This window comes from Zeus faber (assembly GCF_960531495.2).
Source record: "Zeus faber genome assembly, chromosome: 13".
NCBI classification, from domain to species: domain Eukaryota; kingdom Metazoa; phylum Chordata; class Actinopteri; order Zeiformes; family Zeidae; genus Zeus; species Zeus faber.
Genome location: NC_137198.1, coordinates 11,673,494 through 11,745,582, shown reverse-complemented (window position 1 = coordinate 11,745,582; position 72,089 = coordinate 11,673,494). Strand labels below are relative to the sequence as shown.

At 47.0% G+C, this 72,089-nt stretch overlaps 1 protein-coding gene across 1 annotated transcript; it reads right to left on the bottom strand.

Moving 5' to 3' along the window:
* Positions 1-21,778: 21,778 nt before the first annotated feature.
* On the bottom strand, positions 21,779-58,499 carry msrab (methionine sulfoxide reductase Ab; the record flags this gene model as incomplete). Its single annotated transcript, XM_080011985.1, is given in 7 exon segments — positions 21,779-22,027; positions 35,241-35,329; positions 47,230-47,334; positions 50,362-50,380; positions 50,382-50,491; positions 50,629-50,697; positions 58,427-58,499. Coding segments are annotated over 7 exon segments (636 nt in total). The 3' UTR covers positions 21,779-21,856.
* Between the last annotated feature and the right edge of the window lie 13,590 nt (positions 58,500-72,089).

The following is a 72,089-nucleotide window of genomic DNA, read 5'->3' as shown; positions in this document are numbered from 1 at the left end:
CTGCACCTGTGTGTGTGTGTGTGTGTATGTGTCATGGGTTTCTAGGTCAAGAGGGTGCCTGAGAACCCGAGATGGTCCACAACAACCACTTTAACGCCCCCCCGCCCCCATGTACACATTTTTTTTTTTTTTTTTCTTCTTGACCTCCTAGCTTTCTTCCCTCACTGTGTCCTCTGGCGTTCTGTGTCTGTTCCTAGACACACACATACATACTGACTCACACATACATTTCGCAAACACATGATCACACACACACACACAGGCACTTACCCTGTCCTAATCTGGGTCAGTGATGCCGCTCTCCATTACTCCTGGTGAAGCCCTTCAGTCCAGGTTGGAGTGTGGGGGTGTGAGTGTATGTCTGTGTGTGTGTGTGTGTGTGCATGTGTGTATGTGTGTGCGCGGTGGTGTGTGGGTTGTGGAGAAGAGGGGAGGGGGGTCTGGGTCCCTCAGTGACCTGATTAAAGGCTCTTACATGGACTACTGAGTCCCCCTGTCAATCAAAACATATCCAAAACCTACCCTTGTCTGGCTGCTGTCTGCCTTTTTTCATTTACTGTGGGTAATAAATCAAGGTTAAATTCACAAATACCCAGAAAGCCAAAGACATTAGCCCTCGCCGAGATGACCTCAGAGGGGTATGGAGGGACGGAGGGGCGGCATATGCTGGAACGGAGGATGGACATAGATGAGACGAGGTCCAGGGAAAATCCTCAGGCCTCGCCTCCGACCAGACACTCCGCCAGCTGGTCAGCACTGCCCTGCATCGCCGTGTTATTACCGCTGACTACTGAGGTGTGAGCTGTAATTGCCTTCCCGTGTGGGTGAAGGTCCACACGGCCACTCGGCCTCGGAGTGCTGTCGTCCAATGTAAGTGTTTAATCTTCTAACCCCCCCCCCCCCCCCGCCCTCGGTACATTATTACAAGGTTCTCGTGGTGCTTTCCCCACCAGAAATGTCTCCGGGCACAAACGACCCCGCGATGCTGCGTCACCATACGCTGTCTGCGAAAATGGAGGCTGAAATAATATGAAAATAAATAATAAATAAATAAATGCATGACTCACTCCTTAAAAGAGAGCACCCACCAGGAAATGCCTTTATATTCCGCGAAGCAGCGCCTGCCCTGCCGTGTATTGTGCTACGGACATTTCCTGCTAACATTCTCAGGCTACTCTGTAATTTACTGAAAATATCCTCACCCCTGCAAATTTAAAGAGCCTCGCCGTCGCGGAGAGGGTCAGCGCCACTCAAGATTCCTAAAAATGTCCCTTGCCGCCGAATCCTCCCACAGTGGCCAAAAGAGGAATATATGGTCAGCGCGAGCCGGTTCTCACCAACTGGAATCACTCAGACTTATTGGGGGAAAATTCACGAGGTCACTACACGACACTGAGGCATGATGCCGTTTCTAGGAGAGGCCTGTGTGGGAAAGACAGCATCAGCCTGCCACGTGGGAAAATATCTGTATTCACTACGTTAGTCCACAGTTCCCTATTTTCTTGTTGATACAGCGGTTTACTGTACATTTTTAGGTTTATTTTAACCAATTTTCTCTCATTTATTTGATCTGTCTGCCTGCCTATCTATCTATCTATCTATCTATCTATCTATCTATCTATCTATCTATCTATCTATCTATCTATCTGTCTATCTGTCTGTCTGTCTGTCTGTCTCTCTATCTCTACTTTTGGTAAACACAGCTTTTGGGTTAAATTTCTATTCTTTGGTTGAATTTGGTATCATTTTCTAAATGAATGTAAACCTTAAATTTCCACATTCTCTTTTTAAGCTAATTGGAGTCACTTGCCTGGCTGTAGTCACTTGAACATAGTTCTATCGACTATTTATCTGCACTGCCGAGAGTTGGCACAAAGATTACGTAAGCCTTTTGTGACATTCGCCGTAATGTTTGGCTAAAATAAAACTTTGAACACTTTCAACGTATACAATTTGGAGAGCGGGAGAGAGAGAGAGAGAGAGCGAGCAGATAAATGGCAGGTTGGGCTGATGACCTTAACACAGTCAGCTTAGATAAAGCCCAGGGCTTCAAACAACACTGATAAGCTCCACAGCGAAGGACAAGAAGCTGCTCCTTTGAAAATCCCTAAAATTGGAGAGAGAGAGAGAGAGAGAGAGAGACAGAGAGAGAGAGAGAGAGAGAGAGAGGGAGAGAGAGAGAAAAACCTTCGAAGAGCCAGTTTTTTCTTTTGGGGGGGGGGGGGGGGTGTTAAACTAATAATGACCCAAATGATCATGTCTGTGGATTATAGTCATAAAAAGGTACGAATGTGACCTGATGTATTGTTTGTTTAGTAAAAGCCTGTTTACTGGTAAATGTTTACAATGGTAATGTGTGTTTAAAAAGGTTAATTGGGATGATATCTTTATTCAATTAGTTTTAATTCAGTCTCCAGTGGGATTTTGTCAGTTGAATAGGCATCTAAAGTGAGAGACAAGCTATGACGATGTAAGTTGTTGATTGTGTGTGTGTGTGTGTGTGTGTGTGTGTGTGTGTGTGTGTGCGTGCGCGTGCGTGCGCTTCTCGCTCACGCACACGCTCGTTACCCCATAATGACTGTTTAACAGCCCCGGCGGTGCTCACCTGTGTCAATGTGTTGAGTGACTAGGGAGGTTAATTATTGTGCTCTAGACGTCTGCAAGGCCTCAGAAAAGAAGGAGATTACAAAGGACACACAGAGGAGCAGATAAAGAGGCAGATAAAGAAAGGGAGACGCAGGGCTGGGGGTGGGCGCCGCTCTTATCAAGTTGCCGAGAACCCTGCGTTTTTCTCCATGGTCGGGCCAAATGCTCTTAAAGGAAAACGTTGGTATTTTTGTATTTTTCCATCGTGGGTGTGTGTGTGGGGGGGGGGGGGGGGGGGGTCAACCCTACAGACTGGCGTTAAAATCTGTCAAATTGATCCATTATTGAGAGAATAGCTGCGGCCGAGCCCCGGGGCCACCGTGCCCTCCGAAAACATGCCCTCGATTGCGCCGCCGCGCCGCGGATCACAGCCGCTCTCACAATATCGGACCAATTTAAGAGATTCTCCCCTTTCCTGTCCAGGATCGCTCGGCCGACCCGTGGTTTCCCAGGCAAATCATACTAATAGTATCAGTATGAGATAACGTAATGTTTTTTTTATAACTCCTCGTCAGTAGAATAAATAAGCGATAAATAACTCGGGTTCTCAGCTTACAAACCGCCACGCTTCCTGTGTGCCGGTACTCCGTCCTGCCAGCGCACTATCCAGTACACTGTGCACTGTGTGTGTCCAAAAAGCTCTTGCTGTGTCATGTTACTGTACTGTATGTCCTTGGATTCATTTTGGGGAAAGGGCCATCCCAACATGAATAACACAAATTCAAAGTTCATATTTTTTTCTCACCTGCGTTTTTTTTTCAAGCGTCTCTTCCACCCTGCTCTCGAATCTCCATCGAAAGTCGTGTTATCTGTTGTTATTCGCCCGCTTCTTGGAAACTGTCCGTTTATATCTATTGTTCGGTTCTGTGTTTTTTTTTTTTTTTTTTTTTTTTTTTTTCTCGTTTTTTTTTTTTTTTTAATCCCGCCAGATGTAGTACGTCCTCTTGTTAAGCAGCAGATGACCCCCTCCCCCCCTTCCCCCACCCCACCCCACCCCCCAAACCAAAAACAACAGGCCAATGTTAGGCTAACCTCCTAATGACTTTACCGCAGCATCTGGCAAATGTTAGGCTTCACCTGGATCCACCGTTTACGCTGTAACTTGAGCCAGGCTCTTACAGATGCGGCTTCACATGGCGACGTGTGTGTGTGTGTGTGTTTGCGTGTGTATATATTTGTGCATGTGCATATATCTGTGTGTGTGTGTGTGTGTGTGTGTGTGTGTGTGTGTGTGTGTGCATTGAGAGGCTATGCCCGTATGCAGTCATGGATGCATGCACGCTCGCATCTGTGTATTCCCCGCTCCCTCCCTCCCTCTCTCTCTCTGGAGTCGACTCGCGGGGTTCTAAAAAGACAATCGCTGGCTTCAGGATGGGAACCAAGGAAGCCGGTGCACGCACGGCAGGGGGGCTCCTTTCACGGCATGCACAATAAGCCCCCGTACACCCCCCCACCCCCACGCCCCGGAGAATACAGCGCCTGACTCGAGCAGTGACAGTGGGCCCTGCACATGGTGGATTTCGACTGTGTGCGTGTGTGTGCGCGTGCGCACACTTTTGTTAGCGTGAGCTGCTGTGTAAAAAAAAATTAAAAAAAAAAAAGAGAAAGAGACAAGACACACCAGACAATAATACCACACTAACTGCACAGCTGGCATATTTTCTGAGAAGCTATTTCCTGTGAACATTCTGACAGGGGAATAATGACGGCTTTGATTGGGCCCCCAGTTAACGGGAGGAACTTCCTGGTCCTTTGTATTGGTTTCATTGTGAGGGTGATGGGGCAGAAGCAGGGTGTGTGTGCATGTGTGTGTACACGTGTGTGTGTGCGTGTGTGTGTGTGTGTGTGTGTGTGGGTGGAGGCGGGGTATGAGGGAAACAGCTGCTGGAGATGACACAGTCAAGAACATCCCTGTGACACCCCCCTCCCCCTCCCCCGTCACACACAGACAAACACGACCGACCGACGTACGGGAGGGGGGGGGGGCATCGTACAGTTTCAAGCATGTACATTTGCATGATTGCACACACACACACACACACACTCTCGCTGCACGTGCACGCGGGGAGGTGTCTTTTGAGTTTTCCAGCCGTCGACCCCGGTGGAGCGAGTTCTCAGAGCGCTCGGACGTGAGAAGACAGCGATGCCCTGACGCCATCCTGGGAGCTCGGTCGATACCTAATCAGTCGCAGGGACTCCCCCCCGACGTCCGACTCGAGGACCTCGATGATGATTAGACGCTCAAACCCCACGCGGGACTCGTAGACGCGATTTTAAACTGCTATCAACACCTAGGGCCTTCTGTCACAAGATTTAGGCTGTGGGTTCATGTATTTATGAGACGAAAAAGGACCGCACACAGGAAAACCAGAGAAAGGTGCTTAGTTTAGGTGTTTTGTTCATCCCATTGTGACGGCTCCGGTGGTTTCAGGTCACCGATGCATCAAACAGGTTGCACAACAAACCCAGTGTTTGTTTTGACACACATTGCATTTGCCGTTTCATTTTTCTGGAGGTTTTAATATCCTGAGGAGCCGGGTTTGAATTAGACCACTAACATGGGTAATTGGAATTAAACGACGAGTAGAAAAGCAGCTGCGGCGAAGCAAACAGGGCTTAAAAAAAAAAAAAGAACCTTTCCAATTTCCTCTCGCCATAATTTGATTTGTCCCGTCGCCGGGCCGAACGGGACGCGGCTGCGGATCCGACCGGAGGACTCGACAAAGATTTGGGAAAAAAAATTGTGTTTGGCCGAAAAAAAGCTTCCGCGCCTATCGAACCCTCGGCTTTGCTGTTCTTGTTCCGCGCACATTTCTGAAGGAAACCTGTTGCCTTGTTATCTGTGGAGGAAGACGTCTGTGGTTCCTAAGTACTTGTAGGTTTACACATTCAGATACGGTGCTGTCTGTGCAATCACAATCTAATACAATCACGCACACGCACACACACGCACACACACACACACACACACACACAACACACACACACACACACACACACACACACACACACACACACACACACACACACACACACTATAAATGTGCTTTCATGCATACTTTTTTTTTTTTTTTGCTTGAAAGTTTTTCCATTAGCGTTTGCAGAGATCACAGCTTGTTCTGTTTCCTGCCCGTGTGTGTTTTCACCACAAATGCTCACCAGCGTACACACTCTTTTCCCTGCACAGGGCAGAGGCTGACTAGCACATTTAGTGCACGCAATAAAATTATTTATTCTTATTCCTATTATTATCAATAATAATACCATTTTTTTTTTTACCTGTTACCTTTCGTTGTCTTTTGTTTTGGCCATTTCAACTTTCATCCCTCCATCTACAGTATAACCAGGGCTGATGTGTGCTCCAGATGCTGAGGTAGACGAGGAGGATACTTCTCCTCCCCTCCACTAAAGCGCGGCGTGCTGTGAGAAAACATACAGCAAACGGAACACATATATTATATTGGCTACTAAGAAAATAACAAATTCATGAAACGATCATAGGCGATCAAAGAAATGGAGAGACCGTAAGAAAGGATAGAGGGATGGAGAAAAGAAACAGAGAAACAGCCCACCCTAGGTAAACAGCCAACCCAAGGTAAGGTGAGTGAAATGTTCTCTAATATTTAAACTAGACTACTAACCTTTATGACCTAACCTTTACATGTTTTTATGACATCAGAGTCTTGTGTTTGCCACACACACACACACACACACACACACACACACACACACACACACACACACACACACACACACACACACACACACACACACACACACACACACACACACACACACACACACACGTCACTGTACATTGCTCTAACATGAGGCCTTGGGAGCTGGGTTCAGGGGTCATGTGGTATGTGTCTATCTGGACGTCCATGCATCCCCCCTCCGTTCTCCTCTCCCTCCGTCTCTGGATCTGGACTCCCCCTTGCGACTCTTGGTCTCTCCGCGCCACCAATCGAGACCTACCAAAACATTTGTTAAATTATGACAATGGAAAAAAAATCAAAAAAAATCGAATTTTAAATTTAATTACATTACATTGACTATCTGAATGAACGTTCATTGTCGTCCATTGAATGGACAGTAAAGGGCGTCATTTTTTTTCATTGATCTAGACATTGTGCGACCACAGTTAGTGTGACACAAACGTATATACATAAATAAAACATATATTCATGTACATACAGTATATAAATAATATTCAAAATAAAAGTATAAAAATAGATAGAAATAGAAAACAAAAAATAAATAAAGATATACATTAAAAAAATGGCCCTGTTAAAGACCATCCCGTGACCCATCTGGCTCCAAGTGGGTCATTTAAAAAAGTCCGAGGCACGTCTCCTCCCTCTCACACCGCACCGCGAGCGTCTGAGTGTAGCAGGGGTCACAGCGTGAAATGGGGCTGGATGCCCGGACTAATTGAACTAAGGGGCGCTAATGTGCATCGTCGACCGGAGAGCCGTCCCACGCCGCTGATAAGGCCGCGTGTTTGTGTTTGCGTGCGCATCTGTGTGTGTGTGTGTGGGTGTGTGTGTGTGTGTGGGTGACAGGTAATTTAAAGTAAAAATAACAACAAACGCCGACAACCTACTGGCTGCACCGTAAAGGAGAGGAGATAAGAGCCGACGGCCTCAGAGGCCTCGCGGGAACAAGACAAATGGGTGAAGTGGGGTCGACGGTATCTAAAGCGCGTTCCGATATCACAACAACCAAAAAACAAATATTCATTTAAATGAATAAGGACGTACTGTTATCACCCAGGCTGTCACGGATGACCACATGGATGGGTTTGAGGCAACAAACCAGGCGGCTTGTCAAACAAAACCCTTTGTTATACACATGGTACACCGGAGATATCTGCGGCTTATCCATGAAGAGATACTGTATATTTAGGGAAAACGCATACGGTGTAAATCACCGTAGAGTAACACCGCCGGAGCCAGAAATCACTCTCTCAAGGAAGACACAAGATACACACCGAGTGATGATTCAACTGCAACATGAACGCAGTGCTTCCTCAACACATGAGTGGGAAAATGAATGAAACCCAACGACCATGCAAACACACGCACACACACACACACACACACACACAAAAGTCACTGAAGCATTTCAAAAGTAACTGCTAAATCAAGTTTGAGCGGGTAAACATCATGAATGAGGTCAGCTCGCCTCCTCGCAGGAACAAAAAGTTACCTCACACTAGAAAGAGTCCTTTGTCCCAAAACAACCCGAAACGACACCTGAAACAGCGTAGCGTGTTACGTGTCAGACCTTTAACCGTTGATTGATCTCATTGATCAACTGATCCGGATCTGACTCATTCCCTCAGTCACCGCACCAAAAACACCCACAGACAAACCCCCCCCCCCCCCCCCCCCCCCCAAAAAAAACAGTTCAAAAACCACCAATGTTTACTGATCTTAATTATCTTGTGTGTAAAACGTCAGAGGTTAGATGTCGACCACCACACCCCCCCCCCCCCCCCCCCTGCCAGCTGATAAGGTGAGAGGCAGGGGGTCAAAGGGCGTCGCAGCCAAAGGTTACAGCGTCTCTGCCGTCTGATCAAACTGATTAAAGGAATCGGATCACTGGTCCACTTTGATGTCTGGACGGCCGCTTATCGAATTTACCTGGACTTTGGCCAGCGCTGCAATACTTATTCCGGTCATCTGAAAGGTGTGTGTGTGTGTGTGTGTGTGTGTGTGTGTGTGTGTGTGTGTGTGTGTGTGTGTGTGTGTGTGTGTGTGTGTGTGTGTGTGTGTGTGTGTGTGTGTGTGTGTGTGTGTGTTAAACTGACTCACACACAGATAGAGCCTCTCTCTGTCTCCCATGCACATCTGGAGCAAAGGCTTTGTACGCCTTGCAATAGTATTGATGTCCCTATCGTGAGTGTGTGTGTGTGTGTGTGTGTGTGTGTGTGTTGTGCTTCAACACCCCCCCTCCTTTCCTCCCTGGATCCTCTGTCATAGATCTCTTTGGTCTGACCCTTGACCTGGCCGAATGACCTCCCCGATACTGACCCGTTCCTTGGTCGTCCAGCTGTGAAACAAGGCTTCTGTGTGTGTGTGTGTGTGTGTGTGTGCGCGGGCGCATACTTGAGAAACTCACTCTATGCTTTTGAATTCAGAAGAAAACCATTGGAGGATGCAGAGACTTGGATTCAATTTCCCTCTTTTTCCGTGATTTTCATCTTTCCGCCACACAGTTCACCAGTGACCTGTGTGGTTTGAGTGAACGTCGTGGCTTCTTGTTCTTTTTCCCCCAGATTCCTTGCTCCCTCTGCAGAGGACCAAAAGAATTGCACCCCAACACGGATTCACACGCACGCACACAGACACACACACACACACACACACACACACACACACACACACACACACGCAATTTACCTGTTCTTTCTCTGAGAATCATTTAATTCTGTCAAAATGATTTATCGTGGTGGAATCCAAAGTGCAAATCACATTTAATATGAACAATTTTTTCCACATACACCCGGTTCCTGAGTGATTATGTTTTGTTTGCGACAGTCCAAACATTCCCTCATTTCGCACACGCTCCGTTTGCTCGCCCACCCGCTGAATCACCGACCCGACCCGAAATCCGAGCGGCTCGTCGGGCACGTAGCCGGGCGCAGGCTGTGACTCGGGGCTCGCCAAGCTGCAGGAGCGACTCCCCAGCTCCCCGAGTCGTCGAGAGGATTTGCTCTCCGCGGGAGCTCGACGGAGCAAGGTTAACAAGGAACGCTTCACCCCGAGTACAGAAAACAAAAGCGATAACCCCCTCTGAATACCCTGCGCGCGGCGCTCGTTTACTACACCGCCCGGCACCGCCAGCTCAGCGGTAAATGGAGTGCATTTACACAGGGCTTCGCTGGCCACTCGGGCCAGTCCAACCCCTTTTAATGTGGCGTGCCTCACATCCACCCATTCACATTCCGCCGGCCGTGTCAGCCACGCCACGAGACAGCCAGCTCGTCGGGAGGTCTTAGTCGTTCGGTCGCGGGGGGTTCCCAGACGCCGGGCTGCGGAACGCTACCCGCGCCGCAGAACACGTAGCACCGGTGCCCGCGAGGTCAGTGTGATCCGTCAAAAAGAAGTACTGCGATGGGGCCGTCTAGTTGTGGGGAAAGGGCTCCCACTGAGCGAGCGATACTGGGGCTGTCTGTATCTACATGAGGGGGTGTCGGGCGCCGGCAGCCCCCGATCCGCCACGATACCGTCACAGAAAAACCCGGCCCGCGGGTCGGGAATCCCCGGCTTAGGTGTCTTGCTCAAGGACAGCCCTGCAAGGTTCGGGAGGAGCCCAGGATCAAACCACCAACCCGCCAGGTGCCGGACAACCACTCTACCTCCGGAGCTGCTGCCACCCCTCATTAAAGCTTAATTCCTCACTCGTGGCCTCGCTGTTATAAAACGATATTAAGTTGGCCGGTTCGATGCCCGGAAGATTGGGCGAAGCACGTTATGAGAGTGTCACATACTCCCGCGAGCACCAGATACCGGCAGAGCCCTCGCGCTCCCTTTTCTGCATCTCTCACTTTCTCCGTCTGACTTCGCCGGGGCCCCGATAGAAACACAAGGCCTCTTTCGTCTCCTCCCATCCCTCTCTTTCTCTCCTTCCTCTCATTCTCTCACTCTCTCTCTCACACCCTCTCTCTCTCTCTCTCTATCATTCTCACTCTCTCTCTATCATTCTCTCTCTCTCTCTCTCTCTCTCTCTTTCTCCCCCCTGCTAGGATCCCCACAGCTGCGTGGACCAGGTGCGTTCCGCCCCGACACACACACACACACACACACACCCACACATCCCCACACACACACACACACACACACACATACACACACACTTGCACCCGCCAATGGACGCAGCAGGAAATGCCTAATACTAGTTTTAGAATGATGCCACTATACCAGTCTGTCAGGAGAGAGGGGGGGAGACAAAAAAAAGGAAAGACAGACTTAAAGAGAGAGAGAGAGAGAATGAGAGCTGAGATGAAGAGGAAGAGGCTGAAGTCGTCCTCTGATGACAAATTTTAAATTAAATATACACTGTCGTGTATATTTTTATTGTTCATATCCACTCTGCTTGTAACCCTGTATACCTACAGTATTCATACAGAAATAAATACTGGACACATTTCTGCATATGTGCATATTTTTTATATAGCCAACATTGTATTGCCAAAACAAATTACTTTCAAATAAAATACAAAGTCAAGTAAATTTGTAATTTACTTTACTTTTTATTGCATATCTATCAATCTATCTATCTATCTATCTATCTATCTATCTATCTATCTATCTATCTATTTATCTATCTATCTATCTATCTATCTATCTATCTATCTATCTATGTCTCAAGAACATTTGTTCAACAACCAGAAGTGTGAATTTGTGGTGTGTTTCCTTTTTACTGTTCATTTTTGTTTTTTAGGTTTCTCATTCTGTCCTACCGCTCAAAATCTCTGGGTTAATGTTCCATTCTCCTGCTTTTTGTGTACAGTCAACTGTGAGTATATTATATTGCGCCGTTTTTCACATTCATATTTTTTATTTTCATATTTTATGCTATTATTTGTTATTATTACTGGCTATTGTTTTGATGTGAGCTGCTGGTACTTTGCAATTTCCCCTCAGGGATGAATAAAGTAACTAAGTATATTGTCTTATTGCTGTGTGTCCTACAATTTGATGGTGATACCAAGCAGCAGGTCGGCTGATCTCTCACACACACACACACACACACACACACACACACACACACACACACACACACACACACACACACACACACACACACACACACACACACACACACACACACACACACACACCCTTTCCACTTTCCCAAACAGAACATTTCCAATGACCACCCCAGGGGTCTCCGCATTAGAGGGATGGTTTCCGTGCACGTGCAGCTGACTTTACAAGGGGGTCGTTGCTTAAGTGATCTTATAAAAAAAAAAAAAAGTGCTAAAGTTATTTTGGTCTGTGGCTCACCACATCGTATGCTCGTGTCAAACAGACCTGAAAGTGGTGGGGGGGGGGGGGGACAGGGGACAGACGGAAGTACAGAGTGCAGAAGATTATTTTAATATAGTACTACCTTTTAATTATGGGTTTGAAACGGAGAAGAACATTTAGCAGATATAGAGGCGTGATGCGGATGAGGTTCAAAAGCGGGTTTCTATTTGCATATCCACATTTTTGGGGTCCGCGTTTTCAAATAAAGTTTGGAAAAAACAACAAGCAACAACAAAAAAAAGTACCTTGTGATTCACTAGATATGACACGATCCCCCAGCAGACACATTGTAAACGTTATAAACAAGAGGCATAAAAGCAAACAGCCGCGTGAACGTCTGGGAGCAACACCCGTGCACGTTCGCTTACATGCAGACGGAGAAGCAGAATCCAGCATTTAACGTTCAGCCAGACTTAATGGGTTTTATCTGAAAGTATCCTACTACCACACACCGCTCGTACCTCAGAGAAACACAGTGTGCGGTGGATAGACCAGCACTGACACACACACGCACGCACGCGCGCGCGCACACACACACGGTGACACACACACACACACACACACACACACACACACACACACACACACACACACACAGAGACCTCGCTCGCACCTCATCGTGGTCACACTCTCACCTCAAACCTTTCCATGACAGTGGGGCCAGCGTTCCTACCAGCGGATGCTTATTGAGGCCAATTGTTCTTTGAATAGACGAGCGTGGCCTCAAACTGCCGACGTGAGACCCATGAGGCCCCAGGAACCTCTCTGCTCCTTCACCCACGCTGGAGGCGGGTTTTTGGACTGGTGCACAATGGCCATCTATCACCATTTCTCTGTTTTTCAGTTTGTTGAGGAAAGGTCAATGAGAAGGTGGCAGGCATGGCAGCTGATTTACTTTGTATAGTGCAGACATCATATACAATATAAAGTGACATAGATAGATAGATAGATAGATAGATAGTACAGTGTTTCTTTTTGTTTTGCAACATATGACAAGTGGTTGACGGGTTAACATGGCAACCAGACCTTACAAGATGGTGAACAACGGCCCAAATCTGGTTGCCCGGGGCAACTGGACAACGGTTATTTCCGCACAATGATATATACAGTACATGATATTTATATATACAGTACTGTATATATACACACACGCGCGCACACACGCACGCACGCACGCACGCACGCACGCACGCACGCACGCACGCACGCACGCACGCACGCACACACACACACACACACACACTTATTCTCTCTCAGTCACAGGCGCTCTCTCTCTGATACATACATACATACACAAACACACACACACAAACACACTCCAACAGGAAGTTCAGTGTGGGTGTCAGGGAGCAGCTGCATGGAGAAGCGTCAGACGCTGCTTCCTCCTGGTGCAGCCGGCACCATCTCTTCTCCCTCCTCTTTCTCCCTGCCCCCCTTTTTTTTAATCTGTCTACCCCCCCACACTCCATGCCATGTCTCTCGCTTCTTCCCTTCCACCGTTCCTGTATTTCACCCTCCTCTCTATGTTACGCTCCTTCAGTCATGTAGAATATATATCTGTCTCTCAGATACACAAATTATGAAGATTTTGATTATAATAATAACAATAACAATACCGATGTCCTCATAGTTGCGATGGGTATTCAGGTGCGTTGTCCTTGTAACACATATTATTCACACTTGCACACACTCACACGTACACATGCACACCCACACCCACGCAGGGACACATAATGATGAACACGCACAATTGGAAGTACATTCAACATTTACCATGATGGCTATATGCTCAAATAGTATCTGTACAGTCAGCAGGTGTGAGTACCAAAATAAAAGTCAAATTGCTGAAAAAGATAATGCTGGCTATGATAGAAAGGTGCCAGAACACACAGTGCATCACAGCTTTCTGTGCTATATAGCTTGCTACATATATATAGTATATATACATATATATATATGTACACACACATATACATCTATACACAGTATATACACATATATATACATATATACACACACACACACATATATATAATATATATGTATATACATACACACACACACACACACACACACACACCGACACACACCGACACACACACACACACACACACACACACACACACAGCATATGTACACAGCAGCAAAAGATAGTGCTGGTGTTGCAGAAGAGCCGGTATTTTTCCAATGGGTAGCAGGTCTGTGGTGTTGCAGCAGCTGTGCTTCTAGGTGAGCATCAGATGACTCAGGGCACCAAACGACAGACCAGATCAACTGACAACAAGAGATGAGTAAATGGGGGATTCGTTGGAAATTCATATTGTGAAATAGTCCCGGCAGTTGTCGACACCGTCATCACCTGACAATGTCGGCGCCGATTGTGCAAGGAGGAGAGTTCGCTGTGGCCTGATTACCAAGAACAAGATCAAACAGAGGGTTGCATGCATCCGAAAATGATGAAAGCAGCAACTAAAAAGCCTCGATCCAGGCCAGGAGGCCCTCAGAGAAAAGAGAACCGGGAAACAGCGCTGATAAACATATCTGTTTATCCTACTTAATTTAAATTTATATCAACCCGCACGGCTGTTTCTTTTATTTCCACCCCTCTCGCTCTCTCGGCCTCTCTCCCTCAGATGAAGACACTCGGCGGTTATTTTGGGGTTTCCTGTGTGTCAGTGATGAGCTGTAGCTCGCAGCACGGGTGACAGGACACATGTGCCCCCAGGTGCAGGGTGCCATGGCGTGGGATTCAGTCAGCGATTACCTTCCCCATTCCCTGAAGAGACTTTGCAGATGAATTTCATTTCCATATATCTGTTCTGGGACACACTTGTTCGTTGAAAAAAAACCAACATTTCGAGCAGTTGTGGGAGTGCATGTGTACTATCAGGGGTCAAGAAGATGAACAAAATCTCCATCAAATTGAATTTTCCAATTAATAAATTGGAATTTTGGAATTGGCCTAAAACATGAGCTTGATGACTATTAATGAGCTAGAATTCGAAGAGAAAAATCTGAAAATTGTACCACGCGGCGAATGTCAAGATTAATGCAAAATGGAAATATAGAAAATAATTGCAATAAGTGCAACTTTTGGTAGCCAATTAAACTCGGAGCTTAATGTGGCTAAATGACCTAAAATCGAAATAAATAAATAAAAGTTTTTGTGCATTATTGGCTCATTAAGCCACATTAAGCTCCCTACTTTTGGCATTTGCAGCCAAAAATGTTCAGCCTAAAGCATTAATTTTTACCTCTTTAGGCTACAGACTTGAGTGTGTGTGTGTGTGTGTGTGTGTGTGTGTGTGTGTGTGTGTGTGTGTGTGTGTGTATGTGCGCGTGCGTGCGTGTGACGATATGCAAAAGTACACATGTACATCTCTCCAACTCCTACATTCACCAAGAGATTCGTTGGGGGTCTTGTGCCCGTATACATAGCCACCTCCTCGTCGGTGTACGCTCCCTCTTGGGTTCAAGGGTCACGGGCTCTCCAGTGAAGCCCGGCATGTAGGGGCACGGTGGCACTTCCTCTCTCCTCTCCTCGTCCCCTCATCTCACCTCCTTGCCTCCTCGTCTCCACGTCCCCTCGCCCCCGGGCTGCAGATGCACGGCTCCAGACAAGGCTGCGCTTCTCTGGAGCAGCACAGAGAGACCGCTGTGCTCCGACCCAACACCCGGAGCTCTGACGCTCTGAATGAGACGCTGCTCCCCTGCAGGAACCAGGAGGGGAGGAAAGGAGGAGGAGAGGCCACAGGGCGGCCACGCACACACACATCTGGCATCTGCATCACCAGGCCGGCCACATACAGACCAGTACAGTACCGGGACACATGCACCCACCACCAGTGGTGGAAACTGTACTTAATGAGGAACTATTATGCTCCTTTTTATACATGTCAATATAGATCTCTGAGGTCCCCAAAACATGTTTTTGAATTTTTTTTTTTTTGCTGAAATTACCACTCGGATTAGGCGTTCTAGCAATTCTAACAAGTCCCCAACTCCATCGTGTTCCTGATGCTCTGTTTACAGAACGTGGGAGGAGGCACCCTCCTGAGGCCCCGGGTTCTGTGGGTTTGGGCCAGCTCGGCTCTACCTGCAGGCGAGAGAGGAGGCCGCCTGGGGCGCCGTCGCGAGGGAAGGGAGATCGCTCCCTCTCCGACGATGTGCCCGCCAGCGATGGTGTACCTGCGATCGGTATGGAGCGAAAACGTACGTGATGGGGACACTTCCTCCGTGACTTTCTCCCCGATCACCCCCCCTCCATGCGTTATGCGCAGAAAATCATGTAAACGAGTCTACAATTCTTGCCCCGTTCCTCCGTTCCCCCGCCCCCACACTGTTTTTAGTGGTTTCAATTTGGAGGAACGTGGGCACGGCTCTCCGTGTCGCTCTCCGCCATCGGGGCACACGTATTCGAGTCACACATATAAAAATATATTCAAGATTCCCCTTATTTATAATTCCTCATCCCTGGGCATTTTGTAAGCTTCCATCTGTTTTATCCTGTTATTGTAATGGACACTGAGTGGAAAAAAAAACAACAACTGAGAAATGACTGCTTGCCTTGAAGAATCTCAGTCGACTGACAGGCCTCCAAGACTAATGATTTGACTGGTTGACTTTCAGGGGGCAGCCCGAGAGTTTTTCATAATAGGTCATTTTACGGTGAACTCACTTTTTCAGCGCTTGTGCGCATACATTTGGGTCTCTGGCGGGCCCAGATTTGCGATCCCCTCCTACATAACTGGCGCCTCAGTAGAATTAGAACCGCCCTCCATCTATGTAACTCTACCCACGGCTGGAGAATAACAAACTGCTGGGAACTGCTCTGTTGGCTTACAAACCAGCACAAATATTTGAAAAGAAAGAGGGATTAATACCAACTGTCTGTGAAGAAACTGCAGATCAGGGAAACGTAAGAATTTAAAAAAGAATTCTGCTGTGTGCTTTTTTCAAAAGTAAGAAAAACAAGTATGCGGTAGATAGACTGCAGGCTGCGGCACACGATCCGCTGCGTGTTTCTGCAAAACCAATAGAAATCGGAGATGTATTTATTTTATTTTATTTTCCGACGCTTGCACTAAACAAAAAATCCCTGCGTGCGGTGTCCCGGTGCGGTGTCCCCACAATCTTGGAGCACGGCAAAGAAAGTCCAAACTAACTTTAAAATAAGGCCTTGTAGATCTAATATGAGTAAAGATTCAACAACTGAAGTGCTTATTTCGCGCCTCAAATTTGTTCAGAAACAGATTTTGATGAATTGATAAGATGAATTCAGTTAAAGTTTAATGGACTCAATACAACAGAGCCTAGGAGTGAAGCTCAAACTCCATTGGCTCACAGAACTAGGGGCCTCCAGAGGGAGGTGCCACCCACTGAAACAGAGTGTCCTGGAATAGGATGCTTTAGAGGCATGTAAGAATGGCTAGAATGCATAATCTGAGTGGTATTTTCAGCAAAAAACTTCAAAAACATGTTTTGGGGACCTCGGAGACCCATATTAACTCGTTGAAAAGGAGCATAATGGGTCCCTCTTAAGTAAGTACAGATACTTCAAAAATGTAATTAAGAGTATTCATTTTGGGGAACTTTTGACTTTTACTCCATTACATTTCAATGCAAATATCTATATGTTTTACTCCACTACATTTCTAAATAAATATCAAAAATGTCATAACAAAAGCCAAAGAATAAAAATAGGGAACTCCCAATTTCAGAACGCTCATCAGTGATTTACTCCTTTCTTTGTAAATTGCTATGACTCCATCCATACTTTTTTCTTTGTAAATTGTAATCAGGAGCACTTATCAGCAGAAATAATATGTACAGTTGCGCTTTATGCAGTATTATAGACTTTTATTTTTACTTAAGGAAAAGGTCTGAGTACAACTTCCGCACAGACGTGCAAATTGTCCATTCAATGACTAAATGGACAGACAAGCAAAACAACAACAACCTGATGTACAACCACAATCAGCCATATCCCCAAATATGTGCTGGCTTGCTAAAGGTTGGAGGGGAGAACCAAGGAGACGGAGCGGTCAGATGTCCAGATGTCCAGCTGCCAGAACAGTGGGACAGTGACACCACAACTGTTTGCTATTGTACTCTTTATATAGCTTGTGACCAACTCTGATGAAACAATGCCCTGTTGATGTGTCAAACAGCAGCCACTTCTTATTAAGGCACCACAGTCCACTGCGGCATTTAACGGCAGGGAGGAAACAATGCATCTTAAAAAACGACGGCGGGGTTCGCGAGGCGGCTGCACTCGTATCTGCTCTCGGCGGTGAATGGATGGATGAAAAACGGTGAAAAACACTAGCAGAGGAGACAATAGAGAGAGCGCGTGCGGCGCGGTACGGAAACACTGTGTGGGCGCACGTCTGTGAGGTGTCTTTTTGTTGTTTGTGCGTGTAACTTTGCGTGGGCGCAGTTTTTTTTTTTTTGCATTAGGCTGCAGTACAGGATGGAGAAAGAGGCAGCGGCAGTGGTTGGGACGTGTGTGTGTGTGTGTGTGTGTGTGTGTGTGTGTGTGTCTGTGTGTGTGTGTGTGTGTGTGTGTGTGGGGAGAGCACTTTCAGTAAACAACCCTCACTCTTACCCCGGCCTTACCCGGAGCGTAACTTTAGTAACGCCGAATGATGTCTTGACCTATGAGTAATGATTTGGGGGGTTTTGCATTAATTTCTGGGCGCACTACGCATAACATGCTAATAATGGGTGTGAGTACACAGTGTACAAAAATGGAAGAAGAACTCAGACGTTTCATTGAGTTGAAAATACAAAAACCCTGCCTAAAAATGACATGGGGTAAAAGTGAAAGTTCACATTCAGATTTGTACTTCAGTGAAAGTATCCAAGTAAGTATCCACCCTTAAAGATGAAAAATTTGTATTAAAAGTAAAAGTACTTGGTGCCCTGATATTACAGAGTCTAAAATACTTCATAGAGAGCGACTGTACCGTTCTTTCTGCAAATCTCCTGATTACAATTTACAATCAAATAGTACTGGTGGTGTCATAGTAAATTACAAGGATAATATCGACCAAGTTAATCATTGATGGGCAATCCTAAATAAACAGTTTGATCCATCCAATCCCAAATCTTTATATATATCTATATATATAAACATAAATCCAGATTTTTTCACGACTGTGTTAGAAATGTGGGACAATAAAAAAATGTAGATATTTGGTTTGAAACGTAGTAGAGGAAAAGTCAAACCTCACCGAAACAGAATATCCTCAAGGAAGTACAGACACTTGAAAAACGTACACTTTGGATATATGTGATAGTGTGAGCTTCCCGTCCTCATCAGAGTGTGTGAGCGTGGTCCACGCAGCGCGGGGCGTCCAGGGCTCTTTGTGTCCAGCTGTGGGGCCGTTAAAGGGCCATCTGCAGACAATAGGCTCTGTCTGAAGGGCACACAGCCTGGTTCCTGCCCAGCTCCAACTGAGCTGGTTCTGTTAGTGTGCGTGTGTGTGTGTGTGTGTGTGCGTGTGTGTGCGTGCGTGTGTGTGTTTGTGAGAGACTGTGTTCGTATGTGCACCACGGATTCCCAAACTCCATTTCACACTGTTGCAAACAAAAGCCTTGCTGCTGTACTGTAAGAGAGAGCGGTAGGAAACGGCAGATGAAGTCATCTATTTAAGACCCTTACTTACTTAGACCCTTACCCTTACTTGAATTTCACTTAATGTAGCTGTGAGGGCTGGAAAGATACCACGTGCAAGTACGTGAATGCAAATGATAACGCCCGGCCTACGCTCTGCAAACGCATTGTACAAACTAAAGGTGCGCTCCTGTGGACACGATGCACCTGACTCCACCAGGGGGCAGTAGAGGGCAAATCTGATCAAATTCTTAGAGAGACACCCACAACGATCAGAAACAAACATGTCACCTGCTGATGAAGGTTCTATCTTGTACTTATTGTACAAAAGAGAAAAATTGAATGATTGAATTTCACTACAGAGATATAAGATGAATATAAGACTTAGATATAAGACGGTTTCCTGTTGCTGCTTGCAATAACGCCCCTAGCGGGGAGGCCTGGTGCTGCAACTGTAACTTGTGTTGCGTAGAATTCCGAGGCGACACGTTTGAGAACGCAACGACACCTGAAACCAGCTCTGCGTTGCTCAAAGCGGCCGCGTTGGCGTACTCGTGTACGGTTTGTTTCGGCCTTGAGTCTTCCTGACCTTTCTGTGCTCCTCTTACAGACACATCAGTCTGCCACGAATTCACTCTTATGTGGAAATTCCCGTGTGCAATTAGTCGCTTTGGAAATGAAGACTGAACGGTTTATCAAAAGGTGATCACACGCACGCACGCTCGCACGCACGCACGCACGCACACACACACACACACACACAAAAAATATAACAGGCACTGAAAAACTGAAAAACAGCTCGCTGGCCCAACCACATACCACTCAGCGTGGTTCAATCCGGCAAGCCACAACTTCCCATGCCCCGACACACACACACACACACACACAACACACACACACACAACACACACACACACACACACACACACACACACACACACACACACACACACACACACACACACACACACACACACCCCTGCTTCATGCAGACACATGCAAAAATATCTGTCCCAATACCAAAATAGGCCCTGAGAGGCTGCACCTGCACCTGTGCCCTGGTCCACACCTACACACAGGTGTCAGGATGTGACACACACACACTGAGAGAGAGAGAGAGAGAGAGAGAATAAAAGAAAGAAAGAGAGAGTAAGAGAGAGGGAGGGGGAAATCCAAGAGCGGTGCGAAATCAGACGATTGCGGTCGACCAAAAAGCTTTTTCTAGATTTCTCTCTCTCTTTCCCTCTCTCTCGTTGGGCGGGTCTCTCTTATCAGCGAACGCATGTGCATAGATTGACTTAGCGAGTTGTACGGACTGGACACTTCACAATGTATTCAGTGAGTGCGTTCCTCTAGTTCCATAGGTGATTATGTGATATATAATACGCCTTACTTGCACTCAGGTTGGGGGTCGTGTGTGTGTGTGTGTGTGTGTGTGTGTGTGTGTGTGTTTGTGTGTGTGTGTGTGTGTGTGTGTGTGTGTTGGAGGTGGGGGGGGCAAGGTGTATCAAATTGCTCTCAGGAGCCCTTTGAATGTCTCATTATGTCTGTCACCTTAAATGGTTGGTCTGCGACTGTGTCTGTGTGTGTGTGTGTGTGTGTGTGTGTGTGTGTGTGTGTGTGTGTCTGTTACAGTGAGGCGTAATCTGTTTACAATCTATAGGATCATGAAATCATCATCTTGAGGTAATCACACCCATATAACGTATCCACAAATGTATACACCCTGAAGACACCCAAACACACCCTAAAGTACCCAAAAGTACCCACAGTAATAAACAAAAAATGGTGAGAAGAATACATTTGACAAATTCGTTTTTGTGTATATTTATAGTATATAAGACATTATTATAACAAAGCAGATTTACTCGTAAAGACAGCAGTTAACATACAACACATTTCAAGTTCAAGTTCAAGTTCAAGAGATTATTTGTCACATACATATACATACGTTCATACATATATGCAGTGAAATGTCATGACACCCGCATTTCAATCAGTAATGAGAATTAAAAAACGTCATTAGAGTAAATGAAATAACCAAGGTTGAAAACAAATAAAATCCAGGACTGGAATGGACAAAAAATATGGTTTGAAGAGAAAAAAATACGGACCTATGTCTTTAGAATTTGTTTAAAATTTGATGAGAGAAAATGACTTGTCTGGCTGACATGCAAAGTTTTTGGGGGTATGTCGCCCCCTTGTGGAACGTTGACACAACTGCAGTTCCGTACACACGCCTCCACCACATTGATACAAGTGTTTTCACACTTGGACTTGTTTGCTTCAGCCTCTCAACTGGATGAAGACCGATATATGACTTGTCTGAATTTTCTCTCATTCCCAAACAAACTCTGACCCCTCTGGGCCAAACCAAACAAGTGGTCTGAGATCTCGTCATCGCAATGGTAGACGAGTAGAAGTGCAAGTAGGGAAGAGTCCTCTTCTAACCCACTTACAATCTGAACGGAACAAACGGAGGAAAACACCATATGGTTCACCTTTAAATAACCGTGGCCGGTTTCATGCCGTCCTCTCCTCCCCTTCCCTCTCAGGTTGCCCCACCGTGGCCGGTGGGGCAGGATACCCCTGTGCCCTTCAGGCGGCAGTATCCCCCTGGAACCTTCTCCAGGTACTGCTGGTGAAGGTCCTCGGCGTCGTAGAACGGCTTCCCCTCCAGGATCTCTGTGGTGATCGCACCCAGGCCCTTCCTTCTCAGCTCCTGGGATTTAAAAAAAACCCTGAAATTATTCAAGACATTCTAAGGTCAAAGAGGTCTAATGGTTTGTTTTTATTTTTTTGTCGTGCGATTAATAAGACGTAATTGTAGATTGTAAACTATAAACTGATTTTAGAGTTCAAACCTTCTGCCACAATATCTGATAAGTGCGACCACCGGTTGAACACCACCCTTTTTATTTAGTTATCTTGATTTTTAAATGATTTAATAAAAAATAAATAAACCAATGGAGTTCAAGTATTACCAGAAGACAATTGGATTAAACAAAGCGCAGCGTATTAAACGTCATAAATATATAGACTTCTGAGGACAACTGGCACGTGCCAGAGTAAGTTCTACAAAATAAAAACCCAACAACATCACTGTCAGAATCTATATATACTGTATATTGTTCAGTTATCTAGTGTTCTCTGTGGTCTACCAAGTCATTTTCCTAGTTTATCAATGGGTTCTTGCTTCTTCCAAATATACCAAATATTTTATGTTTTTGCCAATGTCTATGATCTGATCTGATCTGGTTTTAATCCTGAATTGATAATTGATTAAACTGTGCTTTACTCTTATTGACTCTTTTTTTCCCTTTCAATTCATGGTGAGAGCAGCAGAGAGGACTTTTGCTGCATAAAGGGCCCCAAAAGACCCCCACTTGATTTGTGTCCCCCATGGGATGGGGTCCCTGGCAAGGTGTCCCCTTTTCTTCCACATTGAAGGTGGCAACCCTACGAGCAGCGGCTCAGACCTCCCCAGGCCGGAACAAATGATCTTCTGCAGTCACAGTTTAACAAAGGGCCGACTGCTCTGGACCCTGTGTATTGCTGCCTGCAGCTATAGTTTTTATTTAAAGTCTCTTTAAAGTCATGGACTCTGTGTGGTTTTTTTTTGTGTGAACACCAGAGCAATGTGCCAAGTACAAATCCTTGTGTGTGCAAATATCCGTGACCGATAAACACATCAGGGCTAATAACACAGGACATACATAATTGATAACACTACGAAGAGACCTTAAATGACCCACATATGCAAATATAAGGGCCGTTTGTGTGTTTTGTGCATTTGCATATTTGAATATGAATGTGCATGTTTATTTTGCAAAGACACTACAAAAAAACTAATTAACTACGAGGATACTGAAACCCGACGAAAGGGTGTTCTGACATCACGATGTTCATACTGTAGAATAATGTTATTCTCGAGGTCCAATAACACATCCTCTGCCGATGAAGAGGAGAATATAAAAGTGAGGGTGGTTAGAGGCAGGACGTTAGCTCGCTGTGAAGCTGCTACATTATAATGAGAATAATAATATAAAAAGTAAATAAGATTAAGAAAACAACGGCACAGGATCCCTTGGGGGGGGGGGGGGATTACTTGAACTGAATAAATTGTTATTCTTGTTGAAAACTATTTTATTACGCAGGAAAGTAGAACTTGAAACACTGACACTTGAAGGTTGGATGCGGTTGGTTGTATGTGTTGGTCATATTTCAGGTATTTAAAAAGAGCATCAGAGGAATCATCAATGGCTGATCTCTTCTGTTCAACATTTATTCGGACTTAAATGAACAAAAAAGTATTAATTTTAGATTTACGATGTAAACAGTCCTATAGCAGGGATACACACAATACATACCAACCAGATATAACGACATCTTTCAATCCCTGTTGAGGGCTCTGAAATGAGGCTTTGATTCCTGAATTCAGGTGATTTTAACGAAAATCATAAGATATTATAAGTCATTAGTCACTAGCAATTTTATTCAAAATAATTATTTACTACAATAAGGTAACCTGCAACAAGAAATTGACCTAAGTATGTCCATTTAAAACTTAGCCTTTAGTCTTTACAATGCACACACCTGGGCAATCTGGATAAAAATTATACACCTCTCTCTCCCGCAACACTTGTTCTAAAATGCTTTTCAGTGAATAAATTGCACTCCTTTTAGTCTGTTTTTAGATTTTCATTCCAAAGTGTGTAGGTTAAAGTCCTTACTGAGTTCACCGTTGGGCTTGAGTCCTTATTGAGTCCTGTTTTGGGCTTTTTATTTCAGTACCTTTATAATTTCCTTTTATTCAGTGTAGTCCAAGCCTTATGTAAAGCACTTTGAATTGCCCTTGCGTATGAAATGTGTGACGCAGATAAACTTGTCATGCCTTAATTGCCTAAAATGTAATATATAATATAAAATATGTAAGAAATCCAGGGGAATTCTGACCTCTGTAGTGAGGACACTGAAAAGCAGCACTCTCCTCACACAGGAATTGAGGGGTTTGGGAAGTGTGCCTCGCACAAAGCCGCATAAATTTCCTCATAATTTGCAAATGTGCCACTTATTTCCCCTTTACTCAGTAGAATAGCAAACGTCCATTTATAGCTCCCCCCCCCCCCCCCCTCTCTCTCTCTCTCTCTCTCTCTCTCTCTCTCGCTCTTTCTCAGTAATACAGTAAAAAAAGTGTAACTAGTGTTTCCTACAAGTCTCGAAAAACGGAGCGTTTGACAGGAGGAAGAAAGAAACATCTTTTGTTACACATTTTGCGGAGCGGCTTTCCTCTGAGCCTCGCTCTCTGGGACAAAGCATGAAAGAGTATCCGTTCTCTTTGAGAGGTCCTTAAGAGACGCTGCACTTACAAAGTACCTTGAAGAGTCTTCAAACGCATAAGACCAAAAAAGTATACAGGCGAGCATGCATGCACGCGCGCGCACACACACACACACACACACGGGCAGCAGAACACCCCTGGAGGCTGCATCAAAGCAGAGCCCGCTGTGCAGATTGGCTCCCAATCTAATAAAACAATCAGTTGCGTCTTTCTAGATCAACGCTCCTGAGGGACAACAAAACATCCCGTTCAGGGAGCGGCGGGAGTGTCTAGCTCCCCGCTGCGTGTCAGACCGGCGCAGGAGAAGTTTCTTCCTTTACCCCTTTCGTCCCCACGAAGACGGTCTGCAGAGTTTGTAAAAGGGGCAGTCCGTGAGGTCGTCTGTGTTGGGTGCGTCCATTCAGAATCGCAACGTTCTGCTTGTGTCTTATTCTTGGTCAACTTGAGGTGGTGGGGATATTTTTTTGCAACCGACGGTTCGGTTCGTTTAAAAAAATTTTTTTTTTTAATGTTCATCTATTGACTGTTTACTGACCGCAACTAGCTGCACTGTTTTATCAAACTCACCATAGCTGATTTACACTTCTTGTGCCTCATCTTTGCATTCTTGTTGGGAAAGTCAGACCCCGCCACCAACAATGGAAAGAGCATATAGAGGAGCATAATATGAAAACATTGCATGGCCAAGTACTTGTCAAGTGCCAAGTATCAAATATGGTATTTTTTTTTTAAACAAAAGAATCTTACAGATTACCACTTTAACGTTGTGTTTTGTACGGGTGAACTTGCATGAATTCATCAACACCACAACCTATTGCTATTACATGTTTATCTTTGCGAGAGGGGAGATTTTTGGGATGAAAAACAACCACAAAACAATTAAAACAGCAATAAAATGCATTTATGTTGGCTTTTTAGCGGGTATGAATACTAAACCCCTGCTGTTGAAAAGCAGGAAAAATGAATGAATGGGTGAAATGTCAGTGAAATCATTTTTAAGACCTTTTAAGACAAATTTTGATTACGTTTAGGACTCGTATACAGACAAGTACTGTATATTTGGTTGCATAACAGCGGTATGTAGGGGGGTAGAAACATCAAATTATGGACTAGATGACTGGGGGGTGATCAGATGATCATCTGGTGATCAGACGATTGCCAGTTCAAAATATCTGGAAAACCAACGTCGGAATAACACATAAACACGGTTTGTGTCTTGTTTGAACCGCGCCGTCACAAAGACCTCGTGGTTGAAGTTTCATCCAAATCGATCCACATACGGACGGCGATGAGGACGAGCCATATGTCCCACCTGGCTAAAACTATCTGGAAGACATACTTCAGCATAAGCTGCTGACACAGTTCAGGTGATGTTTATGACCAAATAAATATATTTTTTTGGTAATAAACGTCATGTATAAACATTGTCCTATAACTACATTTAACAAACTGTAATGAAAAGGCATTGAGTGTTTGTGATCTTGAGTGATTATTCTGAAATAATTCTAATTGCAAATGAATGTTAAAGTTACATCAATGTTATCCGACAAGTAATCTACTGAACTGAAAATCTAAGACAATAAACGAGCCACTGTCCAAAAATCCCGTCGTCCAGTTCAGTCACAATATTAGAAAAAAGAGCACTGAAGAAACGAGACGAGCAACCAGGAGACAACGGATAGGGGGGGAGCCCATGCTGCGTTCAAGTAAACTCGGAAAATCGTGCTGCGTTTCAGAGAACCCGGGAAACTGTAAAATCAACGCAACGCGATGAACTGGACCCTGTATATTGCCGCCTGCAGCTATTTTTTATAATTATTATTCTATGAACAGTTATTATAATAGTTTCCTTTAGGTCAAATAGCCAGGTAAGTGATTGGAACTATAATTCTTTTATTAAGAACTCATCAATTCTAATCTAACACCATTTAATTCATTTTAAGGGCTAATATTTGTAAAAATTACAAATTCTAACACTTTTTGAAGGACCTGCAGACACCTGAATGTAATGTCTAAGACTTTCCACAGGGAGGCGGTGTGGTATTTTGCTGTGCCTCCAAATTGCGGCGCGTAATGCAGGGTATTTGGCGGAGCTCTTCCCCATGGTGAGGCTTTGGAAGCATCTGACCTCTAGGTCCTCAGTGACCGACACTACGGCGGAAGGACGCAAAAAAGGTTGTGTCGCCATAGCGAGACCTCGCTACCCACCATCCACTACCCATGATACCAAAGCATACAAAATAAGGCAACGTAGGCCTACCACACATAATGCATCAATCCCATTTACACGTGACCAACATGAAACCATATGATTTTGCTTCCCCCTGACCTGACACTGAACACCACTCTCCCAAACCAGTCGACATAAGTGTGCAGCCTGGTACACCGTGGCCTAATTAACCAGTCATCACCACCAAGAAACGGTGGAAGCCAACCCTCCGGGGCACGCGGCGCTGCAGTCGAGGGGGGAACACAATGTCCAGGATGGAGGTCTGCTATTCAGAGCAAACATACACCCCAACAGAGCCCCCACCCCCACCTCCACCTTCCTTCCTTCGCTCTCTCCTCCTTCGCTCTCCCCCCCAGCCCCATTACAGCAGTCACAACACGGTAGCCATTTTAGATCCATAAATCAGAATGCACAGCGTGACGTCGCCGGGTATAACCCTATGTGGCTTTGCCCGCTCACTGCAGCAGAGAGAGAGAGCGAGAGAGAGAGGGGGGGGAAATGCACGAATGCAAACACAACTGGGGAAAGTGATGGAGAGAAAGAGAAAGAGGGAAATGAATTGAAGGCGTACATCCAGAGATGGAGGCAAGGGAGAGAATGTGAGGACAGGTCCATATTTTGTTGCCGTTGACGGTGTTTTTTCTTTTCCGAATGACAGCTTCATGCAAGGAGAGGGACGAGTGTATGTGTGTGTACGTTTTTATAGACGTGTGCGTGCACGGTGAGGATTGAGATGGCGGGATTTAAATACAGGACACGTTAGCAGTGTCTGTATATTCGTGTGTGTGTGTGTGTGTGTGTGTGTGTGTGTGTGTGTGTGTGTGTGCTCTGGGCTGAGCATACCCAGCCCAGTCAGCCCTCCTTTCTTCACGCCTGTCGAAAAGACTTCCCTGTCAAAGACATGGCTGAGTGGCTGCATGTCTCTCTCTCTTCCTCCCCTCTCTCTCTCTCTCTCTCTCTCTCTCTTTGGACTCTCCCTCTCTCTCTCTCCCTCTCTCCCATGTGACCACGGGCCGCCGCATCGTGCTACCAAGTGCCCCCTACTCTCCAACCAAGCGAGCGAGGACCCCCCCGCCCTCCCATGCAACACCACCCACCCCTCCACCATCCATTCCCATCGCCAGAGAGACGGCCCGGGTACGTAAATCCGACGTGACACCCCGAGAGAGAGAGCGAGAGAGAGAGAGAGAGAGAGAGAGAGAGGGAGAGAGAGAGAGCGTGGGGCGAGAGGAGGGGGTATAAAAAAAAAAAATGTAGTCTTCATCCATCCCTCTATCGCTCTATCTATGTATATATCTATCCATCCCAATCTGTCTCATCCACTGTCCTATCTCCCACGGAAGGCCTGAACTCCAGCGGGTTGGGATGGCGCACACGCAGACATACAGAGAATCAGAGAGAGAGCGAGAGAGAGGGCGGGGGAGAGAGAGAGAGAGAGAGAGAGAGAGAGAGAAAGCAGAGAGATATACTGGATGACACACAGTGAGTCATGGTGAAGACGTTTGTGGAGGGATTCAACCTTCATCCGACCTTTTACGTAATCATCCCGTTGCTCAGTCCACACTCGAGGCACTGGACCCTCTACAGCATTATCTGCAAGATAAATATCTCCCTGGCACTTTTCGGTTTTCTGGTATTCACGGGCTCCACCTCTTTCCTTGTCCCTGTGTCTTAACAACAGTCAAATAAAAAAATAAAAAAAATCCCTCATCTAAAAAACAAACAACATACTATTTAACCCTGCTACTGGACAGTCTATAACTATGTCTACTGTCTGCAGCCTTCCTCAAGGTCATTATGAACTCTCTTTATAGCTGCCATTAGGCTTGTCACCTCTACAAATAGTAATATTTTTTAAAACAAGCTAAAACCTAATAAATAACAACACAGGCCCTTAAAACATATAAACGGTTTAGTATTTAATTCAACCATCCTACTGGACAATATCTTATATTACCTCGAATGTCTACAGCCCGTTCAAGGTCATTAGGAACTCTCTTTATGGCCGACATCAAGCTTGTCACCTATACAATTAATAATAATTTGAGAGACCTAAAACCCAAATAAATAACAACACATGCCCCGTCTGAAAACATATAAACTATACACTATTTAATTATGCTACTGGACACTATCTATGATTATTTCTAGAGTCTACAGCCTTCCTCAACGCCTCTGAGACTCTCTTTTATAGCTGTTATAAGAAATTGTCACCTGTACAAATAATAACAATTCTAAAAACATAAAAACCTGATAAACGAAAAAATATATATACTGTGCGGTACGAGTGATAGTTGAATCTCCAGCGAGACGTCGAGGGAGAGACCGCATCTGCGACAGGCAGACAGACTGACACGGACGCGTCCATTGTGAGTTCCGCGGCACGCAGCTCCTCTCTCCCCTGACCTCGGGGAGACGGACGGACAGACAGGCGGAGAGAGATGGAGTGTGACAGGAAGGGACGGAGGGAGGGAGAGAGACACACAGAGGGAGAAACAGACATCAGGAGAGAGAGAGAGCGAGAGAGAGAGAGAGCGAGAGAGAGAGAGAGAGAGAGAGAGAAAGAGCTGGCACGGATAGACGGGAAAGACAGACAGATGGAGGTTTAAGAAGGTGAGCGGGAAAATGATGAGGGAGGAAAAAAAAAAAAACGGCAAATGGAAAACGGAGACGGAAATAACGCCCAACACGCAAACATGAAAGCATGACAGGGAGAGAGAGGGAGTGAGTGAGTGAGAGAGAGAGAGAGAGAGAGAGAGAGAGAGCATATCCAAAGAGGAGAAAACTACATTATGCTGTTTGTTCTTCTGTGAACTGTGAACAGTGTCATGGCAGCGCATCGTCATGTATATGTAAAACATCTGTGTGTGTACATCACTCTGTGTGTGTGTGTGTGTGTGTGTGTGTGTGTGTGTGTGTGTGTGTGTGTGTGCGGAAGGGCGTGTCTTTGCATATTAAATTGTGTTTCCCAACATGTTTTTTAGGGGGGGGGGGGGGGATTATTTTATGCACTCCTCTGTACATCCCTCCCCTCACCAGCCCTCCTTTCCCATCCATCCATCCATCCATCTCTGGCGGTGCGGGTCAGCCATCCATTTTGGCGACGCTCTAATCTTCGGCGAGCGCTCCTACATTTTGTGAGGCAGGAAGCCGCGCGGCTACATTTTTAGGGAGACGATTCGAGGGCTCGCCGGTGTACGCGAGCGAAGGAGCATCTCCGCGTTTGGAGAGATCGCGGGGGGGGGGGGGGGAGGTTTTCGGCCACAATTCCTCTTCTTGATCAAAGTTCGACTTGCCGCCGAACATACGAGCCTACATGTGTCTGACGCTAATATTTTTAATTTCTTGTTTTCTTTTTTTTTTTTTTTCAATTTATACGCTCTCGTACTTCAATTTAAATACTCTAGTATTTAAATTGTATCTCCCCCGTCTCTTCAGTCGAGCACGCACCAAGTATTTTAATGACAAGACCAAACAATGTACGAACAATATCCAAATGCTGGATAATGTTAGTAAAATGTCAGTATGAAGAGCGAGGAAAAACATGGGGTGGAAGCACAGGTGTAGATGCAGAGAGGAAGAGGATGAGAAAGAAGCCACAATGGGGCCATTCATGGAGTGGAACCACAGAGTTGAGTTAACAGCCTGATGCTACAATAGTGGATCATTATTAGAGAATATCTCTGATGCAAAGAGTCGCATACAAAGGGCTCGGTAAAAAAATGTCACACATTATTGAAATTTGATCCAATTTTTACATTACATTACATCATTTAGCTTTTGTTACCATACCCTTTTGTTCATTCAGGCTTTTTGGCATTTTGTCGGCGGTTAGTCGAAGCAAGTTTATATTACAGTCACAGCTTCTGGAGGAATGCATAGAGATCCATGAGAGCGAGGTAGAGAAAAGTTGTGCAAGCGGTCCGGTGTAGAGATAATTAATAATAATAATAATAATAATAATAATAATAATAGTAATTTTAAAAAGAGATAAAAACCTAATAAATGACGAAACATTCCTTCATTTCACTACTCTAGTAAGCTCTGAGCGTGGTGGGGTAGAGTGACAGTGGGATGGCAGAGAAAAGTGGTGCGGTCCAGGTGTACCCCGAGGAGATGGGTCGAAAGATGGGAAACGACTGAGCCATTTTCCACATTTTCTACACATAAAGTCCAAACTGAGGGGTACCGGTAGCGCTCCACATCCCTGCGTGGTGTCGGGCCGAGGTGTTCTGAGAGACGGGAGGTGGGGTGCTGTTATCTGTTGGAAGCACGGTGATCTGTTGAGCCCACGCTTTGTATGAGTCTCAGCGGCTCCGTTACCCTCTTGAAAAGGCACTCAAAAGAGAGATGCCGTGCCCCCGCTTTGAGAACCCCGGAGCTGCTCCCCGGGACGTCTAGCCCCAAACGACCCCACCCGCCTCCCCCCCCCAATCCCACACCCGCCATACACCCCCCTCCCCACCCGAATCCCAGAACTACCCCCACCCCCCCCAGCTCATTAAGTTAGGATGCCTTATCAGAGGGCACACTCACCCCTCCAAGGCCCACACACACACACACACACACACACACACACACACACACACACACACACACACACACACACACACACACACACACACACACACACACACACACACACACACACACACACAGAAAATCCAGGCTGGCTTGATAAAACCCATTGTTCTATATAGTGATGCACGCTCACATACACAACAACCACATCAACTCGAACGCATGCAGACAGACATACACATAGCCCCCCCCCTACCTCCCCCCAATTTTTCTTCTCCAAACCCCAAACCCCAACCTCTCTCTCTAACCCATCCCCCCGCCACACACACACACACACACACACAGAGACACAGACACACACTCTCTCCTCCTAATCAACTCTTCTCATCCCTCCTCTCCTCTCATCTCACCCCAGCTCTGGGAGACACATTTCAGTAGAGAGAGAGAGAGAGAGAGAGAGAGAGAGAGAGAGAGAGAGAGAGAGAGAGAGAGAGAGACATGCACTCCTCCTCCCTGCCACAGCGGCTTGGTTACAGAAGCCTTTGATGTTCTGCAAATTTCAAATTTCATTATAGAGAACCCCCTTCCCCTCTCTTCCCTCCACCCCCCCATCCCCTGCCTCTCCTCCCCCCATCGCTGCTCCTGCGCTTAAACAAGCTTTTCTGCCTCAGCCCCCACCACCACCACCCTCCTCCTCCTCCCTCGCCCCTTTTTGCTGAAGTTAAGAAACTGAAAGCCCTGCAGAAGAGACTCTTGGTATGGGTTAATTATTTATCGGGCTGTGTGTCTGCGTGTGTGTGCGACTGTGTGTATATGTATATTTGGTGTCTGCCAATTCATGCGCGCTGAAGCCCACAGACCGGCGAAAGGGACGAAATCTGGGCTTTGTGACACGCGCTTTATCTCTGCTTGTTGGAGATTGCCTCCCCCAACTCTGTCTGGTCCCTCCATCGGAGAACATGTTCACTTCTTTCCGCAGACAGCTCTGGCCTTTCCGGACAAACACATAGATACACACAAACACACACCTAAATTCACACACAGTAGAGTGCGGTATAAAGCCAAGCGAGCCGTTCTCTGTGGGGATGCCATTTATAGCCGGGCTTTGTTGAAACTCAGCATCGCCGCGGTGCGGCGACCATTTTAGGGCAGGAAGCTGCCATTTTGGTTCAGCGCGTGTCAGCGGCTTTGAGAAGATACGTGCCCCAGTGGCCTTCAGATGAAACTGGGGTGCCAGGGGAGTGGCTGACAGATCGGTGGTGTCAGCAGGGTCGGTACAGAGGGAGATAGAAAGATTAAGAGAAAGATAGAGGGAGACAGAGAGAGAGAGAGAGAGAGAGAGAGAGAGAGAGAGAGAGGGAGAGCGAGAGAGAGAGAGAGAGAGAGAGAGAAATGGAAAAGGAAAGAAAGAAAATACTTGGACTGTGGATGAAAGTAGGAAAAAAAAAAAAAAAAAAAAAAAAAAACACGAAAGACCGAGAAAGACCAAAAATATCTCTAAATTCATTGTGAGGGTGCTTTTGGCGATGTGGCGCTTTGAACCGCTCGGTGCTGGGAGCGGGAGGTTAGAGCGCTCATCTGCCTCTACATACAGTACAGCCACCTACTGACACGTGCCTCTCTTTCCGTGCCCACGCCTCTCCCTCGCTCAAACACACATGGAGTACCTGGGCGCATCTGACTGGAAGCAAGCCTGAAGTCCTCAGACCACTCTGCCGACGGTGGTTGGAATTATGAGCCTGCAAGCGCTGGGCGTTGTACGGCACAAAGACAGAGGTATCTGCGTTCAGTTCAAGCTGCAAAAATCCATTGTTTTCATTGCGAATGAAATATAAAAAATGCGCGATATATAGACATAGCCAGGGCTGCAGTATCAGCATTTCCCTTGACATTAATCATAAGCTACTGACCGCTGTTGTGACAAGTCTAGTTATTTCTTCATGAAAAAGTGCAATGGTTTATAATGAATCCGTGTCAAATAATCTTGCTTGATTCCACCTAGTAGATAATACATACATTATTATTAGGTTTGAGGACAATAGAAAATGCATCATGATATATTATATAGTGTATTTGTGTCATACCGCCCTTCCCCTCCAATATGTCACCATGGGGAAGGGGACGTGGTTGACAGCCAATCCGTCTCAGTTCTGTGATCTGATTACCTTCGTCCGCCTCGCATCCTTTCTACCTTTTCTCTGCCTGGGCCGGCGCTCTCCTTCCTTCTGGGGTCCCAGCTGCCACTCCTCTTTAACCTTTAACCCGAGCCCAAGGCCAAGGTTGCAGGTCATCGCCACGGCAACCTCACCAACCAATCCCTCCCCGGTCCCGACTGCTGACCCAGGGAACCTTAAGTAACTGATGATCGTAGTGGCTCCTCCCCGACCCCCTGCTGGCTCCCCAGCGGCCCCCGCGGAAGGTGGGGGAGAAGGGTTGGATGGATGGGTGGGTGGGTGGGTGGGTGAATATACCTCTGAAAGAATGGGCAGATGGATGGAGGGGTGGAGATACAAGTGGACTGATGGACGGCTGGATGGATGGAGGGACAATTGATGGGCAGATACTTTTATTGGAAGGATTAATGGACGAATTGATGACTGATAATGATGGAGGAAAGATGGGAAAGCGGATGGACAGATGGAAAAACGGAATGGCGGACCGCTCGATGGATGGTCAGATGATGGACAGATTGGCAGATGAAAAGATGGATGCACAGATAGTATCAGGAGGGTGACTCAGGGGCACATGTGCCGCTAGCGAGAAAGCTTTAAATACTTGAAATAGTGGCGATGACCTATTGACCCTCCCAACTCCTCTCATTCTCTCTAGAGAGAGAGAGAGAGAGAGAGAGAGAGAGAGAGAGAGCGAGCGAAAGACCCATGGAGCACCGGAGCTGGGGCGCCTCTGAATGGACGTAATGGGGGGCCAACAAAGCAAAGCTCAGAGGCCGGCTTCACCAAACAACCTTTAACTCCAGAGGTCATGGCTATGGTGGCCGCCAACAATGTGCTTCCAACTGTCATTGTAACGACGTTGACCACACCGTTCCGCAGCCCATACCTGCTCAGCGGACGTCAAGACGCCCAGTAAACCCTCTTGAATAGGGCACGGTGCTCTGGTTAACCACGGTCAAATGGACATCACGGTCACAGTGTTTGCTGCTGGAATTCACTTTCAACAAAACTGCATCAATCAAACTTGCGACACCATTTATCTATTGACGAATTTCAGCGCAGTGCAGTTATAGAAGTGCACTCGTCGGCGAGTTCCAGCGGATCGCCTGGTTTGTAATTTGTTCAGAAAGAAGGACTGAAACCTGAGCATGTCGTCATGTAACGGCATGAAATTCCACAGTACAGTACGGCATCTACCAAAGTAGCGCGGTATACAGAATTTCACGGTATCATTTCCCCCCCTTCGTTTTGCTGTATATTCCATTAATAAATAGTTTATATCAAAAAATTAAAACACATGGTAAAGCCTCTGGCGCGCGCAGCACGGGAAGGCGCTTGTCGGCCTCTCAAATTCACAGGAGAGTTTACACTTGCGTAAACGCGGGTGGCGCAACGAGTCTGCTAAGGTGAGGGCGCTTTAAAGTTGACATCTTCAATTTGGCAACATAAATCCATACCGTGGGCACATGCGGTATACCAAGGAAAGGCTCACGTTTCAGAACTGTGGTCGCTTGATACTGTGGTATACCTTGTGTCATGTGCCGCGCATGTGTGTCTGTGTTTGTGTGTGTGTGTGTGTGTGTGTGTGTGTGTGTGTGTGTTTGTGTGTGTGTGTGTGTGTGTGTGTCTGTGTTTGTGTGTGTGTGTGTGTGTGTGTGTGTCTTCGGACCTCCTGGTATGCCGTTTTGCTCTGTGTGCGGCTGGACGTGTAGATGGCTGAACGATACTGGGTACCGTGGTCATTCTGCTGCCTCATACCTGGATTCACACGCATGTACAGATGTGTGTGTGTGTGTGTGTGCGCGCGCAAGCACACGGAAACATGTGGACATTAGAAGGTATTAGCTTAAGTGTATTAGCTTAATAATTGCAAGCACTATATCATTAGCGTAAAAGGTTTTAACTCTTATGTCATCATATCGCACCCTGAATTCATTAGGACAAATGGATTCAAATATCTTGGCAGGTTAGTGTTGTCAGCATTGAGCCTTGTCGTAGGGAGTTATATAGGTATGAGTGAATGTGTGTGTACTATGCGTGTGTGTGTGTGTGTGTGTGTGTGTGTGTGTGGGTGCAAGTGTATTTCCGTCTTCATGTGAATCTACGTATGTGGTTCTGTCAACATTTTCATCAGCTTTACGTCACTGTCTCTGGAAGTAGCCCAGGCCTTGTGAATCTTGGATAAGTGGCCAAATAGCTGCCATCTACGCTCTGCTTTTCAAATGCTACTATCCCGAGGAGCTTTGGCATTCGCGCGGCCCGGCATGGCAAGGCTCTCTCTCCGTCTCTCTCTCACCCACCCACTCAACCTTTGTTTTTTTCACCCTTTACTGTGAAGCTTTATTCACTGCATCTCATTCTAAATCCTCCTCTCTCCCAATCCCTAGCCTTCTGTCTTCTCTCCCTCTCTCTCTCTCTGTTCTTATCACGTCGGCCACACCTTTACTGTCTTTCGGTTTACCCCTTACACAGATCTAATCTCCACCTCCCATCCTGCCTCTCCAATCCTGCCATTCCATAAACACATTTCATTTTATCCAATCTTTTGTCATGTAAGTCCCTTTCTCTCCTTCCCCCCCCCTTCCCAATTTCTGTCTTCCTCGTCTCTGCATTTACTGTATTTGTGTTCCCTCCGCCTCGCTCTCCATCCCTCTGCAGTGTTGGATGTTGTCCATCTTGCCCCTAGCTCTGTTGCTCAGCGATGGAGCAGATAGCGGCGCCCTCATCAAAGGCCACCGAACCGCTTCCCCATTGGCCGCCCGGCGGAGCCTTTCGTGGGATTGGCTGGCCGGGCGGAGGGTCCTGCAGCTCCACCGTTTCCTCTGACCTTCCCGCCTGACCTCAGGGTCCGGACTGACCCACGCAATCACACAGACACAGTCATGCACGCGCTCGGCACGCCGGCATGGACCAACGGCAGCGGGCGAACGCGTGTGTCAACCCGGTACACACACATTTGTGCACAAGCATATTGCACATGGGTGATCAGAGAAGAACAGACAAAGGCAACGTGGCAAACCTACTGACAGCACGCGTCTTTGTAATGGGAATGATGTTCTCGCCAACAGGAAGGTGGAGGTTTCACATCTGTATATAAAAAAAAAAAAAATCAAGAAAAAAAAAAAAAGCAAAAAAAAAAAGCTAATGGTTTCCACCACAAAAGAGGGACGGCGAACGATCTGGAAGATCAGAGCAAAGACAAGAGACGGACACCCGAGGGCTCCGATAGCTGCTTCCAAAACAAAGATAATTAGAATTCATTACATCTCGCAGTGATCCATCCATCATTAAGTGGATGAAGAGGAGTCGGCCCCCCGATCAAAACAGCAACGCCGTCCAAGCGCCGGCGTTCTTTTTTTTTTTGATTTCACCGTCTTCCAGCACTTCGCCAAAAGCATCGAGTCTACGAAGCGCGACAACGGCAACAAATAAAACCCAAAGAACCTCTGGTTTTGCTCTGCCAGCATCTCCCCCTCCCCACCCCCCCCCCACACACACACGCATAACCGGCACCCCCCCATCTCTCTCTCGCTCTCTCCATTTTTAACGGCCTCCTTCGTTTTTTTTTTTTCCTCCATCCATCAAAGGCTGCAGTAATTATTAATGAGAGCCTCCCTGTTCCCCTTGCATTATGCATGAGAGCCTTGCCTCTGAAAGCAGAGAGGGTAATGGGGGGGTTCAGTCGGAGGTGGGGCGGTGGTGGTTGTGGTGGTGGAGGTGGTGGTGGTGGTGGGAAGGGGGGGGGGGGTTTGGAAAGGAGGGATGGGGCCAAGGGTCACACATGCTCGCACGCAGGAAGTCAAAACATTACACAAGCCGCCAACCCGCGGTCCTCCAAGACCAAAATATTAATTGCCCTCCCCAAACACCCCACAGCAGCCGTCCAGCCCCTTCCCGGACAAACAGATTAGAGAGACCGATAGCAACCCAAACCAGCCAAGTACAGTATGTGCATTATGCGTGTTGGTCGGCTGGGGAGAAAAGAGGTAAAAATGGGTATCTTGAGTGCCCGGGGAAAAAAAAAGACGCACGCACGCACGCACGCACGCACGCACGCACGCACGCACGCACGCACGCACGCACGCACACACACGCTAAAGTGCACGCATGCAGACTTTTCGGGCGTGTTGGGTTTGAACTCTCGAGAGATTTCCCTGCAACTCGGTAAAAAGAAATCTCTTGCAGCATTTACTCTCCCGTCCCGGCTGGCTGTTGGGGATGAAAAGCCGCCTATTTCCCTTCCTTCCAGTTTCTCCTGGATTCCCCCGCTGCCCGCCCCCCATCCACCGCAGTCGCTCACTTTTGTCTTTATCTCCCCCCCTCCCTCACCGCTCCCAATTTTCGCTTGTTGTCTCCTTCACACACACACACGCACAAACACACACACACGCGCGCGCACGTGTGCGTCGCTCTTTTGTGAGCGTGGGTGCCGGTGTGTCGGCGTTGAAGAAGGCCCCGGCTGGCACCACACCCAGCCAGAGCTGTGCAGGTTTTCAGTTGGAGGCAAGAAGGGGTGGAGGGGAGGGGTGGGGGTGGGGGTGGCGTAAGAAGGTAATCAGATTAAAAGACATGCCGGCTGCTATGAAAAGACTGGTAAGAGGAAGGGAGGAAAGGGGGGGGGGGGGGGGGGGGGCGGACGGGTGGATATAAATTACAGGACAGCAAGGAGTGAGGCCGCTCAACGGGCGCATGTGGCACTTTAAACGCGTTGCGCTCTAATCCGCCCCCCCCCCCCCCCCCCCCGTCCAAAAGCCGTGGCCCGACCCGGGCTTAGTCTCCTTGGCATCTTTACACAACGACTCCCCTCATCCGTTAACAACTGTAAGTGCTGAGATTAGCCTCACCTTTCCACCTCTCCGTCTAGTGTCCCTCCTTCCTCCCTGCCCTCCTTCCCGAAAAACGACTCACGGCGATCCCTCCGCCGGTCGCAGCCACACCGCGGCCGACGTCGGGTTCGCAACGTGTTTTTGTGCTCGCGAAAGTGAAATATGCCAAGTTAAATACATAACATGAAGGGCTGGGTGTTGGGCTGGATCGCACAATTCGATTGCGGTACAAAGGGTCACGATTCCATATTGATATTTTGACATTTTATACGTGAGAATGTGCATATAAGGGGCACACGTGCATTTAAGTGTTTCATTATATGAATTTTCTTAAATTTTAGGAACAAGATTGATGACTTCATATCTAGAGATCTCATTGACTGCTCTGTATCTGTATTAATTACACACAGAGTAGCGATAATAACTGAATGTGAATATTTAAATGAAAATATTATTTATTCATTAATTTATCGTTGCAGTTTTTGTCTTTTTCCCCAAAACTACACATGGGTGGGATTGGACCTCCCTGCTGGCCGAACACGGTGATCAGGAAAAAAAATACTCCAATATCGGCTGCACATCGCGTTTGCTCGGTCTTACCATGCTCACTCAGCTGGCAGACAGCACACGTTTATTTTGCTATAATTTTCGGTAAAAAACTATTGTGGGGTTTAACCATTTCAAATACCTAAAAACCCCATGTCACCCCCACCCCCCCGCCCCCTACACCGCCTCCCACACCACGAGGCACGCACCACTTACTGCAATTCCCACTCCCACTCCAGAGTCAAGAGCGACAAACACAGCGTCCCCGCTAGCTCACACAAAACCATCACAACGTAAAAACAAAACAAGATCATTTGGATTTGTCGTTTTTTTTTTTTTTTTTTAAACATTGATGGCATTTGATTGGCCGCGTTCTTTTTTTTTCCTCCGGTATTTTGTCAACTGTGATCCAGCGCACAGGAAAAAAATAGGGAAACTACGATGCGTGATAAGGCAGGACAGCTGCTGTCTTCCCTATGTATATGCGTATGGGTGTGTGTGTGTGTGTGTGTGCTCACATTGTGTGTGTGTGTGTGCGTGCGCGCGCGATGGTAGCCGGGGTTTGCGCCGTGCCCCGCGGTCCTGTTACGACGGTGTGCGTGCCAGCAGAGTTCTCTCCTCCTCTCCTCTCCCGCTCTCCTCTCCGAGCTGCTATTTTTTGCCCGGCTCTTATGTAAGATGCTTCTGACGCCGGAGACAGGAGCGGAGCGGCGATGGAGCGAGCGGCGACGGAGGGAGCCCACCGGCCCGGACGCCGACGCCAACTTACGCGTGGAATGCCAATGTATGTGAGAAGAAAAAATAAAAAATAAAAAATAAAAATAAAAACATGCCGGGCTTAAGTGGGCACGCTCGTATTCCTGCATCAGATTCTGAATCTGCTTATTTGGCCGAGTACCTTTTCATATACAATGAATTTGTCTTGGTAAGGGTTGGTGCATCGTTGTAGACACCACACACACAAGTGCTATAATGAAAAGCTTAACAGCCTAAAAAAAAAACAATATACAGAATATATAAAATGTGTTCTCTGCACATGAGCGCTAGTATGGGCTGCGGACATAAATATTAATATTAATATAGTTGGGATGTTTCTGAATAAGAAGGATAAATATGTTTACAATAATATAGACATGGATAACATTGGATGAGTGGGTCTAAGTTATTACAATGTTATGACTGAGTTATTACAATATCTAAAGTCAAAATTGCTAGAATCTCACAACAAACCGATTCTTCCAGTTAGAACTGTAGGTGTGACGGCTATCCCCGGTCTCCCAGCTCGCTACCTCCACGTCGAAGAAAAGGCGGTTTCGTTTTCGACTCAGGGAAGAAAACGTCGAGGTCAGCAGTCGGCGCTGACCGCGGACGTGCTCATTAAAAGGATAAAGAACTTCTATATCATAACCTCCTGCCCCCCCCCCCCCCCACAATTAACACTGCAGCTCAGGGGCGCGGTGGGTGGGGTTAGCGGGGGGGATTAATTATGACCGACTTAATAAACCTATACCACAATAAAATAAGACGAATTTGAATGTACGGTTGTAATGTAATTACATGTACCGCAACAAGACCACGCTTTTATTTTGGAAAAAAAACAACCCCAAAAAAAACAAAACAAACAAACAAACAAAAAAACCCCAGAATATAACAGGGGGTTTGTGCTCCTCCCGGGCACATTTCTTCCGTGAGAGTTTGGTTTGCTATGTGTCTAGAAACAAAAGCTCACGTTTGTCTATCAGTCAAAAACCTGGAGGACGGTATTGTACTGTTCAAGTGTTTGTCGTTCATTACAGAACAAGAACCTTTTTTTTTTTTGTTTTGTTTTTGTATTATTGTGCGCGACACTCATTTGCAACAGCAATTTGGACACAAAATTAAAATTAGGGCTGTAAATGTTAGGCGCCCCTGTGTGCGTGTGCGCGCGCGTGCACGTGTGTGTGCGTGCGTATCGCTTGGCGTTCCATCTATCAGAAAATCATTATTATTCAAATCACTGGAGCCGCTGCCTCAGTCTGTAATCAGCTCAGGTTGGGGCCTACCCTACTTTAGGTGAACGCGGCTTTGTTTTTTTTTTGTGTGTGTTCAGCCCCCCCCCCATTGTGCCTTACACTTCATTTTATTTTCACAATATAATTATTTTCCTCTTCCTCTTTGTCCAGTTTGGAAGACATCGGTTCACAGACATAGGGACGGGCACTGATATTCAATACTTTAAAGATAGAATTCTTCCCCTTTCTTACAATTCTGAGAATAAAAGCATACATCACACTGCATCACATAGCTTTATAACGTTGTGATATCACACTGACATATAGCACACTACCTGCCTTTTATTACTTAATGAGTATTAATTAAGTATTTGTAAAATGAAGTATTGAAGTCAAGTCATGATATTTTGACATTGTTCAAATTACTTCAATATCACACACAAACACGGACCAAAACTTAAATCACTCACATAATTAGATAAACACGGATATCCCAGCCCCACCCTGTGCATGCACACGCACACGCGCGCGCACACACACACACACACACACACACACACACACACACACACACACACACACACACACACACACACACACACACACACACACACACACACACACACACACACACACACGTGTAATCTCCATAAATCAGAGGTGTCAACGAAAGGAACGTGCGGGTCTAATAAGTGACGCCTGGTAATGAGCTGCCGTTTGCAGCCAACCAGAAGGGAGAGAGGTGGGGGGAGGGTTGCAGGGGGGTGAAAGGTCAGGGGTCAAGGTTAGTTCCTTGGGGGGGGGGGGGGTTGACTTTAAATAGGAGGGGCACCCCCCGAAATGAGGAACACGGTGACAAAGGGGGTACGAGAGGGGACCCCAACAGGGAATTGGCGTGTGTCTGCAGCCAGCTGGGGTGAACATATTATTTTAAAAGAATATTTATGTTTAGTAAAGCGACCCCCGCGGCGACCTCGCAGACAAAGATCGCTTTGCATTTCCATATTACTCCGCCCAACGACGTCTTGACTAGGATTGTTTTTTTTTTTGTTTTTTTTTAACGTTCGACAAAATTCTACTGTTTATAGCCTATTCAAAACATTCAAGATGAAATAAAAAACGAACGGTACTATTTCCCAAACGGGAGAGGGAGAAGCGCGTGTGTGTGTGTGTGTGCGCGCCGCAGGAGTTTTGCTTTCTCAGAATCATTTTCGAAGTATCCCGAGGCCGCCGACCGCAGATGTAAACTGCCTCCCGTCCCCATCCCATAACGCACGCACATCGCGCATATGAGCTGCGTAGCGAAACCCGGGTTTCGTTTCAGACACCGCGTTGTCATCACCTCGCTATGTCAGGCCGCCACCACGTGCGGGTGAAAACCGCGCAGTTCCCTAGCGTTTTTACAGCTGAATATCTGATTGATCATGACGACTTCATTTATTTATTTGAGCCTCCATTCGCAAATGCACGGCAAGAGATGCACTGTTGATTCGGCAAAACGGTGGAGCACGATACGCAGCTCCGATCGTAGGGATATTTCTTTTCGATATTTGCTTTGAAATGTAGTGGAGTAAAAACCGAACCAACCAAACGTCCAACACCGAAAATCAAGGTTCATTCTGGCATTACAAAATGAAATTCAAGGACTTTCAAGTACTTTTTTGAAGCACTTTTTTAAGTACTTGTATTTTTTTTCAGTGACATGTAAAATTATATATGATCAATTTTCAATGTGATCTTTATCAATAAAAATATAATATAATCAGTCTCATTGTCCATTATTTATATAATCTAGCAATATATCTATTATTCATCTCATTGTCTCTACTATAATTTTCTATATTCTATAATTGTCTATTTCCAACCATACCCTATTAAATTTACATTTCCCTTGCATAATCTATGTTGTAAAAGCGAAATTCTTTATCACGTTACGATTTGAATCACAAAAGCTTGGGGAATATCACAGGTTTTTTTCAAGGGCTTTTTTTCAAGGACCTTTCAAGCACTTCAACACAAAAGAGGCTATTTTCAAGGTGTTCCCGTAGCACAATTTCTGAGGATGAAATTCAAGTACTTCAGGCACTTCAAGGACCTGGTGAGAACCCTGAACATACTTAAATAAGTTACAGATACTTGAAAATTGTACTTAAGTAAAGTAAAACAGTACTTGTAGTTAGTAACAAAGTCCTTGTACTTAGTTACTTTCCGCCATTGATTATCTTTGGTTTACCTGGATGTCCAACAGGGCTATATCTACAACCATAAGCATGAAAACGCATCTATGTGTAAGCACACACTATCAACTGAGGACATCCACGTTAGCCATTTCCTGTGCACGTGTGTGTGTGTGTGTGTGTGTGTGTGTGTGTGTACGTATGTGTTGGTGTACGCCCGCTATGCCCCTTCACTGACGCAGCATCAGCAGCCTACGCCATAAATACTGCATGGCCTAATAAAACAGAGGGGATGAGAGGAAGGAAAGGGAGAGAGGGAGAGAGGGAGAGGGGGGGGGGGGGGAAGCGAGGGAGGGGAGAAGAAGGGGAAGAGGAAGAAACAAAGACGGGGGGGAAAGCCGGCTTGTTAAGATGAAGGCTTGGGGATGAGGGCGGAGGGAGAGAGAGAGAGAGAGAGAGAGAGAGAGAGAGAGAGAGAGAGAGAGAGAGAGAGAGAGGTGGGGCGACGAGAGGGAAGGGGGGGGGGGGGGGCGGGGGTGAGGATGAGGATGAGGACGGCGGCCAGGGAAGGGAGGGAGTGAGGGAGGAGAGAGAGTGACTAAGAGATAAAAAAAAAAAAAAAAGGAGCGAGTGGATGGGAGCTTGCACGTGCACGAATGCGTGCACGTTGAGCGCATCGAGCGCATTGACTCGTTCGCTCACTCTCTCACTCGTTCACTCAGTCGCTCACTCACTCATTCACAGCAAAGGCGCGGGCGGTGGGACGGGTGAAGGATGCTAAACTGTGAAAAGGATGACGGGAGAGAGAGAGGGAGAGAGAGAGAGAGAGAGAAAAGTGGGCTGAGGAGAGATTGTACGGCGGTCGGTTGTGAAGGAGAAGTTAAAACGCTAAGTTCTCCTTTTTACGATTGACCGAACGGGGCGAGGAGAGGAGGAGGAGGAGGAGGAGGAGGAGGAGGAGGAGGGGACCACGAGTAGATTGGTGGAGTACTTTATGGGGGTAGGTGGGGGGGGGGTGAAGAAAGGACTATGAGGAGGATGAGAGCGAGGAGAGCAAGAAGAAAAAGGGGGGAGCGAGGAGAGGAGTGTTGAGAAGGCCAGATAAGATGCTCTTATCCTCCAGACAGACACGGAGCCCGGGGCTCCGCTGGGAACGGGGGCCAAGGGGACCCATGGAGGGACGGGGCGAATAAAAACGGTGGCGTCTTGGCTTTAACGAGGAGGTGCGGATTGAAACGGCCGACGTGCCGGTTGTACTTGTTAAAAGAAATAATAAAATAAAATTGAAAAAAAAAACAAAAAAAACAAAAACGCGAATTAGCCATCATGAATATTTTTGCATCATATTTTGCGCGCAGTGTTTGTTTTTTTTTTTAGTTTTTTTTGTTTTTTTTTAACGCTGGTGTGATCTTCTCCCCAAATCCCCGCCACGACACGCGTTCGAATCACTTGGCCTACTTTTTGTGACGCGTTAAGTCACAACGGCACGGAGCATGTGAAGGTTTGGATCTGAAGGTTTGTTGTGTAGATGCAACAAAGTTATAATTTGGACGCACATAGAATTGGGGTTTGGGATGTGGGGGTGTTGGGGGGGTGGTTAGTCTTTATGCAACATCTCTGGGAAGCCAGCAGATTGAGACTAGCGTTGCTGAATATGGAAAGAGGGCACGCTGCAAAGGCTGCTGGGACTTTGTGATTGGCTGCTAATGTTGCTATCCAGGCCTGGATTGGAGGAGCCGCCGCAGCCCGACATCACGTTGTCGGGACTAAACCCTTTTGAACTGAGGCAAAGTAGAGAGGCACAGATCTCAAAAACACACCCCGGCACACACACACACACACACACACACACACGCGTGCGCAGACACGCGCGCACACACACACATATGCTCAAGCCAAACGCATACGCTCACATGTACACGAAAAAAAAAAGAAAAGAGAGGAAATGCGCGCACATTTGAATATGCATCGCGATCGTTCGTGATGTTTCCAAACGTGCGCAGAAAACGACGGTTTCAGGATCTCCTTCCCCGCAACAAAGAGGCGATTAGGCGCCGCGTTCGGGAAAACCCGTCCCCGCGACGCGCGTCTCCGTCTGCGACAAAAAAAAAAAAAAAAAGGGGAGAAAATTCTGAAATCGAGAGAGAACCCCCCCCCCCCCCCCCCACCTCCGTTCTCTGCGGCCCCTCCGTTTTTTAAAGTGTGTGCTCTTAGGTGGACGGCAAATTGGGGGGCTCTCGCGCCCGCGCGTGGAGGCGGCGTTCGTCAGACCGGGAGGAATTTTTTCCCGCCGCACGTGGAACCTCGGAGTCCGGGGGGGGGGGGGGGGCTAAAGGAAGAGGAAGGCGGCGGTGATTCACATTGGAGTCACGCGACTTTGAGGGCAGGAATGCCGCCGCGAAAAATTAAAAAAAAAAAAAAAAGTCAAGGAGAGCCCCCCCCCACTGCCAAGTCAGTCCACGCGTACGCCGTTATTTCGGCGTACGCGCCGCTTGCTCTTAAGTGTAGCCCGAGAAAACGATGCATCCGACGACGAGGGGAGCGGGCGCAGACAATGGACCGCACGCTATTAATAAAACATGAGCGGAGACGAGGCAGTGAGTCAGGGTAAACGCACACACATGCCTGCGTGCTCTTTTGGGGCTCCGGCACTGTCGCCCCGTGGCGTGCGCGATACGCCCTGCACTCCCGCACTTCTACCTCGGTGAACAGGGGAGCGCACCGACGGGGCGACCATGTCCAAAAAACCCCCACATCTGATTACCGCCTCTGTTTACCCCCCGCCCTTAATAATTAAAAAAATAAAAGTGCATTTGGGATGCAGCAAGTCCCTGTAATACTTCCGTAGAGTGTGCGAAACCAAGGGTAAAATACTATGAGAACAGTGATGGTGCCTCGGCAGGCATTTGTAATTAGGTCACACACCAGCGAGTGTGTGCGAGAGCAGAACTGATGCAAAAGACGAACACCATTGAGTTAATGTCTACGACTCTCTGGTGTGTGAGTGAGTGAGTGTGTGTGTGTGTGTGTGTGTGTGAAACTGCGTGTGTGCGTATGTGTGTGTGTGTGTGTGTGTGTGGATCGGGGGGCACGCATTTTTGCCTACACTCTCTCCCCAACTCCACCTGTTCTGCATGTCCCCATCCCATTGTCTGCCTCGCACGCCCCACCTGTTCTAGGTGAGTGAGCACACCACGCCTCGCTCCGCCCGTCCCTGCTCTCGCCCCCTGTCCAGCAACCCCCCCCCTCCCCTTCTCTCTCCCTCTCTCTCCCTCTCGTACCCGTTCCCCCTGCCCTCCCCATGCCTTAATGCTCTTACATCATCGCCACCATCAGCGAGCAGGGAATGTGGTAGGTGGAGGGGGTGGAAAGGGTATATTGGGGAAACAGGAAGGAAGGGAATAGGAACGAAGAAGGAGGGATGAACCGTGCCCTTGTTTTAAAAGGCGAGCGGCCATTTTTTTTTTTAACGTCTGATTATCCTGCAACCCAAGAAATGCTGAAATGCAGCTCACATCAGCCATGTAGTGAACCTGTAAAATGTTCAACACCACGGCATACGCGACTTATTATTTAACTGACTTTCGCCCTTTCGTTGTTTGGAGTATTTCCTTACGTATTCTTTATCTGCGGGGGGGGGGGGGGGCGTGTCTTTTCTTTGCGCGCAGCGTTCCCTGTGCGTGAAAAGTGCGACGTAAAATGAAGTCGAGCTGGACTGGACCGGTTGACCGCGGGAAGAGACGCCATGCGCAAGCTCCGACGCAGCGGCGCTTTTATTCCCGTTGGTGCGTCAACGCGCATGACACCGGTGAGTGTGTGTGTGTGTGTGTGTGTGTGTGTGTGTGTGTGTGTGTGTGTGTATGTGTGTGTCTTTCTATGGATGGTTGGATCTCAGACACATTAACACTGTCTGGCATTGGTTTACACCCACGAGACCTCCCCCCTCACCATGACGCATGCACGGGCGCACGTCTGGGCATCATCCTTCTGCTCTAATACACCGTGGGCCCCTCGGGACACCTCTTGTTTTTGGGGGCGACCTGTGTGTGTGTGTGTGTGTGTGTGTGTGTGTGTGTGTGTGTGTGTGTGTGTGTGTGTGTGTGTGTGTGTGTTGCTACCTTGTGTAGGGTCGTGACTCTCCCAAAAGGTTTTGAGCAGCTCCTCCAGGCTGATGTCTCGAGGAGAAAAGACCACTCTCACCACCTCGGCGTGAGCGCTCAGACCTACAGGAACAAACGCTCCGAGTGTATTTACGACAGAATGTGCCTTTGGTTTCGTAACTGCATACAAAATGCACCGCCCTCTTGTTGAAAAGCCATGAATAAAACAATGGCCGCATACGGGATGTTGCTTGTCAAAAACGGTCAAAATGAACAAAATAAAACCTTTATAGCTGTGCTTCAACAACAACAACTGCATTGTGGGTATTCATCCCTATGCCTTATGAGTTACAGACGGTCTGGACGCTCGCTTGCCTGCGGGTGCCAGGACCCCAAAACGCCAACGAGCTGCAAGGCATCCTGGGAGTGAGGACCCCTTGAGGTCTAACACACACACACCCACACACACATGCCAGACATCTCCTGTGACGGGCTTCTGGCCTCCATTTTCACTCTCTAACCTACCACTGAAGAACTTCTCGGGGTTTTTTTTTTTTTTCTCTCCTAACATTGTGGTCAGAGTGCAGAGGGCAGGGTTTGACATTCACGCTTGTCCGTTTGCCCCGGACGAATGCACATTTTGCTTGGACAAGTGAGGCTAATTTTGAGTTGTTCAACAGGAATCAACAAGTGCAGAAGCCTTGTTACGGGACATCCTTAGAACCTACACTTGACAACCATTGTATAGTTGGTAAATAAATAATTAGTTAGCTCGCAGCAAGGGCATGAAATGGGGCCTCGGGATTTAAAAAACTGACGTATGAATAGAGTAGACGCAGCCTGTCCATAGAAAACCTGCGAAACATGCTGGGAGTACTCGCGGAAACATCTTGATGCGAATGAAGTGTATTCAACAATACGTTTACTGATAAAAAAAACAACAACTGCATGCCAAATGTTTTTTTTATAAAATGCATGCCAAAAGTACGTCACACGCTTTACTAATCCTCTAAACTCAATAAAGATCCAACAGGGCCAATAAACTTGGAAAGGTACATGAAATACAAAGCAAACACACATTTATATTCATGCAGTATGCAGAAAGACAAGTACACAAACGATCTGCACCTGATTCTACAGGAATGATAATATCCAGCACAGGACGGAGCAACTCTGGAAATTGCACACTTTCCTACAAAGCCAGAGCGTACAACACAATCCAAACAGACGGAAATCAACATTGGTATTCAACGGGATATGGCAGCGCGCAAAAATAGAAGTTAAACACTGGATTAGAATTGAATTGCAAATGCAAAAACTGTGTGCGGTGCACTTGCCGTTCTGTAATTTAGTAAGCATGAAATATATTCAGCATTTTTTAGCGGGGCTCTCATATACATACATACATTATACAACGTACAGGTGTGACTGGCAGACTGCACACTGATGAAAAAGCCCCGAACAGACTGAACAGACTCTCGTTGGAACCCGTGATGGCTTTAATGTCTCTCCTCCTCTTTTATTTCCGTTACTGTATTTCTGTCAGACTGTCCACCTGTCTGTCCACCGCCAATCCCTGTCGGCTCTGTTGACGTTTGCGCTCCGTCTTCCAGCGGCCTCGCCTGTCTGTCTGTTTGTCCGTCTGTCTGTGCCCCGTGGTCTGTTTTTCCCTCGGCCTGTCATTCCCTCTGTACCTTCTATCTCCGCTCTACTGTCTGTCTGTCCGTCCGTCCGCCCGCCCGTCCGTCCGTCCGCCCGCCCGTCCGTCCGCCCGCCCGTCTGTCTGTCTGTCTGTCTGTCTGTCTGTCTGTGTGTCTGTCTTGCCCTTTGGTCCTTATCGGTTGTGCTGACAGCTCCGTGGTCTCATACCGTTGCAGTGTTCTGCTCCGTCACGGCCAATGGAGCGACGCCTGAGTCGCTCCCTCAGTCCATGGACAGAACTGAATGTCCTCCTCTCCGTTTCTCTCCCCCTCCTCTCTCTCTCTCTCTCTCTCTCTCTCTCTCTCTCTCTCTCTCTCTCTCTCTCTCTCTCTCTCTCTCTCTCTCTCTCTCTCTCTCTCTCTCTCTCTCTCGACCTCATACTTTTTTGTTAGACTTGGTAAGTTGTCTCTCCGTCATTTTCTTTCTCCCTCTTTCCTCCGTGTGTCCACCTCATTTACCCTCTCCCTCGTTCTCGACATGAAAATGGAGGATAGCCTGGAGAGAGAGTCAGGGAGTACTCCTCCAGTCACTTTAGTCACTCCTGTAGTCAAGTAGTCACTTTTTAAGCTCGGCTCTCCAAGGATGAACGTCCGTGGAGGGCCGAGCTTAAAAAGTCTTCCTGATGTCCCAGTAGCCTCCGTCTCCTCCTTTCCCGGGTCGCCCACACTGTGTCCAACCTCATCCTACATGCTGCCTTTCGCTAACAGGCTTTGAGCTGCCAACGCTCTAGGGCTTGCGATGTGAGGGGCATGGGGCTTAAGATCTTTTCTCTGACTTTTAGATATACCGTCATCTAGCATTCCGATTTGTATACGTGACGTTGAGACTGAGGGGAATTAAGCAAAAAATAAAAAATAAAAAATAAAAAAGTAAAACAAAAACAGAGGGGCACAGATGGAAAAAAAATAAAAAATAAAAAATAAAAAATCGAGATTTCTCTAAATCCAGAAAAACAAGCCCCTCCGGCGGAATGTTTGCCAGACCTCAGTCTCAGGAAGGAGAGGCCAACCTCTGAAGTCTGCCGCCATTTATCTCTTTTCGTACAGGCTAACCTCTGTAGTCAAAAACGCCGCAGTACAGCGCAGTAGAGCCCAATCCTTACAAGTAGGTCATGGGGGGGAGGGGCATTGCAGCCCATCTGGAGAAGTGCATTTCGAGCAGTTGACTGCGGATGAAGGGAAGGCAGCGGGGAGGATGAGAGAGCGGTACTTAAAAAACACCCTCTCTATCTCTATGTTTGTCTTTCTTCTATTTTTATTTTTCTAGTCTCTTTGCTGCCTTTGCTGATCTTTGGACCAAAGGGCCTGCAGACCCAGTGCACCTCCTCGCGTCCTCGGAGCTAGTTTGGGGGGGTGCGCAAGTCCATGCCCGTGTTGCACGTGAGCGGGTGGGGGGGGGGGGGGGCGTGGACACGCGCGTGCCCTCGTGTGCGTGGAGGGATGCGGTTACCTGAGCAGACCTCTTGGTAGGTTAGGGTAGGTAGGGTTAGGCGTGAAGCCCCCCGCGTAGCCCACCTGGGTGGAGAAAACCCCTGGTTTCCGCCAGAAACGTCTCTCCGCTCCCCAGAAGCAGCCCATGCCTGCGGGGGGGGGGGGGGGACCACACAAACACAAACACACACCCCAACAAACTGAAACTCGACAAATTCAAACTCATTGCTTTTCCTTTTACCGCCAAAAGGTTTTTGTTTTGTTTTGATTTTTTTTATCGTCTCACCAAACATGACCGTCTCCATGCCTTCCGGGAAGGGCTCCACCGTCGTGTTCCCGTTGGCGGCATGTGTGTCTAGGAGGGGAAACAAGGTGAATTGAGAACATCAAACCTCCAACCACGATAGTTTGCAACCAAAGTCAACCCACAATGTTATGGGTGCGAAGGCCCCCCTGCCAGTTGGGGCCCGCAATGCGCTAAAAAGCCAAACAAACCGAGCTCATCACATTGAGAAGCCTCTAGCTCTGGAAGACACTTAGGAGATTACAGCAACTTGGAGTGGCATTACCACTCCGCTGCCCTCTATTCGATAATTAAACATAATTGTAGAACTATCTGATCTCCCCACCTCGCAATGTTGTATAAATTCGTGGGTATTCAACACGAGGCCTGACACCATCTGCCGCTCGCCAAACAATGCAATAACAGAACCCGAAATGGGTCAGAGGCCTCCCTCACGCGTGACCCTTCGAGCGACACAGGGCCCGGAAACTAGGCCCGGGGCTGCCCTAATCTGCGCCGGGATCAAAATATCCAATAGGTTAAACAAACAGAACACACACTGCGCTGGTGAGAAATTGCGGGTTACGGGGGGGTGGGGGTGCAGGGTGGCACTGCAAAAGCCAACTGTGCCATGCTGAATTAGAGTGCTAAATAGGGAAGGAGGGTGTGCTTGCGTGCGTGTTTGTGTGAGTGCTAAATGTGTGCGAGGGAGTGTGTAGCCCACAGATGTGAGATAAGGATTAGCACTTAAGAAGACTGAGGTGACTTAGCGTGCAAATCTGCACTGAGGACTGGTTTGCACCACAACCACTTATATGAGTGCACAGATAAACATGCCACAGGATACAGCGCAAGTACGCAGACGCGCGCACACACACACACAATCACATGAATAGCTTAATCATGAACTCACGCAGCATGTTTGCCAAGAGCTCAGTCATTCAATGGACTGATGTGTGACATTGATTTAAAAAGGTAAAAATTAAATACATTTAAGTGCATTTTTTTTATTTGCTGGACTAGCGCTGTAATGCACACTGGTAATACTCCAATAACTGTGGTCATGGTGGGTTGCCCGTCAAAGTGGCAAACACTACTACACACTACGCTACGAGGCCCAGAATTCCTTTCAATAGTGGCGACGTCTACTTTTCAACATTCGGGCTTACTCTCATCTTTGTTCTAATATGATCACCTTCCTTTCTTCTGATCGATTGATTCATTTTTCTCGGTCAGGGATTTTATTTTTGCTGTTCTTTTTTTGTGAATTTTCATCGATATTGAGAGTTTGCTGACCACACCCTGCTCTGCTGGTTTCACAAATCCAGGGCGGCTATGATTCAAGGAGGACCATGCCGCCAACAATGGAGGCAGCATATAGAGGAGCACAATAATAACGCAAATACATCGAATGGCTGTTTCTTATAAAGTGACAGCTAAGAAAAAGTATAGACAAATTACAGATTACCGTGTTGAATCTGGTGTTGTTTCATAACTAGAAGATTTTTAGGTCCATCTTTGCACGTGATCCAGTCCCTCTCCGCTCCTTTAGGACACTTTGGGGCAAATTCACAAAAGGATTGCGCGGCTTTTGGGTCTAAACCTGGGTCAAATAAGCGGGAAAAAGAAGGCGTCAAATTCACAAAGCGCCCGCAAACGGTGAAATGCACCCCTAGCTGCGCTGCCGGGCGAATTGCTTGTCGGCACGCGGGTGCTATCTGCGCTTGTTTAAACGAGGTATTATTTATACATTTGGCGCAAAATTGGCCCCTTTCTATGCAAATGAGCCTCGTTGAAAAAATGTCCAATTCACAAACACCGACGCTAATATCCACTCGCGGTTAGAGCGAGATTATTACCGTCTGCAGAGAGCCGGTGGGAACTGCACAGAGGAAAAATAAATAAAGGCACCGGTTGCCTGCGCAATCAGATGCCTGTCATTGGGATTTGGAAATAAGGGAAATTGTCCAGCGCCCCCAGGGGGATCCCCCACCGTCAGGATCTGGCACAGCCCCCTCCGAGGATTTCCTTGCAATTTTACATTTTGATTAAACACTTTAAATCAAAACAACCACTGTCCGAAAATTATATTAAGTTTTATTCATTTAAGACTGATAATTTGTGAAAAACAGATAAGTGTAGAATTCTAATTGAATTCGCTCTAATTGTGTATTACTGCCCTTCGTCACTCTCTTTATTAGATATGGAGGGACAGAAGGGAAGATAGAGCCCTTATCATCTTTAGTCTAAATTAAAATAAAAAAAATCAACCAATGGGAGAACGTTGACTTTAAAGCCAGATGACAGAGGCACATCCTCTGAGAACCTTCGTGGATCAGGATCTGGTTTTGGATCGGGAATATTTTTGTTGGTGTTGTTGTTGTCGCTGCTGGTTGTCCAAGACAGAGGCTCGTTTCGACATTGCACATAATTATCGACGGGCTTTCCGTGAATCGGCAGACTGTGGCCGACCCCATCCGGAGGCGGGAAGGTCTCATGTGACGTCAGAGGAGTCAGAATCACTTCCACTCTCCGGACGTGGTGCCAGCCTCCCCCTCGCACCACCAGCAGGCTGCTGGACGCCACCCAGCGCTATTCACAAACACAAGAGCCGGCTGCCGTCCCAACAACATCCCACGTCAGGCACCACACTGAACACATGAAGGTGAACGGTGTGAAACTTTCTTTTTGGTCCTTTTGTGAATCTCGACTCTCCACTATGCAACATCTGCTTCCATTCTCCTGTCCTTTTCTCCCTCTACTCACAGCAGCGAAAGACGCGTAAGAGATAAACGGGAGAAAGAGAGCTTGTTTGCGATGGAGGAGGCGAGGAGAGTTTAGCCAGCCAAAAAATTAAAATAAAAAAAATAAAAAAGGAGAAAAAAAAAATGTAAAAGGAGTAAATGGCCAGCGAAAAAAAGCAACAGATGACGGTAGCAGAGAGGCATAGAAAAAGATTATTTTTGGCTTTTCAGATCGTCACGCCTTTGGGGACTAAATAAAGAGAGCACGCAACCCGTCCAAGACACAACACAGTGAAAACAAACAAACGAGCAAGAAAAAAAAAAAAAAAAAAAAAAAAAAGAACCAAGAACAAGAACCCACCAGCACGGAAAAAATGCACTCCGAGCCAGACCTCCCTGCCCTCTTCTCTCCTTCCTTTTTTTTTGTCTTTCTCTCTCTCTCTATCTCTCTCTCCCTCTCTATCTTCCTTTCACACCCTCTTCCTTTTCACGCCGCCATCCTCCCATCCTCTCGTGTTTTGCCAAGCGAACGCGCGGCGTAACGTGTATTCGCACGCGCGCATGTCCTCAGCCGCACACCCGAGCCGTCGCTGTGGGTATTTCTCCTATGGAGCGGCTGGCAGCCGGCCAGGCAGTGCCAGGCTGGCTCCTTTCACTGAGCCTAACAAACCCAGCAGTCCCCTCTTGGCAGCCCAGCGTCTGCACCCCGCGCTGCCAGAACCACCCCACCTAACACACACACACACACACACACACACACACACACACACACACACACACACACACACACACACACACACACACACACACACACACACACACACACACACACACACGCAGGCTGAATAACCCCACTACGCTGCCTGCCTGACTACGCCAGCAAAGGGAAAGGAGGAAGACAAAAACAAGCAGGGAGGGTGACTGACCGAGCTTTACAAAGGAGCAAAACAGGCTGAACATTGGGGGGAAAGGATTCGTGTGAAAAGGATTTTCTTTTTCTCCTCCCTCCACCTCGGATAAATCACTGGGCGTATTTTTAAGGTTTTTTTTTTTTTCTTTTGTGTGTGTGCTTTTGTTTTTACGGATATCTAAACACTGCGGTGCAGCCTATATACCACGCCAGGAGTGGAGTGGAGTTGGAATGCTTTGATCTCCTTTTAGCGTTTTTTTTTTTTTGCAGGACGTTTGCCGGCTGCTGGACCCAGTCCCAGACGTCGGAACCGCACCCTCTCACCACGCCGATTTTCTCCGGGTCGCCGTCGGTCAAGGGGGCGGCGATTCATCTGCCGCTTAGCGGATCGATTCGGCCACGGCGGCTCGTTTGGAACGGTTATTTTGTCTTTTGTCGTCCTCCGGTTTCTGCCCCGCGGACTGGCGCTAGGTTACCCAGAAGACCAGAAGTCAAACCATCCAATGCTAACTCTGGGATGCCCGGTGACGCGAGGGGGTCGCGTTCTCGTCCATCCTGCTTATTTCCCTCCCAAAAAAAAAAAAAAAAAAAAAAAAAGAACATTCTCTTTCCGCTCTCCCTCTCTCCCTCTCTCCCTCTCTCTCTTCCGTCCATCTCTTCACACAGGTTGGCAAAGCGTCAGGCACGAGGCGAAGGAAGAGGAGGCTCCTGCTTCTGCTGCTTTATAGCTCTGCCAACTACCTTCTGCTGTATGTGGTGGATGGGTAGAGGCAAGAGAAAGTGGGGTAAAGAGTCCGGGGGCGGGTGGCAGCGGGCGGGTGGGGGTCTTTTCTTAAGGGTCTTAATGGGCTTAATGAGGGTCAAGTCAGAGAATGAGAAGGAAACAAGCTGCCAACCTCAGCTCTGGGGCGGTCGCCAATGCGGCGCATCGCAGACTCGCGGCTCGGATGCAGTTCTGCAAATTCAGGGTTTAGTCGGGGCGGGGTCGACTGGAGTCCAGGGAGTAGAACCTTTCAGCCATCCGTGCATTCCATACAATACAGACTGTATCCTAGCAACGGAAACTGTTGCTATGGAGAATACTACCTATAACAGCACCACCCCCATAGGCAGCTTCCAGCAAGATGCATCCTGTTTGGGCCTGCTGAAATATATATAGGTTTAGCCAGGGGCTGGATTTTGGGAACACTGAAGTAGGATGACAAGCATCAAATCAGCAGAAAATGGTAAATGCGTCCTCTGTTGAACTGTTGATTTAAGGTGAAAAAAGAATGTGCCTCTCACTTTAGCTTTTTGCTTTACTATTTATCTCTTTATTCACCTGCTTACCGCACTTTCTCCCCTCTATGAGGAACATTGATATTCATGCCGAAAGGTGAAAAAACGCAAGAGCATTTGGAGGCGGCAGACAAGGAAGATATAAACCTAGCGATACATCTTTTTCAATGAAACCTCTTAAAGACTTAGAGCCAGCACCTTCACAGATTGATTTTGGTCAGCTGACCTCCCCCCATCCTGTTTGTAAGAAATATTGGCAGTCTATCCTGCACCGACGAAAATAATAGCTCCAGTGCCCCTACCATGTAGCAATCTGCCACAGGATCCCTCTCACCAAGGTCAGGGAGTGCATTACAGCATGGAGGGAGAGGAGCCAGGGCAGGAGGGCTCCACCAGAAACAAGGAACTTCTCCAGAGAGCCGGAAGCGGCTCTCTCTTGCAATGATCGCCACGGTCAACAACCGGCCAGTGGATATCGCATATACATGCACGAGAACACTCACGTGCACACACAAACACGAGGTTTTTCTGTCTGGACTAAGTGTGTTTTCTTGGCAATTTCTCCATCATCTCCCACTGACAGCCAAGGACCAAATATACATTTCCAGCACAAACATATTAACACACACACACACGCACGCGCACACACACGCACACACACACGCACACGCACGCTAAACAAACCCCATCCGCACCTAAGCTGCCCCCCACGGTGAAAAGCGAGGAACAGATTTCTTCCATGCGGTGTCTCCGAGCTGCTCTGACAGACGGACCAGGAATTTACGACGGGGCGGAGCCTTCATGCGCATAATGCCCAGATGGGCCCCTGGACACTGCGGCACTGCTGGCTCCCGCGCACGCATACTTGACTCCCACAATGCACTACGCTGCACTGCCGCTCCACGCAGAGCGGTTGATGATGATGGGGAACGCCGGGGTTCAATCTCCACCAAGTTCCCTCATCTATCAGACGAGGGTTTGGTGCACACCGAGCCCGGCCGTCCCCAAAAATAGAAGAAAGGGAATTGGAATGAAAGGATGAGCGGTAAATAGAGACGTTCTAGTGGAAGGTGGAGAGGTTTAAATTGGACACAAAGCGCTACCAAATTAGGCTACAAACAGGTAAGGAAAGGAAGAAAGGCGCGGGGACGTGGAGGAAAGGGATTTCTTGGTAGTGTACAGATTTCACAGAATCTGTTTATCTTTATCCACAGGTGCGAGGGTTGAAAAGGCCACGTGAGGATTAGCAATCACTACATCGCAAATACTATCGGATTTCAGCACTTCTGAACATTATAGCGGTGCATCTTATTTTCAAGAATATTCAACTAAAGGAAAAGAGCTGCTTATTTGGCATCGCTGTGTCAAATAAAATACATCATCAATGGTTCCTAAAAATGTTATTTTTTAGAATGTCATATTTTTTTTAAATGTCATATTTTTAAAAAATGTCATCATGCAGCAGCCCTCCCAGCAGCAGGCCTGTAGACAGTAGCCCCTTATTAGTATGTGGTAAGGATAGCCAATAAATCAATAATATCATTATAGTCCTTGAGTTGTGTAGCATCATTAAGAAAGTAAGACATTGTCAAATAGAATACATTTGATGAAAGCATTAATGTGGAAAGATTGTCCGATTACATCACAATCACAAAATGGACGCTGAATTATTTTTTCCCACATCAGACAGCTGTGTTAATGTGTAGCACTGGAGCAGGGCTTCCCAAACTTTTTTTTTATTGGAAAGCCCCCTCTGTATAGTATGCTCTGACTAAGGACTCCCTACCAACTCCACCAAAAATGATGTAGACACTTTATCTGCCTATAATACCGTTTTCACACCAAAATAAGCGGGTTTACCCGTGTAAGCCCATTAAAAATAGGCGATTGACACCTTTCCCATCGCCAAAACAAATTCGTTTTTTTTCTGGTGCGTCACTGTTGACATCACAAACATGCCGGAAAAGGGGCATGTCATGGTATCTGTGTGATTGGGGGTAAAAACAGCAGAGGAGAAAGCAACTTAAACAAACAACAACATGAAACAACAACAAAAAAAAAGAATAAGATTTTCAGCCCTTCAAAAGAATCGCATCGTTCATGTACGACCCAGCGCTACAGTAGAAGCAGCATGGAGCGCCGGGAGCACGGATGCTTCATGCTCCCGGTGTGCACCGGTCCTTCGGGGGCAGGGAGCGGGGACCGGCTTGGGCCGATGCTGGAATGACGCGGAGCCTGGCGGGGAGCACGGGGGTTGTCCGCCGTGCCCCCCGAGGTGCGATTCCCTCACTCGAATTTTACGGTCCTCCGCGCTGGAAAAAAAGTCAATAACTTCTGATTTGGATTTTGGATTCTAAATCGGATATAAAAAAGCGGAATGATAAACGGATATTCCTGTCTACGCTTGTCGCATCGGTAAAGGGGTAAAGGGGCCAAAGTTTGCGCGTCGACCTGGGTGTCCTGTTCACATCGGAGCCGATCGGAGGTGGAGCCGATTGAAACCTGTGTCTTTTTGCCAGGTTATTTGACTGGGTACTGAAACCCGGGTTATTCCTTTCACACTGGTGACAAATACCGCATGTCAGCAGCGGGTGTTACCGGATTTTTGGTCCAGTGGGAAAGGGGTATCATACATTTGTGAGGTTCAACATTTAACTAACATTGCTGACAAAAACAACATCATCATTAGTTTGTTTGAGGACTGTACATGTATTTTATGAAAACGCTCTACGAAACCCAAAGTCCGGTCTGTCTGAACCTTCATTTAGCAACTCATCTGGAGCTGAATCTGAAGCTCTCTGTTATTATAATGTGACTCGTATCAGTGAGGGTGACGTTGACAACTCATATCATCACTGTTTACATTTACCTGCCACGACCATTTTCTCCTCCCTTCCCCTCAGGGTGCGTTCTTCGCTCGGCAGGAGGGTCTGAGACGCCATCGCAACGGTGACGATGAAGAGTAAAAACAGGCCGGGGCGATTAGCAGGCCTCTCCTACTTAAAGGATGACCCTAAGTTGCGTCTCAGCCTCCATTGAGCGGAGCCATTGCGTTGCAGAGGCGGGGCGGGGGGGCGTCCGTTTGAATATTCATTGTGTGTGGGCAACGTCGTGTACTGCATATTAACTAGTCAGGGGGGTTAATATGACTTTGGCACAAAAGCATACAGTGCACCGTGTGCGGCAGCGAAATTAAATTTAAATAAATATCCACATTAAGAACGCCGTTCGGCATGCAAATGAGCTCTCACCAGCTCTCCATCAACTCTTATTCGGTGGGACGCGCGTCTGGAGGCTCGGGCTCTCTCCCTTTGTGTTCAGCGCAAATCAAGGAATTTATCTTGCGGGTTGATCTCTCGACAACAGCAAGTCGTGAATGGCGCAAACTGTGCGTGAGCAGGAGAGCATTTTTTTTTTTTCTTTAATATGAAAATGGCAAAATACAGATAATACGATACTTACGTTACGTTCACCCCCCTTCCCCATGCATTCACCTCAGGTCATTAGTCTAAACAGCATCATCTAGTCCAGTCATGTGCAGATAAAACAAAGCTGATATCATCAAGGGTGACTGGCAGACGACGTTTGCAGCTTGGCAAAATATATACAGTGTATGTTCCCCGTGTATATGAACAATTACTGCATGTCATCAATCTGCGACGTTGGATGCCCTTGTGCAGGAACTGTCTGAGTAATGCACAGTATGACATTGCTCTTATCAGAAATCTGATTTATCGGCCGAGCGCATTTACATATAAAAGGAATACGACACAGCGGGTTGGCTCATTAAGGTTAAATGGGTTCCAAATGCAAACCGTGTAACATAGGAGCAAACACAGGACGCTGTGTAAAGATCAGCGTAAAGATCAGCGGACACGGCGGCCGAGCAGTGAGCACATTCTAGACGGAACATTAAAATTCGTCCGCACATTACGATTTCAGACCTCCCAAACCCGGGGGGGGGGGTGTCAAGTCCGACAGATAGAAAAGCGGCGATGCGGCCCGCTGTGTCTTCCGCAACATCCCGACCGAGCGGGGAAGGGGGAACATAAAGCGCACAATAACGAACATGACTATTTATTATATGTGCCGGGGACTTAAACATCCTCCGGTACGCTCTGCGGCCGCCATTTTACCACTAACAAGGGAGGAATTCCGAGGCATTAATTTCGACATCCGGCAAAGCAAAGCCAGAATAACATTGCGCCATAAAGCAATGCAATGCTTCCCTGTGTCTGTATCTCTGTCTGTCTCTCTCAGTCTCTCTCTCTGTCTCTCTCTGTCTCTCTCCCTCTCTCTCCCTTATCTGCTGTGAAAATGAAGCTCAATCACCTGCGGAGGAGCTGAGGGCGGCGCAGGGGACTTTGCAATGCAAATGCCAGGTAATTACCCGAAAGGCAGGAGAGTGGAAGCATGCAGGTGAAAATAGAGCAAGCAGGCAATGGGAGGGGGTGGGGTGAGGGGGTGGGGTGGAGGGAGTGGGATGGGTGAGAGATGAACCCAGCGCTAGGTTCAACGTGCGTGTTGATGCGGGATGATTGGAGCGTTTGGGAAGGATGTAGGGAGGGGGGAGAGGGGAATGGGAACCGCGTACAAGCGCGGAGCCTAGTGTGTGTTCATTTACATCCTCTGTGCGCGTGTGTGTGTGCGTGTTTGTGTGTGTACATGTTTGCGTGCGCCCCGGTGTGTGTGGCTGCATGTGTGCATGTGTGTTTGCCCTCTTTTCTCCCTGCAAGTGATCAATCCATTCAGGGTTTTCCCCAGTCTCAGGAAATACCTGCCCGTCGCTCGACGCTGCGCATGATTGATGAACGATTTGCTTTAATTCGGAGAAAACTCTGGAGGATTATTTATTTATTTATTTATTTTTTGCCATGACTGTTGTAGACGGGCATCTGTGTTCTTCTGTGAAAATGTTTTGCTGCATATGTGCATGTGTGAGCGTACTTGTGTGTGTGTGTGTGTGTATGTGCATAATTAAGTGGAAGCCGTGCTACTGCATTGTGTGTGTGTGTGCATGTGTGCACGCGTGTGTGTGTGTGCTTGCGTGCGTGTGTGTGTGTGTGTGTGTGTGCTCTACCAGAGGATTTACGGGCCATGCCAGCTTGCAGCTGTTTGATTGTCAGTGAGTGAGAGCCGAGCGATGTGCAGATGTGAGTGAGTATCAAAAGGATTATGAAATGACCTGGAATTAAACACACAGTCGTTTTTTAACCGGGCGCTGTGGCACGTCCGGCCTTCTGTTTGACTTTGAGCGTTTCCCCTCCCCGCGTTGTATAACACCACGTTTCAAACTGCTTTGGGAAATAAAAACATTTACATCATCCAACGCCATTATGCACACGGCAGTTTGTTTCCAAAGGTAACACGGGCCTATTCAAGATGTATTTAATCGTTCAAATACGTACTTCTGTGTATGTAACGATGTGCATCAGTCTGATTGTACGTCGATGCGTTTGCAGATATTAGCGACTGATCGTGTGGCTCACAAGCAGTTTGCACCTTAACTCAATGGCCACTTCTGATTAACATCTGAACGGGATGGGCGCCAGCCAACCAGAAAAGTGTTTGGGGCGATTTAGTATAATTGTGGCTTTGCTAAAGTCTCACTTCGCCTAATTAGAATAATAAATCATGCCGCCTCGTCATTTTCAAAAGGGCCCTCGATCAGTGGCAAAGCAGGTGGGTTGGTGGGACGGTGTGAACACAACAAAGGGTTTTGATTGCCTCGCAGAAGGAGCAACAGTCGGATGAAAAGCGGCGGCGTGCGCCTCGAGCACGTTTGGAGCTGAACCGCCTCGACCTGCGGCGCCGGGCGAGGGAAGCCAGCCCGACGCGTTTCGGTTTCGTGCCTGCGCCCGAGCAAAAAACACTTAGCCCATTGGAAAAACGAGGAGCGGAGACGGATGATTTTGTGAAAATGAGGCGCCGGGTTGAGGGGGAGACGCGGGTTCATATCTTTCCAGGATATAGAATAGAATGTGTGTCGTCCTACTTGTGTGTCGGAGGATGATACTCGTAACCTACATATAGAGTACGCACTATTTATGAGGTCACCTTGCAAGGGTGTCTCTCTCTCTCTCTCGCCCTCCCTTTCTCGCTCATTTTCCATCCTTTTATCAAGAGTGATTATAAGCGACAATCAATGAGCAAATATCACCATGTGCACAATTGTCTCATACAAAGAGCGTCGAAAGAGGTAGAGAGATGATTATGGAAAAAAAAGAGGATGAGCGAGGGATGGAGAGAGAGAGAGAGAGAGAGAGAGAGAGAGAGAGAGAGTGTGGGCAGACCTAGCTAGTTTTGTGCAGCCAGCGCCGGTCCAGCTCGCCCCACCCCCCACCCCCACCCAGCTCCGCTCTGGTGCTCCACCCGTGCTAAGAGTGGCCGAGCTAAGCCACTCTTGCCCTACATACAGCCTAAACAGCAGATTACGCCGTGCCCGTCCTCTAATCCCATGCACCAGGGCATGTGCCACTGTCACCATGCACCTACCATCCCATCGCCCCGCACCCACCCGAAAAAACACACACACACACACACACACAAACGCCGCCGCCCGTCATGCCCCGCAGCCGCTCGCTGCTCCCGTTCTTTTATTTTCAATTTGCAATAAACATGTCATATTAAGAGTTTTGTAGGCCCGTTTCCCATCTAATCTACTCTCCTCCCTCTCTGTCTCTCTCGCATTCTATCTCTTTGTACTTATCTGTGTCTTCCCTAGCAACACCCGGTCCCATCCTCTCTCACCCCCCGCCCCCCACCCCCACCCTGCTCCACCCTTTTCTTGGTTTTAACCCCCCCATGACCACCTGCCATGGGATAACTTAACTCGTTCCCTCACCCTCACCTAAACCACCAGGCCTGAGATTAGGGTTAATCTGGACCTTGTGTCAACCTATATCTATCCACCACCCCCACCACCCAACCCCCCTCCATCCCCAACCCCAACCCGTTCTCTCCTCCCTCCTCCTCTTTGCTGAAAGAGGCTTTGGCTATGAAATCCTTTTTAGTGAAGCCCCACCACCCTCCTCCACCCCACCCCGCCTGCTGCAGGCTCCAACTTTTCCTCCCGCACCATATCCTCAGCCAATCCCTGAGCAGATACAGATACTGAACCTGTCCCCAAGCTACACTGGTTATGGGATGTGGAGGGAAGGGCTTTTATTCCTCCTTTCCGTCTCCGTTTCCCCCATTTTTTGAATTTCTAATGACGAGTGAATTCTGCACACACATTGGTAACAGGGCTAAATTTAGCCCAGGTTGAAAAGTACATGCATGTATGCATGCGTGTGTGTGTGTGTGTGTGTGTGTGTGTGTGTGTGTGTGTGTGTGTGTGTGTGTGTGTGTGTGTGTGTGTGTGTGTGTGTGTGTGTGCGTGTGTGTGTATGTGTGTGTGTGTGTGTGTGTGTGTGTGTGTGTGTGCGTGTGCATGTGTGAGAGCATGCATGTGCGCATGAACAAGCACTCATACATGACTGCAAGATGCAAACATGCTTTGTGTGTGTGTGTGTGTGTGTGTGTGTGTGTGTGTGTGTGTGCGTGCGTGCGTGCGTGCGTTTGTGTGTGTCTGTGTGTGTGTCTGTGTGTGTGTGTGCAGGCTAGTGCAGGCAGCCATGCCTCCACGATGGCCCCGGCGTGCTCATTCAATTCATAGGAACAACATAAATTTGAATTCTAGAGGAACTGTCCTCCACGGCTGTCCCGATCACTCAACTCAAACTCTATTTAGCCAGCCATGCTCAGATGCTCTACCCCCCTCTGGGGAACCGAGCGAAGACGAGGAGACGAGGCCTGAGTTGGATGAAGAGACGCCACAATGCCGCGGAGAGCAAAGAGTGGAGAAAAAGGGACGAGGGACGAGAGGGAACAAAGACAAAAAAAGGGGAGGGAGGGGGTACAAAACACGACAGACCGCTATTCATTTTGGCCATTTTTAAATGGCATATTCGCCCCGGAGCGAAGCCTCCTTTTCTCGAGTCAGAAAAAGCCGGGACGAAGCACTCGGCTATTAGAAACTACCCGAATGGAGAGAGAAATAAAGAGACGGAGGGATGCGGGCCGGCAATACACAAGGTGTCCTGAAACAGCGGAGAGGGAACACTGCGCTTGCAAAGTTGGACGTAAAAGCTTTTAGTTATGAAACAACATAATTCAATAAAAGTGGTAATCCGTATGTATTATTTCCAAAAAAATAAAAATAAATCCCATCCCCCAATCCATTATTAGTGGCGGGGTCCGTGCGGGAATGTAGAGTTCGGACGCAGGCGAGAGGTGAGAGGCGGCCGTGGTGAATGTGATGAACCGGCGTAGCTTGTTGTGGTCAGCAAACTGTCAACATGGATGGAAAATTCACATAAAAGTAGAGAAACATCTCGACGGCTTCAATCCATCAAGAAAAAAAAAAAAAGAACTAATTACTTTTGAGAAAGGAAAGCGAGCGTCTTGGAGCGAACACGAGGGTTAAAGTGGACTTTCCACTTTTAACATGTGTAGTAAATTTTCAAATAATATTAAAAAAAAAAGTCAAACATAAGCAGAATGCGGACATTAATATGGAAATTGCCGCTTTAACTCTCCAATGTCAAGAATGTTTAATATATTGAAATAAAATGTATTTTATTGTTTAAAACTAGGCATCCAGGTCAATATTATGATTCATTTATAGAACTTATTTTTGGTTTGGTTGTATGTTGTGCCAGCAGAAAGACAAGGATGCACATATACTGGTACAAACATAAGCACTTAGGCACGCGTGTGCACACGCACACGCACGCAAGCACGCACGCATCACGCACGCATCACGCACGCACACACACACACACACACACACACACACACGCACACGGACCCCGATGACATCTTGGTTTATGTAGCAGAATCTAATGTAAAGAGGTGGAATGGGACGCTCTATAAGTGGAACGGACACGTGGAGCTCCAGTGCCGTGAGGGAGATGTTTGGCGGGAGGTGAGAGAGTGACCGGCAGAGAAAGAAAAAGGGAAAGATGACTGATGAAAGGAGAGCGGAGGACGCACAATACAGGATGTGCTGAGAGAGGGAAACGCGGGCCAAGCGAGGGAGGGCGAGAGAGAGAGAGCGAGAGAGAGAAAGCGAGGAGAAGGGTGAACGTTCGGGAGCGATTGCACGAGAAGAAGAAAATGTCCGTAGAGAATGACAGAGCGAGAGAGAGAGAGAGAGAGTTATGATGGAGATAGAGATAATGGATGTAAATTAATTGCTGTCATGTGGATTCTGATCCCAATAAATCAGGGTCAGTGTTGTCCCCTGTGCCCTCGCCGCACCGTGAGGAAAAGGCATGTTACATAGAGCCTTGATGTATCGTGCGCGCGCATGCACGCACGCACGCACACACACCCCCTAACCCTAACCTCTGAACCAGTTTAGATGGCCGTTCCTGACTCCAATTGATCACCTAAAACACAACTCACTAAACTAGAACCCGTCTGATCTTCCGATTGACATTTTCTGAGAACCCCAAAAAAAAAAAAAAAAAACATTTAATGTGATCATTTGTAGACAAGGTTCTGCATGAAAGAAAAGAATAATAATGAGAGCCTACGTGTAGATGCACTTTAAAAAATATATATATATATTCGAGTCTAAAGGATGTACTGGCTGCCAACTAGTGCGGACCTAACTGGGTTATAAATGCTACGTGGTCCAATGAATTAGTCGTGCCTATTACTGAAAATTACCACTGCACTTTCTGCTTAACTAGGCTGCAAAATTGATTTGCCTTATTTTCCCCGTCGACAACAATCACAGACATCCTGTTATTATTACGGCCTTGCGTATGATTGTACGCGCTAATCAGAAACTATGTCAACCATGTATTTTAATTACAAACTATGTATGGACATTTTTTTTTTAAACAAAAGACTAAAAAAAAAACAAAAAACGAGAGGCGCACACTCTGCAACAATCCCAAATTGCTTATGGAAAAAAAAAAAAAAAAAAAAAAGGTGAAAGAGACAATGAATAAAACAGGATGGGCACGCGTGGCGTGGCGAGTGTGAAATATATCCCCAGAATAATATTTCCCAGATCTCTAAAACACATTCCATTTGTCACGTTTAGCCGTACAGGTGCACCACATATATACAGTTTGTTCTTTGATACTCCATGCCCCAAAGCGAAACCTCTCGTGATCAAACAATAATATCTGAACATGAGAGAAATGGTGCAAAATGGGAAGTAGGTCACGTAGCAATTCATTTGACAAAAAGCAATGGGGGTGGGGAACTGGGGCATGATGCTATACACAGCAGCAGCGAAAGGAAAGGAGGGGGTTTTTTTTGGGTGGGGGGGCGGAGATCAGATGATGTGTGTGTGTGTGTGTGTGTGTGCCTATGTGAGAATTAAGTGTACTGTATATTTGCACTTGTGTATAAAAATCTAACGTGGATCTGGAGTTTAAAATGTGTCATAAGTAAGGGTTATTTTAACCAGAAATTTGAAATAATCAAATGCATAAAAGATAGGAATTTTCATCTTCTTTTAGAAAGTGCTCACACACAGACACACACACACACACACACACACACACACACACACACACGCACACACAGACAAACACTTAAATACTCGCTATCAGGCGTTCCGTTGAGCAGCGCAGGGAATATTTTTTCGCCACTGAACCAGTTTGACCCAGAGTGCATCAAGGGCATCGATCTCAATGAACTGCTTTTTCTCTCACCCACACACACACACACACACAAACACACACACACACACACACACACACACACACAATACACTAAAGTGAATTGTAAAAAATACTACACAATAAAAACACACACACACCTTTAGAAACTCCACAAATGCCTCCGAATCTGCTTTTTTAAATCTCATTATTATCATATCGATATAATATGATGGGCTGCTGATGTCGCATGCCCAGCATGCTGACATTTCAGGTTAGTAAAAATAAAAAATAATAATTTGAAAAATTAAAATAAATAATAATAACAATAATAATAATAATAATTATTATTATTATATGATGTGATGCTGGTAAATATGAAGATATAAAAAACCCACGGAGGCCATGTTTCCTCTGCTGAGCCGCAGCGCTCGCTGGCAGAGCTCGCTTAGAGTGAGAGCGTGCCTGAGCTCGGTGCCCGCTGAAGACGCCCCAAAATCAAAATCTCGAGCAGCTGAATCGCCGGAAAAAACCCAATGGTTTCCCAGCTCCGTGCCGCTCGGATCGCACGGCAAGGCCTGGACAACATCTCTCCACAACTTCGACGTCAGTTTGGGGAAGAGTGCAGTGGATCTAAATGTTCAAGTGTGGTTTCACGTGATAATATCAAAAATATGTTGATCTTGTAAACAACCGCTTGAGGAAGGTTTTCAAATAATTCAAAGACGTGAAGATTTAATTATGAAAATTTTGCATTTCACCCACATCGGTAATATGCAGGTCTGGACAACACAAGATTAGATTTCTACTTTTATGTTTTGCTCACTGGTCGTCTGCACAAGTTAAGATTTTGGAACAGATAAGAAGTGGATAATAGGAAACAATTCAGTTCGAATCACCGATTTTATTATATTCATTAATTTTCAAAACCCTGTGCTGGAACGCAATTTAAATTTTAATTGTTTCGCATAAAAAAAATGGGACGTCTGCTATTATTTCTGTGTTATATGCATATTCACTATCAAAAAAATAAATAAATGCTCATTTGGCCGAAATTGAATACCAGAGGCACAGGTATCCCGCACACCTCAACATACTGTATATAAACATTAAATCAAATATACTTTTTTTTTTTTACAGTATTTGTGGTGGGGGGGGGGGGGGTTAAATAGCGGTCCACATTTCCATATCCAGAGTCTATCCATGTACACTGTACACAATCTAGACAATCTGTATCGACAGCGCCGGGGATCCGCAAAGCCACATTAACACATGAGAGAGCAGTCTTTTCTAATGACTCGATAATCCGACCCAAATGCTGCCTGCCTGTCTGCTAATCTCTCCATCAGATTACCCAACCCGGGACGAGCCTCCGTCGGCTGTCTGTCTGGCTTTCTGTCTCTCTCTCTGTCTCCCTCTCTGTCTGTCTCTCTCTCTCTCGCTCTCTTTCTTTCCTTCTTTCTTTCTTTATTTCTTTCTTTCTGTCTTTCTGTCCATCTATCTGTCTGTCTGAGCCAGGACATTTCTTGTGCAGCTGCGAGTACATTTCCCTGATTTTATCTGTTCAGTAAAAACTCCACTTGTTTCTCAGCGCAGTCCCTCCATCTGTTTCACTGTTGGTCCGGTTGTGTATTTTTGGCGTTCCTGCCATTCCTGCTTTTTGCACCACACATGCATGGCTTTTTAAATGGAGGATGGATTTAAGTTAAATGCACTGTTTAATGCATAGTTTAAATCAACTACTATACATATAGATATTCAAAAAGACCCATTTTATTAAATTAAATTGCAGTGTTTTGTTCTAAATTGGTGATCTGAATCACAAATCGATATATATATATATATATATATATATATACAAAAAATATACATATAAATAAACAAACAAACAAACAAATAAATAAATAAAAATAAAAATATATATCACCTAATTCTTATATCAATTATTTTATTATTATAACTGTTTAACTGTTAATCTGAGCGCAATCTTAGTTTATTGTTAACTTTTATTTGATGAATGTTGTTCACTGTGAATTTTTTTATCATGTCTGTCCTATTATGAATGCTTTTCTTTTTTCCTTAAGGCTGACCGTACAAAAACAAATTGAATGCATTATGAATCTTGAACTTGTCCTATTAAAATTGTCTTTTTCACAAAAGTTGGATATTTCCTTTGGTGTGTGTTTGCATTAAAATCGTCCTCATTCCCTCATTCCTTCATCTCCTTGTCCCTAAATCTCGACTCAATGTTACCTCACATAAACAAACGCTGCTGTGTGTATTTGTCACAGATAAAAAAAAATAACGTCCAATTCCATATATTTACTCCAAAACCCTCCTGCTGTGCTCCACCTGAGAGGTCCAGCAAAACATCGCTTTGATGTCACAGTAGATTTTCACGACCATGTATGTGTGTGTGTGTATGTATATGCATGTGTGTGTGTGTGTGTGTGTGTGTGTGTGTGTATGTGTGTATGTGTGTGTGTAACCCCTGCTGGCAGACCTCATATGTCCACATCACAGTATATGTGAAATACAGCTTTTCACAAAATGAGATTCAACACATTCAGTACTCAATACATTACAGAATCAACACTCATTTGTGACCTTTCACATTTTTTTTTTTAATTGCTATGAAAATGAAAATCGGGGTGAAATAATGGTCCTCATTTCTAAGACACCTCATGAAGTGTGAATAAATAATTCTGCACGATATCGGACAGATACATTTTTCTGCCATCCTAAAAAAAAAAACGGAGATCAAAGGGTGCAGAGGAAAACGTGTCAGATTGCTACGGGGCAGAAAACGTTCCATTAAGCCGACACAGCCGCCGCGTCGCCCAAACGGAATAAAAACACCACCCAGACAAAATAAAGAGATGTTTGAGGCCGGACGAAATGTGAATAAAAGTCGAAATTATTACTATCCTGAAGAGGGAAAATCACCCGACAAAGTAACCTGTGTTCCTTAAAATGCATGTTGTGGATGTTAATGCTGAGACGTGAAAACAACACCAATAAATAAACGACATAAATTGGGACAACGTGGACAAATATGGTGTTTAAAGAGAAATTCCATTAATTACAATAAACCTAAAATCGGACAAAATTTGAAAAGTCTGGTTATAGCGGCAAAGAAAAGACAATTTTTTTTTCTTCCAAAAACTCTTTATACGTGCGTTCAAAATATATATATATTCTTTGAAATCGCATCTTGCCAAAAATGATTTTTCTCAACACATAAAAACTGTTTTTTTTGCCATGACTGAAATAATCCGGAAATGTGGTTTGGAGCGGACCTAAAAAGGTGGAGAAGCGAAGTGCGAGATGGAAAGAAGTGATGGAGGGATGTCGGGGCCGACGGAGAGATGGAAAAGGAGGAGGAGAGCGGCTGCAAATGTGGTGGTGTAAGAGGGTGTGTGTGTGTGTGTATGTGCGCGCGGTGGGGGGGGGGGGTCAGCTGATGGCCGTGGATGATGGAGCGCAGAGGGGTCAGGGGTCGCAGCCTTGCATTGTCAGCCCCCCCCACGGCCTGCTGCACACTTACACACATTTATCAACACCGCCCGGTCCTCCATGTGCCGCACGCATTGTCTGCTGCACCGCCCGATCTCCACGTATTTCTAGAACGTTTGCATGAAGCTGCATCCACATTTTAATGCGTGTGTGTGTGTGTGTCGCTTATGTACGCATCGCTGCTGCATGCGCGATTGCGTGATTGCGTGTGTGTGTGTGTGTGTGTGTGTGTGTGTGTAGGACAGGGGAGGATCTCCCCTCCCCCCCAGCATTGAGCCTACCCTCAACGCCCCATCCTCATCCTCCCCATCCTCCATCCTCCTCCTCCTCCTCCTCCTCCTCCCCCTCCTCCCAGAGCATCCACCCCAGCTACCCCCCCCCCCCGCCCCCCCCCACCCTCCCCCCTCCCCCGCCCTGCCTGTGTAATCCCTGCCAGCTGGCCCCGTTGGCTAATCCCTCTGCACTGATCAGCTGGGCCACGCATCCAGTCCGGGACAGGACAGGGACAGGGGCAGATAGGGGCGGGACACTGGGTGTGTGTGCGTGTGTGTGTGATGGGGGGTGGTGTCGACCAGAAAGCATAAATTGAAGCCCGTGCCTTCGCCTGAGCGCAGTGTGTCTGTGTGTGAGCCTTTCCTCTCCGTCCGTCCATCCCTCCCTCTCTCTCTCTCTATCTCTCGCTCTCTCCTTCTCCTCTCCCTGGATCCTTAAAACATATATACCTGCACGGCTTATATATGTATTTATTATTTTGGGCTCCTTTTTCTTTTTCCTTCCTTTTTTCGGGTTTGTCTTGAGCAAATTCGAATGGATCTTTTTTTTCCCCCGATGGGGGAGAATTTAGCAGAGTTTTGTTTTTTTTATTTTTAAATTTTTCTCCTCTCCTCTCCCGCAAACCTTCGCTCCTCTTTTCCCCTGACTGCATGCATCCCATCAGCCCACCGCCCGCCATCCCACCACCCCCCTGTGTGCGTGCCTCTTCCCAGCCCGCAAGGACCTTCGCAGGATGGAGCTGCGCAGTGCACGACCGCAGTGCACGGCCACAACTACAGGCAACAACACCACCGGCACCGGCAGCAGCAGCAGCGGCGGCGGCAGCAGCAGGGTGGAGGACCTGACGGAGGAAATATTCTGCAGCGCCCTTCTCTCCGATTTGCTTTTTTTTTTTTTTTTCCTCCCCCCTCCTTCCTCCTGCGCTCCTATAGAACGAGGATATGTTTGATGTGACCGTTCCCTAAATGCCTTTGACCATTCTCCATATCGTGTGGTAGCATGCGCTAGAAAAGAGGGAACTGAACGCAGGGGTCGAGATTTTTAGGAAAGCACGATAGAAAGAGCGAGAGGAAGGCGTTTTTTAAAAATTTGACTGGATTTGAGCGCAATCACAAACAAAGGCTAACCTGACTTGTGATTTATCCTTTCCTCTATGTGTAAAATTTCCCCCCCCCCCCCCGTGAATCTGTTTAATTTCTACCTGTGGTCACTGATCTGGCGACGGTGATTCCTCGTTGTCTAGGGATGTCTTTTCGGTACGTGCATGCCTATAGTTACATGCGCAAAGAGTGGACGCCGATGGAGAGGGGGAGAGAGAGAGAGAGAGAGAGAGAGAGAGAGAGAGAGAGAGAGAGAGTGGGAGAGCACGGCAGAGAAGAGATAGAGTAGAAGGGAGGGAGGGGGAGAGAAGAAGGGAGAGATAACGACAGCGGCTTTAACCAACTGTAATGAAGAACTGCTTGGTGTGGTTAAAGCGTGCTAAGCTCCTGTGATCGGGATGAGATTGGGCTGGTGGGCAGCTCGCTCGCTCGCTCTCTCTCTCTCTCTCTCTCTCTCTCTCTCTCTCTCTCTCTCTCTCTCTCTCTCTACCTCTCTCTCTCTCTCTCTCCAGCCCGCGTCCTTTGTTTTGCTCTGAGGGGAAGATGCTCTGCAGGAATGGTAGCGATCAGGTAGCTGGGGGGGGGGGGGGGGGGGGGGGTTGCCGCTCTCTTTATGGTGCAACAAAGGTAGCCCCGTCTCTCGCTCGCTCTCTCTATCCCTATCCCAATCTCTTTCTCTCTCTCTCTCTCTCTCTCTCTCTCTCCGTCGCCCTCCCTCGCATCTCCACTCTCTCCGTGACGCTCCTTTAACGATGTGCTGTAGCATGTGTGTACAGATCGACTTAACGCTGTGAACGCCGCTTTGATCATCACTGGTTGTGTATTTTGATTTGGATTTTTACTTATTTCTGTTCTTGTATTGCTGCTGGAAATTCTCTCTAACTCTATCTCCCACACGCGCACACACACACACACACACACACACAGAAACGCGCGTGCACACACACAGAAATGCACACACACACACACACACACACAC